The 70,075-nt window shown below is 37.0% G+C and overlaps 1 protein-coding gene, 1 long non-coding RNA gene and 1 other non-coding gene across 4 annotated transcripts; 1 reads left to right on the top strand and 2 right to left on the bottom strand.

Annotated features, from left to right (window-relative positions):
- Window positions 1-9,359: 9,359 nt before the first annotated feature.
- On the top strand, window positions 9,360-36,407 carry LOC113621140 (uncharacterized). Of its 2 annotated transcripts, none has more exons than XR_003433065.1 (3): window positions 9,360-9,402; window positions 28,171-28,286; window positions 36,040-36,407. It is a non-coding gene; the product is annotated as an uncharacterized LOC113621140 (long non-coding RNA). The 2 variants fall into 2 exon arrangements; XR_003433091.1 differs by lacking the exon at window positions 9,360-9,402 and adding an exon at window positions 9,727-9,833.
- A 9,099-nt stretch (window positions 36,408-45,506) lies between these two features.
- On the bottom strand, window positions 45,507-45,613 carry LOC113624036 (U6 spliceosomal RNA). The gene has a single exon (XR_003434177.1). It is a non-coding gene; the product is annotated as a U6 spliceosomal RNA (small nuclear RNA).
- An 8,838-nt stretch (window positions 45,614-54,451) lies between these two features.
- On the bottom strand, window positions 54,452-56,448 carry LOC113621082 (pleckstrin homology domain-containing family A member 3-like). Its single transcript, XM_027107851.1, has 2 exons — window positions 55,596-56,448; window positions 54,452-55,182 (listed from the first exon to the last, which is right to left on the bottom strand). The coding sequence occupies exons 1-2, from the start codon at window positions 56,336-56,338 to the stop codon at window positions 55,023-55,025; spliced, it is 903 nt and encodes a 300-aa protein (XP_026963652.1). The 5' UTR covers window positions 56,339-56,448; the 3' UTR covers window positions 54,452-55,022.
- Between the last annotated feature and the right edge of the window lie 13,627 nt (window positions 56,449-70,075).

Below are 70,075 nucleotides of genomic sequence, written 5' to 3'. Positions count from 1 at the left end.
AAAAAAAAAAAAAAAAAAAAAAAAAAAGAACAATTTTCTGCATGGTCCATCTAGGGATTAATAATCCTTCAGATCTGGGAACTATAATAAGGAATAGTCTTTACCAAAGTTATTAAGAAATTCTCATTACAAAAGAAGGTTTAGGTTGGGGTATGGAGTTGGGGGTCCTATACCATATCCATATCTGAATCCCTTGTCCTACCCTCTAAATATTTTTCCCCATTCCCAAATTCTCAAGCCCTTTTACTGTCATTATTCAAATTTCACAGCTATAAAGACCCAGTTCATGCTGCTTTGCTGTAGGGCATAGTGCTTTGAAATGTAAAATTCCTACCTGCAGCCAATGATGTTCTAAATATTTAACAACCAGCTCTGTGATGGCGAACTGAGCCCCTCTTTGTAATATTTGCCAATTTCCATGGTGTAAATACTCCCTACATGGCTAATTTCAAACTGCCAACGTGAAGTCACTGAATGCAGGATTGGAAGGAGATGAGCTGTAGTTCACTATTATCTAGTGTTTCTACCATAGAGATATAATATATGTAAATAACCTCAAGAGCATAGGTAGCAATAAACTGCAGTAAAATAACTAGGAAGTAATAAATTTTGAGTATTCATTATCTCTTTTCTTAAATATAATTTACTTAATTGTAAATTTATGTAATTTAATTCTTAAAAAGTTAACAGTCAGCTCTTGTGAGCAGGTATGAACTGACACCAGAGTCCACTGACTGTAACCTTATCAATATGGTATTTGTGGTATATCTCACTGTTTTATATCACAACTCCCTGTTTCTTTGTTTTGTGCCATGTTTCATAAGAGTATATCTGAGATAACTTGCTCTGAAAAAGCATAAGGAGAATAAACTTTCTGAGACTTATGCCCTGTATGGTAGGGAGAATTCTAAGATGACCGTCAAATGAGTCAAATTCTTGTATAGAGCCCTACCCTTGAGAGTGGGTGGGAAACTGACTTGCTTCTAGAAAAGTTGATGGCATAGTCACTTTAGAGACTAAAAGATGACATCTTAGAAGATCAAATAGACAGTTTATCCTCCTGATTTTGAAGAAGTAGGCTGCCATTTGTAAGAGAGCCTATGAGAGGGCCACATGGCAAGAAACTGAGGGGTCTTCTAAGAGCTGAAATTAGCCCCCAGATGACCCAGGAAGAAAGAGGAGACATCAGTCCTATAACCACAAAAAACTGAATTCTTTCAACAACCATGTGAGTTTGGAGAGAACATGGAGCTCCAGAAAGGAATATAGCCTAACTGACACCTAAATTTTTCCTATGTGAGACCCTGAGCAGAGAATCCAGTTTAAGTCAGGATGGACTCTTGACACATAGAAATTGGTCAGTGTAGATAGTTTTGAGCTGCTAAGTTTATATAATTTGTTATGTAGCAATAGGAAACTAATACACTATTTATACTTGAATGAGAACATTCTAGTATAAAAATCAAATTGAAAATTTTCTCCGGAATTTTGAAATCTTGTCTCTTCCTGTGTGACTGAGATTTTTTAAATGCCATGTTGATTCTTATTCCTTTATAGGTAAACTTTTTTGCCTCTCTGAAAGCATTTAAAAGTTTCTTAATTATTCTTGTTTCTCTGAAATTTCATGAGAAAATGCTACTAAAAAATAACAACTTTATTGAGATGTAAATCATATACCATACAATTCACATATTTAAAGTGTGAAATTTAATGGTTTTTAGTGCAGTCACAGAATTGTGCAACCATAACCTCAATACATTTTAAAACATTTTGTGACCTCATAAACTCCATCCCACTAGCAGGCTTCCCTATGTTCCCCCAATCCCTCCAGCCCTAGACAATGACTATTTTACTTTATGTCTTATAAATTTGCCTATTCTAGATATTTCATATAAATGGGATCATGCAATATGTGGTCTTTTGTGACTGTATTCACTTTGCGTAATATTTTCAAGGTTAATCCATGTTGTAGCATGTATATGTACTTCATTTATTTTAACTAATAAATATTTTATCGCATGATTACATCACATCTTATTTATCCATTTATCAGTTGTTGGGCATATGGATTGTTTTTACTTTTTGGCTATTATGAATAACGCAGCTATGAACATTTGTGTACAAGTCTTCACTTGGACATATTTTCAATTGCCTTAGGTATACAGGTAAGGGTGAAATTACTGGGTTGTATGGTAAATCCATATTTTAAAACATTTTGAGGAACTGGAAGACTGCTTTCTAAAATTGTTGCACCATTTTTCATTTCTACCAGCAGTACATGATGGTTCCAATTTCTCTAAATCCTCACAACAACTGCCCTGTCTTTTTGATAATAGATATTACATTGGCAGAGAGTAGTTTCTCATGGTGGTTTTGATTTGCATTTCTCTGATGGCTAATGATATTAGCATCTTTTGATTTGCCTACTCTCTACTTGTATTTACCCTTTGGTGAAATGTCTCTTCAAATCCTTTACCCACTTTTAATTGGGTTGTCTTTTTATAACTGAATTGTAAGGGGTTTTCTTTTATGTATTCTAGATCAAAGTCTTTTGTAATATATGATTTGAAAATGTTTTCTTCCATTTGGTGTGTTGTCTTTTCACTTTCTTGATGGTTACCTTTGAAGAACAATTTCTTCTTAAAGCATGACTGTTTTCTTCTAAGGGTTTTATAGTATTAGCACTTACATTTAAGTCTTTGGTCCATTTTGAGTTAATTTCACTATATGATGTGAGACGGGAGCCTAAATTAATGCTTTTGAATTTGGCTATCTAGTTATCTCAGCATCATTTGTTGAAGACTATTCTTTCCTCACTGTATTATCTTAGCACCCTTGCCAAAAGTCAGTTGACTATAAATGTGAGGGCTTGTTTCTTGATTCTCAAGTCTATTTCATTGATCTATATGTCTATTCATATTGCAGTACCATGCTATTATGTCAAATCATTAAAACCATACATATCTATCAATGGAATACAACTGGGAATTCAGAAACAAATGTTCACGTTTATGGTCAACTGATTTTTGACGAGGGTGCTAAGATAATACAATGGGGAGAGGCCACTGGATCTGGAATTTTCTGGTGGGCAGTTTTGTTCTTACTATTTCAATATCTATATTTGTTCTACATCAGTCATAATTTGTCTTTCTTCCTGAGTCAGTTTCAATAATTTATGTCTTTCTAGGAATTTGTACATAATATCTAAGTTACTAATTTATTGGCATACAGTTTTTTATAATATTCCCCTCTGTGCTATTATTGTTATATGTAATATAACATATATGTTATAAACCCAACAACACATTGCTATAATTATTAATTTTTATAATTTTATCTTTATTAAACAAATTGACAAAAGAAAAGAAAGTTTGTATTTATAGAGTTTGTAATACTCATCTTCTTTTTTGCCATTTCTGGTCTTTTCATTTATTACTCTGGATTCAATTTACCATCTCATGACATTTCCTTCTCCAAACTGCTTTTTCTCGCAAGCACCACCTTTGTGCTATTATTGTAAAATATATTACATTTTCATATGTAACAGGTCCAACATTATGTTATATACATATTATTTCATATGATTACTTTATAAATCAGTTAAGAAAACAAAAAGAAATACATATGTATATGATATTTTACCAATACATGATAACCTTTAACAGCACTCTTTTTTTGTGTGAATTTGAATTAACATTAGGTGATTCTTTTAGAAAAAAATTCTCTCAGTGTTTACTAGGAAAAGTCTTTTTTTCACCTTTCTTTTTTTATTCCTAGATGTAAGATCCTTTTTTTTAAATGTAATTTAATTTTTTTTTATATAGCATGTTCTTATTAGTTATCGATTTTATGCATATTAGTGTATACATGTCAATCCCAATCTCCCAATTCATCCCGCCACCACCACCCCCTACTTTCTCCCCTTGGTGTCCATACATTTGTCCTCTACATCTGTGTCTCTATTTCTGCCCCACAAACTGGTTCATCTGTACCATTTTCCTAGGTTCCACATATATACGTTAATACAATATTTGTTTTTCTCTTTCTGACTTAATTCACGCTGCATGACAGTCTCTAGATCCATCCACGTCTCTACAAATGACCCAGTTTCGTTCCTTTTTATGGCTGAGTAATATTCCATTGTATATATGTACCACATCTGCTTTATCCATTCGTCTGTCAATGGGCATTTAGGTTGCTTTCATGATCTGGCTATTGTAAATAGTGCTGCAATGAACATTGGGGTGCATGTGTCTTTTTGAATTATGGTTTTCTCTAGGTATATGCCCACTAGTGGGATTGCTGGGTCATAAGGTAATTCCATTTTTAGTTCTTTAAGGAACCTCCATACTGTTCTCCATAGTGGCTGTATCAATTTACATTCCCACCAACAGTGCAGGAGGGTTCCCTTTTCGCCGCACCCTCTCCAGCATTTGTTGTGTGTAGATTTTCTGATGATGACCATTCTAACTGGTGTGAAGTGAAACCTCATTGTAGTTTTGATTCACATTTTTCTAATAATTAGTGATGTTGAGCAGCTTTTCATGTGCTTCTTGGCCATCTGTATGTCTTCTTTGGAGAAATGTCTATTTACGTCTTCTGCCTATTTTGGGATTGGGTTCTTTGCTTTTTTAATATGGAGCTGTTTGTATATTTTGGAGATCAATTCTTTTTCTGTTGATTCATTTGCAAATATTTTCTCCCATTCTGAGGGTTGTCTTTTCGTCTTGTTTGTAGTTTCCTTTGCTTTGAAAAAGGTTTTAAGTTTCATTAGGTAACATTTGTTTATTTTTGTTTTTATTTCCATTACTCTAGGAGGTGGATCAAAAAAGATCTTGCTGTGATTTATGTCAAAGAGTGCTCTTCCTATGTTTTCCTCTAAGAGTTTTACAGTGTCCAGTCTTACATTTAGGTCTAGAGTCCATTTTGAGTTTATTTTTATGTGTGGTGTTAGGGAGTGTTCTAATTCATTCTTTTACATGTAGCTGTCCAGTTTTCCCAGCCCCACCTATTGAAGAAAATGTCTTTTCTCCATTGTATATCCTTTCCTCTTTTGTCATAAATTAGTTGACCATAGGTGTGTGGGTTTATGTCTGGGCTTTCTATCCTGTTCCATTGATCTATATTCCTGTTTTTGTGCCAGTAACATATTATCTTGATTACAGTAGCTTTGTAGTATAGTCTGAAGTCAAGGAGTCTGATTCTTCCAGCTCCGTTTTTCTTTCTTAAAATTGCTTTAGCTATTTGGGGTCTTTTGTGTCTCCATACAAATTTTAAGATTTTTTGTTCTAGTTCTGTAAAAAATGCCATTGTTAATTTGACAGGGATTGCATTGAATCTGTAGATTGTTTGGGGTAGTATAGTCATTTTCACAATGTTATTTCTTCTAATCCAAGAACATGGTATATCTCTCCATCTGTTTGTATCATCTTTAATTTCCTTCATCAGTGTCTTATAGTTTTCTGCATACAGGTCTTTTGTCTCCTGAGGTAGGTTTATTCCTAGGTATTTTATCCTTTTTGTTGCAATGGCAAATGGGAGTATTTCCTTAATTTCTCTTTCAGATTTTTCATCATTAGTGTATAGGAATGCAAGAGATTTCTGTGCATTAATTTTGTATCCTGCTACTTTACCAAATACATTGATTAGCTCTAGTAGTTTTCTGGTGACATCTTTAGGATTCTCTTTGTATAATATCATGTCATCTGCAAACAGTGACAGTTTTACCTCTTCTTTTCTAATTTGTATTCCTTTAATTTCTTTTTCTTTTCTGGTTGCCATGGCTAGGACTTCCAAAACTATGTTGAATAATAGTGGCAAGAGTGGACATCTGTGTCTTTTTCCTGATCTTAGGGGAAATGCTTTCAGTTTTTCACCATTGAGAATGATGTTTGCTGTGGGTTTTTCGTATATGGCCTTTATTATGTTGAGGTAGGTTCCCTCTATGTCCACTTTCCGGAGAGTTTTTATCATAAATGGGTGTTGAATTTTGTCAAAAGCTTTCCCCCCATATATTGAGATGATCATATGGTTTTTATTCTTCAGTTTGTTAATATGGTGTATCACATTGATTGATTTGCGTATATTGAAGAATCCTTGCATCTCTGGGATAAATCCCACTTGATCATGGTGTATGGTCACTTTAATGTGTTGTTGGATTCTGTTTTCTAGTATTTTGTTGAGGATTTTGGCATCTATATTCATCAGTGATATTGGTTTGTAATTTTCTTTTTTTGTAGTATCTTTGTCTCATTTTGGTATCAGGGTGATAGTGGCCTCATGGAATGAGTTTGGGAATATTCCTTCCTCTGCAATTTTTTGGAAGAGTTTGAGAAGAATGGGTGTTAGCTCTTCTCTGAATGTTTGATAGAATTCACCTGTGAAGCCTTCTGGTCCTGGACTTTTGTTTGTTGGAAGATTTTTAATCACAGTTTCAATTTCAGTGCTTGTCATTGGTCTGTTCATATTTTCTATTTCTTCCTGTTTCAGTGTTGGAAGGGTATAAGTTTTGAAGAATATGTCCATTTGTTCCGGGTTGTCCATTTTATTGGCATAGAGTTGCTTGTAGTATCCTCTTAGGATGCTTTGTATTTCTGAGGTGTCTATTGTAACTTCTCCTTTTTCATTTCTAATTTTATTGATTTGAGTCCTCTCCCTCTTTTTCTTGATGAGTCTGGCTAATGGTTTATTAATTTTATCTTCTCAAAGAACCAGCTTTTATTTTTATTGCTCTTTGCTATTGTTTTCTTCATTTCTATTTCATTTACTTCTGCTCTGATCTTTAAGATTTCTTTCCTTCTACTAACTTTGGGTTTTGTTTGTCCTTCTTTCTCTAATTCCTTTAGGTATAAGATTAGATTGTTTATTTGAGATTTTTCTTGTTTCTTGAGGTAGGCTTGTATAGCTATAATCTTCCCTCTTAGAACTGCTTTTTTTGCATCCCATAGGTTTTGGATCATCGTGTTATCATTGTAATTTGTCTCTAGGTATTTTTTGATTTCCTCTTTGATTACTTCAGTGATAGCTTGGCTATTTAGAAACGTATTGTTTAGCCTCCAAGTATTTGTGTTTTTTACATTTTTTTCCCTGTAATTGATTTCTAATCTCATAGCATTGTTGTCAGCAAAGATGCTTGATATGATTTCAATTTTCTTAAATTTCTGAGGCTTGATTTGTGACCCATGATGTAATCTATCCTGGAGAGTGTTCCATGTGCACTTGAGAAGAAAGTGTAATCTGCTGTTTTGGGATGGAATGTCCTATAAATATCAATTAAATCTATCTGGTCTATTGTGTCATTTAAAGCTTGTGTTTCTTTATTAATTTTTGGTTTGGATGATCTTTCCATTGGTGTAAGTGAGGTGTTAAAGTCCTCCACTATTATTGTGCTACTATCGATTTCCTCTTTTATAGCTATTAGCAGTTGCCTTATGTATTGAGGTGCTCCTATGTTGGGTGCATATATGTTTATAATTTTTATATCTTCTTCTTGGATTGATCCCTTGATCATTATGTAGTGTTCTTCCTTGTCTCTTGTAACATTCTTTATTTTAAAGTCTATTTTATCTGTTATGAGTATTGCTACTCCAGCTTTCTTTTGATTTCCATTTGCATGGAATATCTTTTTCCATCCCCTCGCTTTCAGTCTGTATGTGTCCCTAGGTCTGAAGTGGGTCTCTTGTAGACAGCATAAATATGGGTCTTGTTTTTGTATCCATTCAGCAAGTTTTGGTTGGAGCATTTAATCCATTCACCTTTAAGGTAATTGTTGATAGGTATGTTACTATTACGATTTTCTTAATTGTTTTGGGTTTGTTTTTGTAGGTCCCTTTCTTCTCTTGTGTTTCCCACTTAGAGAAGTTCCCTTAGCATTTATTGTAGAGCTGGTTTGGTGGTGCTGAATTCTCTTAGCTTTTGCTTATCTGTAAAGCTTTTTTTTTTTTTTTTTTGCCGTACGCGGGCCTCTCACTGTTGTGGCCTCTCCCCTTGCGGAGCACAGGCTCCGGACGCGCAGGCTCAGCGGCCATGGCTCACGGGCCCAGCCGCTCCGCGGCATGTGGGATCTTCCCGGACGGGGGCACGAACCCGTGTACCCTGCATCGGCAGGCGGACTCTCAACCACTGCGCCACCAGGGAAGCCCCCTGTAAAGCTTTTGATTTCTCCATCGAATCTAAATGAGATCCTTGCCAGGTAGAGTAATCTTAGTTGTAGTTTCTTCCCTTTCATCACTTTAAATATAAACTGCCACTCCCTTCTGGCTTGTAGAGTTTCTGCTGAGAAATCAGCTGTTAACCTTATGGGAGTTCCCTTATATATTATTTGGGTTTTTTTCCCTTGTTGTTTTCAATAATTTTTCTTTGTCTTTATTTTTTGTCAGTTTGATTACTATGTGCCTCGGTGTATTTCTCCTTGGGTTTATCCTGCCTGGGACTCTGCGCTTCCTGGACTTGGGTGACTATTTCCTTTTCCATGTAGGGAAGTTTTTGACTATAATCTCTTCAAATATTTTCTCGGATCCTTTCTCTCTCTCTCTTCTCCTTCTTGGACCCCTTAATGTGAATGTTGCTGTGTTTAATGTTGTCCCAGAGGTCTCTTAGGCTGTCTTCATTTCTTTTCTTTCTTTTTTCTTTATTCTGTTCTGTGACAGTGAATTCCACCATTCTGTCTTCCAGGTCACTTATCTGTTCTTCTGCCCCAGTTATTCTGCTATTGATTCCTTCTAGTGTATTTTTCATTCAGTTATTGTATTGCTCATGTCTGTTTTTTTGTTCTTTAATTCTTCTATGTGTTTTTTCTTTAATTCTTCTAGGTTTTTGTTAAACATTTCTTGCATCTTCTCGATATTTTCCTCTATTCTTTTTCCAAGGTCCTGGGTCATCTTCACTATCATTATTCTGATATCTTTTTCTGGAAGGTTGCTTATCTCCCCTTAATTTAGTTGTTTTTCTGGGGTTTTATTTTGTTCCTTCATCTGGTACAAAGTCCCTGCCTTTTCATTTTGTCTGTCTTCTGGGAATGTGGTTTTCCTTCCACAGGTTGCAGAATTGTAGCTCTTCTTGTTTCTGCTGTCTGCCCTCTGGTGGATGTGGCTATCTAAGAAGCTTGTGCAAGTTTCCTGATGGGAGGGACTGGTGGTGGGTAGAGCTGGGTGTTGCTCTGGTTGGCAGTAAAACTTTAATCTGCTTGTCTGCTGATGGGTGGGGCTGGATTTCCTCCCTGTTGGTTTTTTGGCCTGAGGTGACGCAACACTGGAGCCTACCGGGCTCTTTGGTGGGGCTAATGGTGGACTCTGAGGGCTCATAGCAAGGAGTATTTACCAGAACTTCTGTTGCCTGTGTCCTTGTCCCCATGGTGAGCCACATCCACCCCCACCTCTGCAGGAGACCCTCCCACACTAGCAGGTATGTCTGTTTCAGTCACTATGGGGTCACTGCTCCTTTCCCTGGGTCCCAATGTGCACACTACTTTGTGTGTGTCCTCCAAGAGTGGAGTCTCTGTTACCCCCAGTCCTGTCAAAATCCTGCAATCAAATCCCACTAAGCTTCAAAGTCTGATTCTCTGGGAATTCCTTCCCCCATTGGGTATAAGTGTTCTCCAGTTTGTGAGTCACCTACACAGATGTTATGGGATTTGATTTTATTGTGATTGTGCCCCTCCTACCATCTCACTGTGGCTTCTCCTTTGTCTTTAGATGTGGGGTATCTTTTTTGGTGAGTTCCAGTGTCTTCCTGTCAATGATTGTTCAGCAGTTATTTGTGATTCTGGTGCTCTCACAAGAGGGAGGGAGCACACATCCTTCTACTCCACCATCCTGAATCAATCTGCCTTAGATGTAAGATTCTTGGTTGATGGTATTTTTCTTTCAGCCCTTTGGATCTTTACCCTGTTGCTTTATGGTGTCCATTGCTTCTAATGAGAAGTGAACTAATTCTTTTATTAGGGTTCTTGTATGTGATGAGTCATTTTTTTCTTGCTGCTTTCAAAATTTTGTCTGTGGCTTTCAACATTTTTACCATGATGTGTCTGTGTGTGGATCTCTTTGTATGCACCCTACTTCGAATTCATGGAATGTATAGATCAATGTTTTTCATCAAAGATGTGAATTTTTCACCAGCATTTTCTCTAATTTTTTTAGCTCTGTTAATTTTTCTTCATTTTTTATTCTCACTGCTTTTTTAGATTGCATAATCGTCTTCTACTTTAGAGTTCATTGATTCTCCTTCCAGGTCAAACCTACTCTACTCAAACCTACTTTAGTAATATTTCATTTTGGTTATTGAATTATATTTGAAATTAATCTGGTAGTTTCAATAATTTTCATTTGATTCTTTTTTATAATTTCTATGTCTTTATTGGTGTTCAGTATTTGATAAGATATTGTCATCTTAGCTTTCCTTACTTTGTTAAACAGCTTCCTTTTGTTATTTGCATATAGTTATAATGTCTGTTTTGAAGTCTGTCCATCAAATACTACAACTGGGTCTTTTCACGGGCATTTCCTGTTGCCTGCTTTTTGTTTGTGTATGTATGTGTCACACTTTCTTGTTTAGCTGCATGTCTGATAATTTTTTTCTGAAAGTTTGATATTTTGGGCAACATATTGTAGCAATTCTGGATGCTGATTCTCCTTACCCCTTTCTGGGGCTTGTTTTGTTGTGTTTGGTTATTACTTTGTTTAGAGGATTGGTTAGATTATTTTAGTGAAGTCTATTTTCATATCAGCGTGAACCCTCTGATATTGCTCTTCAAAGGGTGCAGCTTTGGGCATGCACACAGTCACCCTGGGAGGACAGTGATTTTAGCAGGGTTCTCTTTGACTGTCACTTTCTCTAAACTCTCTGTTAAATTGTCTGTTTACTTTGATGTCTCCCTCAGATTTTAGTCTCCTCTACTTGCAGGCTGATTGCTCTATTGTTTTCAATAATGCCCTGAAACACAAATGGGATTACAGTCAGATACAAATAAATCCAAGTAAAAGTAGTTTTTGAGACTAGTCTTTGAGGGTTGTTCTGACCCCAAGAGGGCTCCTTTCAGCCATCTCTTTCTATGGTTCTCTTTGGTCAGCTAGTTGGCTTGCAGTTTAGCTTTTAATCTGTCATAAAGCTACCAGTCTCCTCATAATTGCTTACCACGAAAAACTCCATTTATTTATTTTCCTTTCTTTTTCTTTTTCTCCTCCTTTTCCTCCACCTCCTCCCCCCCCCCCACTTCCTTTTCTTGTCCCCCTTCCCCTTCTCCTTTTTCTTTCACCTTGGCAGCCATACCTGACTTTAAGCCTGGAACTTCCTAGGTGTTAACTCTTAATATGAGTGTCCTTGGAAGCAGGCTTCTCAGCTACTACTTCTTTCTGTATGCTCTTATCTGCAATCCATTACAAAAATTGTTGGTCTCAGCCACAGATGATCTTCTCCTATCCTTTGGTAAAACTTTTAAAGAAGACAGTGAATGTATTTCAATAATGTCAACCTGCACACACACACACACACACATACACACACACTTTCTCATCATCCTCCAATTGCCTAAATGGAATTTCTTGAGTTGGAAAACTCCTAAGAAGGTTAAGGGGATTTCACTGATGGGATGGTTGCTCTAATATAATACTGTGAGTCTTGAGAAAACACCATTTTCCTATGGTTGGGTGGAGGAAAGATGCAACGTTAATATCCTCTACCAGTAATTCATGTCTTGTGGCCATTTTACCTTTTACAGGTTTCTAAGTGAGTAGAATAGCCAGATAAATTATCTAAATAATTCATTTCATACTCTGGATTTAAATTGCCTTCTCAAAGGAAAGGTAATATGTTGGGTTATTTGCTTTTCTCCTCAGCTCCATTTTTCAAATAAACTGTAAAATGGCACCACCATGTGGTTGAAATGTGCATTGTTCTCAGAAATCCAACACTGCAACAATCCAGTGAGTCAGACCAGTTGTCATTCATTAATTTACTCAACAAATATTTTCTGAGAGCCCACCTGTGCTGGGCTATGTTATTTGTACTGGGAACACTATAAATAAAACAAATGCAGTCTCTGACCCCTTAAATTTCACATTCACTGTTCACATTTTCTTTGGTTAAACAACCTATATCAAACATTAAAATACAAAAGCACATCTTTTTAGTTGTTTTTATTGGTATAAGAAAAAGTGGACAAAATATTAATCCTGGCTTTGTCATTGACTAGCTGTGTAAAAATACTCACTTTTTCCCTATGGTACTCAGCGTTTTATGGTTGTCCCAGATAAATGTCTCCTAACTGATAATATATTAAAACAATGAGGATGATTTGCTAAGGAAAAAAAAAAAGACCATATATTAACATATTCCAAAGTTTGCCTGCAAGGCTGGGGAATTTATAAATCCCTGAATATTATCTATGGTCTCTTTAGGCCCACCTACACGTAAAGTTAAGGTCTGTTGGATTAGGTGATTTCAGGTGTCCCTCCTAGCTATAACAATATTTGGTTCTTATGATCAGAAATAGTTGATAATAGAACCAATCCTGAGGTAAAGCTGCAATTTCTATTCAAGGATCCTGTCTTCTAAGCCCTCCCAATACATATACTGAATGCCATAGTTGCTTCATTATAGCACTGTTTTGCTTTATTGCAACTTCCTGCCCTTAGGGATAAAGTTCTGTGTGAGTGAAGGAACCACATAATGTGTTGTCCAAACCAGGACACTTTTGAGAGTGAAATGGAAGGAAAGTTCCTTCAATAAATATTCACCTCATAAATTTAGTATAAAATTAAATTGGTTAATGCATTAAATGAGCTCACAATAGTGATTGGCACATAGTAAGCAGCCTATAAATCTTAGTCCTTAATTAGTAATCATGGGCAACTAGCTGTATATCCCTACCGGTTTTCCTACCGTTACCTCTCTTCAACTTACCTTCCACTCTGCTTCCAAAAGTATTTTTGTAAAGTACAAATATTCTGTTCCTTTCCCTCCTGATAAACCTATTAATAGGTAACACACAAATTCTCTTGAATTTGTACTCTGGCTGTATTTCAAGTTGTTCCTCCCCATCAATCCTCACAACACTCATCTTTAATTCAGCTACAGTTCTTCCAAGCCCAAACCCCACTCTTCTACCTCCATGCCCTAGTATCCTACCATGGATATTGTGCCTCCTAAATTTTGCCTATCAAAATCCTTCTCACATTTTAACTCTTAGTTCGGGCTCTTCTAAATAACATAAGACCAAAATTTGTTTTTGCATCTCTATTTTAACTTATGATAATACGAGCTATTTTTTAAATTTACACTAAGTGTCAGGCACTTTTCTAAATAAGCTCTTTAAATGTCATTATCTGTCAGCATGTTGGAAAAAGAAACATAGACATATCTAAATATAATTCAATGCAAAGAGCAGTGAGTAAGGCTTATGACAGAAGTTAGACCTGTGTTTGATGCAAAGCAGAATACCATGGCAGTTGAACACGTGGGCTCCAGAATACGATGACCTGGGTTATAATTCTGGCTCTATAATTTGCTAGTTATGTGACTTTGGGGATGTATTTCTCTCTTTCTTTTTTTTTTGATCCTCTCTGAAACTACTTGAAACTATTTATAAAGTTAGTCACAGTGACAATTTTCATATATATGTGATTATTGTGGCACTTAAATTATGAATATCTGAAACAAAAGATTGAATTTTTATTTTCTTTGCTGTGTTTCCCACAATGTAATCGCAAATGTACTGCCTATACAAGAGAGGTGATTTTTGACCGTGTCATTCAAATATTCAGCATGTCACCAAAGGCTCACACTGAATACTAATGGAGGGATTTGTGGATGTTTCCTGGGCAGGATCATGGAAATAGCTGAGAAAAATAATTCTGTCTTCAAATGGATAGCTTCTAAATTCAGAGGTAGCCAGATTTGGGAGACACAGTTAAGCTGACTTGATTGTTCTAAATTTGTGATTTCTTCAGATAATCTTCTTTCCTGCTTGTGGTGTGTCCAATTGGACAACTGCAACCTTTATTTTTTTTAAAAGGGACAAATTCCTGAGAAGACCAAAAATTGATTTTCAGAGGTTACAGAGTCCTTCACAAACTCATTAAGAAGAGTCAACAAAAAGAACTGCAGCTGGTTGATGAATGGTTTCAAAAACACCCCATGAAAATAGTGTACTGTGAAATGTCTTTTGTTACTTAGGCTGGAATAGGGCTGGAACATGGCAGGGGAGCTGGGGCAGGAAGGTATGGGGTGAATATCTTTTCTATGGAGTCTAGATCTTTACATAAATAAAGACAGGGTTTCATTGTGTGATTTGTTTTCTCTCCTGACTTTCCAAAGGGTTGAGCCTTCCCTGACTCCGTGCACATCTGCAGTTGTCTTAGAAAAACATCCGGGGTTAATCCCCAGTATGTCATGCTGAATGAAAGCTGCATCCTTCCAAATGGTTTTCCATCCTCCTGTCTCCCCACGTTCCTTTGTATGATGCCAGAGTAAACTTTGTCATACAAACCTTGATCACGTCACACCTCTCCTCAAAAATCCCATTGCCTTTGAATTGGGTTAAAACTATTCATCCTGGCAGTTAAGGATTTTCTCAGTAAGACCAGTCCCTCTTTCCCAGTGGTGTTTCCCCCACTTTCCCTCTCAGTACTTTACATCCTAGTCAGCTTTTATTTCACTCTCTGATCACACCTACACATTCTTTTCCTCCTCTATCCTTAGGTCTTCATTGATGCCACTTCTCATCTGAAATGTACTTGGTGCTATCTGTTTCCTAGCTTTTCCTATGCAGGGCGGAGCAGCTTTAATAATAAAAAAGGGTAATATCCAGTATCAAGTTGAACTGTGTGAATCACCACATTAGAAATAAGAATTCAAATACTGGAAATTTATTGAGGTTCAGCATATTCATTTATAGAATACAGGTATCTTCACAAATATTACCTCATTTGCTCTTCACAATGACCTGTGAAATGGATGGAACTGAAGCTCAGCAGTGTTCATTGATTTGTTCAGTATCATTTGGGTGGTAAAGGAATAGAGCTAAAATTTGAAATCAGCTCTCCTGAGACCATATATTCCAATTTCAAAAACTATACTCTTTCCACAATGGAACACTGCCATCTCTTCCAGGAGGACTTTTTCAATTTTTTCAAGTTGTATAATCCCTCCTTATGTTTCTTTTTGATATATAAGGCCTACATAAACTAAAAATTGAAAATCTCAAAAAAAAAGCCTACATAATACCCTTATAATATTTAAATAAAGAAATGCAGCTAAGTATTAATAAGTAATACTGATTAAGTGTATCTTTATTTTCAATTTTTAATTTAGCCTAAATAAATCCTCTGAGTCGAACACAATGCAGTGTATTATACATACAGAAATACTATATGCTCTTCTAAGAAAATTCAATTAAGCTAAAACAATTGGGTAGCATATTTAGATCATGAAAATAAATTAAAAAGGCACAAGCAGGAAGCATCTTCATCCCTGCTCTCTAGGATTCAGATTTTCCAGTGGTAACTCTTGGAGCAAATTGAGCAAGCTACACATTTTCCCTTTGCCCTAGGAGCAGAAGTCCACAACACCAATGGAAACTCACTGAAAAGTAAACATGATGAATGTATTTTTCAGTTCTCAGAATTATAGAAGACTTTTACTGAAAGAGAAGATGCTCTTGCCTACTTATTTAAATGGTTCTTGCCTTCTGGAAGGAATCTAAAACAGGTTCACAGATTTCTAAATTTCCTGCGATTGATTTTCATAATTGTAAATGGCTTTATTGAGGTATAATTTACTTAGAATGAATTTTGATAAATATTCACAGTGATGTAAATGCCACCAAAACCTTCGTACAGAATCGATCACCCCAAAAGTTCCCTGGTCTTTTTCAACCAATACCCTTCCTTCGTATCTGCCTTATGGCAACCACTGATCTATTTTCAGCTACTAGAGTTTTTAGTATTCTGGAATTTCATATAAATGAAATCATATAGTACATAGCATTTTGTATTTGGGTTCTTTCATTTAGCATCTTTTTTCTAACTTTATTGTAGGATTGTTTAGATTTACTAAGACGGCAAAAATTATACAAAGTCCCCATATATACTATACACCACTTCTCTGACTATTAATGTCTTATATTAGTATGTACATTTGTTAAAGTTAATGAACCAATTGATATACTTGTATTAACTAAAGATAATATTTTATTCAGATTTTCTTCACTTTTACTCTTGTCCTTTTTCTGTTCCAAGACCCCATCCAGATACCAATTATTTGTAGTAGTCACAACTCCTTAGGTTTCAATTTGCTGTGAAAATTGTCAGAATTTCCTCATTTTTTAAATTGAAGTATAGTTTATTTACCATATTATGTTAGTTTCAGGTGTACAACATATTGACTCAGTATTTTTATGGATTATACTCCATTTAAAGTTATTATAAAATATTGGCTGTGCTATACAATATACCTTATAGATTATTATATACATGGTATTTTGTACCTCTTAATCCCCTACACCTATCTTGCCCCTCCCCACCTCTTTCTCTCCACTGGTAAACACTAGTTTATTCTCTATATCTGTGAGTCTGTTTCTGTTGTGTTATATTCATTGCTTGTTTTATTTTTTGGATTTCACATGTAAGTGATAACATACAGTATTTATCTTTCTCTGTCTGACATATTTCACTAAGCATAATACACTCCTGGTCCATCCATGTTGTGGCAAATGGAAAAATTTTATTCTTTTCCATGGCTGAGTAATATTATAATGTGTATGTGTGTGTGTGTGTGTGTGTGTGTATGTGTGTGTGTGTATATCACTTCTTCTTTATCCATTCATCTGTTGATAGACACTTAGATTGCTTCTATATCTTGGTTATTGTAAATAATGCTGCTATGAACATTGGGGTGTATGTATCTTTTTGAGTTCGTGTTTTCATTTTCTTCAGATATATATCCAGGAGTAGAACTGCTGGATCATACGGTAGTTCAATTTTTGGTTATGTGAGGAACCCCCATACTGTCTTCCATAGTGGCTGCATCAATTTCCATTCACATCACGGATGTACAGTTATTACCTTTCCTCCACATCCTCACCAACATTTGTTATTTGTAGCCTTTAAATGCCAGCTATTCTCACAGGTGTAAGTTTTCCTAGGGAAGATCCAAGGGTTTTAATCTAAGAGTAATTTAGCATCCATTTCCAAGTGCAAGTTCTTTCCAGTCAGTTTGGGGGAGCAAGATTATTCCCAGCCCATTATGGGATCTTGCTATTGTTCTGTTTTCCCCTTTAGGTTGTTTTCTCCTAGCCTCTGGTTGTGTCCTCTGACATGTGTACAGATAATACTCAGCTGAAGACCCAAGAGGACCTCTCTGAATATCTCATGTGACTTCCATCTGTGCAACTGCTCTCTTTTCTAGTATCCTGCCCCCAAACTCTAACCACTTTGATCTTTCTGAACTTTGATGTCTGTTTAAATGACTAAATTCTGTCCTTAATTCAGTAAGAACATCAAGTTCTGTTTGGTTTCTTTATCCTGAGTGTCACCTAGACATATATTCTAGACATAAGCTGGTGAAATTTTACCGTTTACCTTGTTTCCCTTCTCTCAGGGATCACAGCTCTGCATGGTTTCATGTATTTTGTTCAACTGGCAAGTTATTTAAATATAAAGATACATCTCCTCTCTCTTACTCCATCTTAGCTCAAATGAAAGTTTACATTAATATTGTGTGAGCTTTTTAAAGAATATTAAGTAGTTTTAATATTGTTGTATTTATGGATTTTTCCCACGTAGTATATTAATTCACATGGTTTGCTTCACACTCTGCTTACATTTTTGCTAATTTTATAAGGATGTGCTATCACTCCCTGTATTAAATCTTAGGAGTTTTTTGGTTTCATTTTATGTTTTGCTTTAAACATGGAACAACACAACATAGGACATGAAGTCTAGAGGTCGTAGACCTTTCTGCTCTACGTCACCTGAGTTTGAGTAACACTCAATCCTATTCTGGCCAATTTGCAGGTTGGGAATATACAATATATTTAACTGGTGAAATGGAAAAAGAAGAGATAAAGTTTAGGAGATTAGAGATGTAGGTAAAAACTAATATACCATGAGCTCATGAAAAAGAGAGCACTAATTCTGTACCCTTCACATTGCCTAGTACATGCCTTGTGTATAACAGTCAAATTGAATTGAAAAAATAATTTATGATCTTATGAGATTTGGAGCAAGTGCTCCATATAGCCTTGTTTTTTTTTTTTTTTATTCATTTTTTTTAAACATCTTTTTTAACATTAACATTAACATTTTTTTTCATTCATTTTTTTAACATCTTTTTTAACATTAACATTAACATTTTTTTAACATTATTGGAGTATAATTACTTCACAATGGTGTGTTAGTTTCTGCTTTATAACAAAGTGAATCAGTTATACATATACATATGTACCCATATCTCTCACCTCTTGCATCTCCCTCCCTCCCCTCCCTATCCCACCCCTCTATGTGATCACAAAGCACCGAGTTGATCTCCCTGTGCTATGCGGCTGCTTCCCACTAGCTATCTATTTTACGTTTGGTACTGTATATATGTCCATGCCACTCTCTCACTTTGTCACAGCTTACCCTTCCCCCTCCCCCTATCCTCAAGTTCATTCTCTGGTAGGTCTGCATCTTTATTCCCAACATGCCCCTAGGTTCTTCATGACCATTTTTTCCCTTAGATTCTTTATATATGTGTTAGCATATGGTATTCTTTTTTTCTCTTTCTGACTTACTTCACTCTATGTGACAGACTCTAGGTCCATCCACCTCACTACAAATAACTCAGTTTCGTTTCTCTTTATGGCTGAGTAATATTCCATTGTATATATGTGCCACATCTTCTTTATCCATTCATCTGTTGACAAACACTTAGGTTGCTTCCATGTCCGGGCTATTGTAAATACAGATGCAATGAACATTTTGGTACATGACTCTCTTTGAATTATGATTTTCTCAGGGTATATGCCCAGTAGTGGGATTGCTGGGTCATATGGTAGTTCTATTTTTAGTTTTTTAAGGAACCTCCATACTGTTCTCCATAGTGGCTGTATCAATTTACATTCCCACCAACAGTGCAAGAGGATTCCCTTTTCTCTACACCCTCTCCAGCATTTATTTGTAGATTTTTTGATGATGGCCATTCTGACCAGTATGAGATGAGATCTCATTGTAGTTTTGATTTCCATTTCTCTAATGATTAATGGTGTTCAGCATTCTTTCATGTGTCTGTAGGCAATCTGTATATCATATTTGGAGAAATGTCTATTTAGGTCTTCTGCCGATTTTTGTATTGGGTTGTTTGTTTTTTCAATATTGAGCTGCATGAGCTGCTTGTAAATTTTGGAGATTAATCCTTTGTCAGTTACTTCATTTGCAAATATTTGCTCCCATTCTGAGGATTGTCTTTTGGTCTTGTTTATGGCTTTCTTTGCTGTGCAAAAGCTTTTAAGTTTCATTAGGTCTCATTTGTTTATTTTTGTTTTTTATTTACATTTCTCTAGGAGGTGGGTCAAAAAGCATCTTGCTGTGATTTATGTCATAGAGTGTTCTGCCTATGTTTTCCTCTAAGAGTTTGATGGTGTCTAGCCTTACATTTAGGACTTCAATCCATTTTGAGTTTACTTTTGTGTATGGTGTTAGGGAGTGTTCTAATTTCATTCTTTTACATGTAGCTGTCCAGGTTTCCCAGCACCACTTATTGAACAGGCTGTCTTTTCTCCATTGTATATTCTTGCCTCCTTTAACAAAAATAAAGTTACCATATGTGCGTGGGTTTATCTCTGGGCTTTCTATCCTGTTCCATTGATCTATATTTCTGTTTTTGTTCCAGTACCATACTGTCTTGATTACTGTAGCTTTGCAGTATAGTCTGAAGTCAAGGAGCCTGATTCCCCCAGCACCGTTTTTCTATCTCAAGATGGCTTTGTCTATTCAGGGTCTTTTGTGTTTCCATACAAATTGTTAAATTTTTTGTTCTAGTTCTGTGAAAAATGCCAGTGGTAGTTTGATAGGGATTGCATTGAATCTGTAGATTGCTTTGGGTAGTAGAGTCATTTTCACAATGTTGATTCTTCCAATCCAAGAACATGGTATATCTCTCCATTTATTTGTATCATCTTTAATTTATTTCATCAGTGTCTTATAATTTTCTGCATACAGGTCTTTTGTCTCCTTAGGTAGGTTTATTCCTAGATATTTTATTCTTTTTGTTGCAATGGTAAATGAGACTGTTTTTTTAATTTCACTTTCAGAATTTTCATTATTAGTATATAGGAATGCAAGAGATTCCTGTGCATTAATTTTGCATCCTGCTACTTTACCAAATTCATTGATAAGCTCTAGTAGTTTTCTGGTAGCATCTTTAGGATTCTCTATGCATAGTAACATGTCATCTGCAGTGACAGCTTTACTTCTTCTTTTCCAATTTGGATTCCTTTTATTTCTTTTTCTTCTCTGATTGCTGTGGCTAAAACTTCCAAAATTATGTTGAATAATAGAGGTGAGAGTGGACAACGTTGTCTTTTTTCTGATCGTAGTGGAAATGGTTTCAGTTTTTCACCATTGAGGACAATGTTGGCTGTGGGTTTATCACATGTGCCCTTTATTATATTGAGGAAAGTTCCCTCTATGCCAAGTTTCTGGAGGGTTTTTATCATAAATCGGTGTTGAATTTTGCTGAAATCTTTCTCTCCATCTATTGAGATGATCGTATGGTTTTTCTCCTTCAATTTATTAACATGGTGTATCACATTGATTGATTTGCGTATATTAAAGAATCCTTGCATTCCTGGGATAAACCCCACTTGGTCATAGTGTGTGATCCTTTTAATGTGCTGTTGGATTCTGTTTGCTAGTATTCTGTTGAGGATTTCTGCATCTATGTTCATCAGTGATATTGGCCTGTAGTTTTCTTTCTTTGTGACATCTTTGTCTGGTTTTGGTTTCAGAGTGATGGTGGTCTCGTAGAATGAGTTTGGGAGTATTTCTTCCTCTGCTATATTTTGGAAGAGTTTGAGAAGGATGGGTGTTAGCTCTTCTCTAAATGTGTTAGCTCTTCTCTAAATATTTGATAGAATTTGCCTGTGAAGCCATCTGGTCCTGGGCTTTTGTTTCCTGGAAGATTTTTAGTCACAGTTTCAATTTCAGTGCTTGTGATTGGTCTGTTCATATTTTCTATTTCTTCCTGGTTCAGTCTTGGAAGGTTGTGCATTTCTAAGAATTTGTCCATAACTTCCAGGTTGTCCATTTTACTGGCATATAGTTGCTTGCAGTAATCTCTCATGATCCTTTGTATTTCTTCAGTGTCAGTTGTTACTTCTCCTTTTTCATTTCTAATTCTATTGATTTGAGTCTTCTCCCTTTTTTTCTTGACAAGGCTGGCTAACGGTTTATCAATTTTATTTATCTTCTCAAAGAACCAGAGTACAGTTTTATTGATCTTTGCTATCGTTTCCTTCATTTCTTTTTCATTTATTTCTGATCTGATCTTTGTGATTTCTTTCCTTCTGCTAACTTTGTGGTTTTTTTGTTCTTCTTTCTCATTGCTTTAGGTGTAAAGTTAGGTTGTTCATTTGAGATGTTTCTTGTTTCTTAAGGTAGGATTGTATTGCTATAAACTTCCCTCTTAGAACTGCTTTTGCTGCATTCCATAGGTTTTGGGTCATTGTGTTTTCATTGCCATTTGTTTCTAGGTAGTTTTTGATTTCCTCTTTGATTTCTTCAGTGATCTCTTGGTTATTAAGTAGTGTGTTGTTTAGCCTACATGTGTTTGTATTTCTTACAGATTTTTTCCTGTAATTGATACCTAATCTCATAACGTTGTAGCCGGAAAAGATACTTCATACGATTTCAAATTTCTTAAATTCACCAAGGCTTGATTTTTGACCCAAGATATTATCTATCCTGGAGAATGTTCCATGAACACTTGAGAAGAATGTGTATTCTGTTGTTTTTGGATGGAATATCCTATAAATATCAATTAAGTCCATCTTGTTTAATCTATCATTTAAAGCTTGTGTTTCCTTATTTATTTTCATTTTGGATGATCTGTCCATTCGTGAAACTGGGGTGTTAAAGTCCCCTACTATTATTGTGTTACTGTCGATTTCCCCTTTTATGGCTGTTAGTATTTGCCTTATGTATTGAGGTGCTCCTATGTTGGGTGCATAAATATTTACAATTGTGATATCTTCTTCTTTGATTGATCCCTGGATCATTATGTAGTGTCCTTCTTTGTCTCTTGTAATAGTCTTTGCTTTAAAGTCTATTTTGTCTGATATGGGAATTGCTACTCCAGCTTTCTTTTGATTTCCACTTGCATGGAATATCTTTTTCCATCCCCTCACTTTCAGTCTGTATGTGTCCCTAGGTCTGAGGTAGGTCTCCTGTAGACAGCATATATATGCGTCTTGTTGTTGTACCCATTCAGCCAATCTATGTCTTTTGGTTGGAGCATTTAATCCATATACATTTAATGTAATTATCGACGTGTATGTTCCTATTTCCATTTTCTTAATCGTTTTGGGTTTCTTATTGTAGGTCTTTTCCTTCTCTTGTGTTTCCTGCCTAGAGAAGTTCCTTTAGCACTTGTTGTAAAGCTGGTTTGGTAGTGCTGAATTCTGTTAGCTTTTGCTTGTGTGTAACGGTTTTAATTTCTCCGTCAAATCTGAATGAAATCATTGCTGAGTACAGTAATCTTGGTTGTAGGTTTTTCTCTTTCATCACTTTAAATATGTCTTGCCACTCCCTTCTGGCTTGCAGTGTTTCTGCTAAAAGATCAGCTGTTAACCTTATGGGGATTCCCTTATGTGTTACTTGTTGTTTTTCCCTTGCTGCTTTTACTATTTTTTCTTTGTATTTAATTTTTGATAGTTTCATTAATATGTGTCTTGGCGTGTTTCTCCTTGGATTTATCCTGTACAGAAGTCTCTGTGCTTCCGGGACTTGATTAACTAATTCCTTTCCCATATTAGGGAAGTTTTTAACTATAATCTCTTCGAATATTTCCTCAGTCCCTTTCTTTTTCTCTTCTTATTCAGAGACCCCTATAATTCGAACGTTGGTGTGTTTAATGTTGTCTCTGAGACTGCCCTCAATTTTTTTCATTCTTTTTTCTTTATTCTGCTCTTCAGTAGTTATTTCCACTATGACCTTCCAGATCAGTTATCCGTTCTTCTGCCTCCGTTATTCTTCTATTGATCCCATCTAGAGAATTTTTAATTTCATTTATTGTGTTGTTCATCACTGTTTGTTTGCTCTTTAGTTGCTCTAAGTCCCTGTTAAATGTTTCTTGTATTTTCTCCATTCTATTTCCAAGATTTGGGATCATCTTTACTAACATTATTCTGAATTGTTTTTCAGGTAGACTGCCTATTTCCTCTTCATTTGTTAGGTCTGGTGGGCTTTTGCCTTGCTCCTTCATCTGTTGTGTGTTTCTCTGTCTTCTCAGTTTACTTAACTTACTGTGTTTGTAGTCTCCTTTTCGCAGGCTGCAGATTCATAGTTCCCGTTGTTTTTGGTGTCTGTCCCCAGTGGCTAAGGTTGGTTCAGTGGGTTCTGTAGGTTTCCTGGTGGAGAGGACTAGTGCCTGTGTTCTGGTGGATGAGGCTGGATCTTGTCTTTCTGGTAGGCAGGTCCACGTCTGGTGGTGTGTTTTGGGGTGTCTGTGGCCTTATTATGATTTTAGGCAGCCTCTCTGCTAATGGATGGGGTGTGTTCCTGTTTTGCTAGTTGTTTGGCACAGGGTGTCCAGCACTGTAGCTTGTTGGTTGTTGAGTGGAGCTGGGTCTTGGTGTTGAGATGGAGATCTCTGGGAGATTTTCACCGTTTGATATTACGTGGAGCTTGGAGGTCTCTTGTGGACCAGTGTCCTGAACTTGGCTCTCCCACCTCAGTGGCACAGCCCTGACGCCTGGCTGGAGCACCAAGAGCCTGTCATCCACACGGCTCAGAATAAAAGGGAGAAAAAGTAGAAAGAAAGAAAGAAGAAGATAAAATAAAGTAAGATAAAATAAAATAAAGTTATTAAAATAAAAAATAATTATGAAGAAAAAAATTTTAAGTAAAAAAAAAAAAAAATGGACAGAGAGGAACCTAGGACAAATAGTAAAAGTAAAGCTATACAGACAAAATCACACACAGAAGCATACACATACACACTCACAAAAAGAGAAAAAGGGAAATATATATATATATATAATATATATATCATTGCTCCCAAAGTCCACCTCCTCAATTTGGGATGATTTGTTGTCTATTCAGGCATTCCACAGATGCAGGGTACATCAAGTTGATTTTGGAGATTTAATCCTCTGCTCCTGAGGCTGGGAGAAATTTCCCTTTCTCTTTTTTGTTGGCACAGCTCCCAGGGTTCAGCTTTGGATTTGGCCCCGCCTCTGCATGTAGGTTGCCTGAGGGCATCTGTTCTTCGGTCAGACAGGATGGGGTTAAAGGAGCCGCTGATTCGGGGGCTCTGGCTCACTCAGGCCAGGGGAAGGGAGGGGTGTGGATGTGGGGTGAGCCTGCGGCCGCAGAGGCCAGCATGACATTGCAGCAGCCTGAGGCGTGCCGTGTGTTCTCCCGGGGGAGTTGTCCCTGGATCACGGGACCCTGGCTGTGGCGGGCTGCACAGGCTCCCGGGAGGGGAGGTGTGGATAGTGACCTGTGCTCGCACACAGGCTTCTTGGTGGCGGCAGCAGCAGCCTTAGCATCTCATGCCCGTCTCTGGGGTCCACGCTTTTAGCCGCGGCTCACGCCCATCTCTGCAGCTCCTTTAAGAGGCGCTCTGAATCCCCTCTCCTCGCGCACCAGGAAACAGAGGCAAGGAAAAGTCTCTTGCCTCTTCGGTAGCTCCTGACTTTTTCCCGGATTCCCTCCCGGCTAGTTGTGGTGCACTAGCCCCATTCATGCTGTGTTTGCACTGCCAACCCCAGTCCTCTTCCTGCGCTCCGACTGAAGCCCGAGCCTCAGCTCCCAACCCCGCCCGCCCCGGCGGATGAGCAGACAAGCCTCTTGGGCTAGTGAGTGCTGGTCGGCACTGATCCTCTGTGCGGGAATCTCTCCGCTTTGCCCTCCGCACCCCTGTTGCTGCGCTCTCCTCCGGGGCACTGAAGCTACCCCCTCCGCCACCCGCAGTCTCTGCCCACGAAGGGGCTTCCTAGTGTGTGGAAACCTTTCCTCCTTCACAGCTCCCTCCCCAAGGTGCAGGTCCCATCCCTATCCTTTTGTCTCTGTTTATTCTTTTTTCTTTTGCCCTACCCAGGTACTTGGGGACTTTCTTGCCTTTTGGGAGGTCTGAGGTCTTCTGCCAGCGTTCAGTGGGTGTTCTGTAGGAGTTGTTCCACGTGTAGATGTATTTCTGGTGTATCTGTGGGGAGGAAGGTGATCTCCACCTCTTACTCTTCTGCCATCTTGAAGCTCCTCCTCCTTTACCCTTGGTTTTAATAAATGCTTTGAAATTTGGGGATGATAACAGTGTATTGTTAGAAATGAAAAAGGCTTAATCACAGTTACAATATGCTTTGAAAAGCTGTACTTATATTTGATCTGAAGTGTATGTTGGAGGAGGTCATCAACAGGACATGATCTCTGATTGACCTGAGAGCTGGACCCAGGCAATCCGAAGCTTCTCACCTCTTCCCCCCTTGGGATGTACATTCAACCCAGTGTTCCCATAATGGCAGCAGTTTTCAAAGACACAACCTTGAGAGAGCAATGTGTTCTTGAGACCATCTGGACTGTGTATGTGACTGAACCCAGTTAAGCCCTCTCTATAAAAACTTTTAAGATTCTGTCAGGCTGATGCAGAGACCAGCTTGTTTTGCATCACCCAAGACAAGTCGCATACATTAGTGCCATTGCTTTTTAAACCTGTTACCTACCAATTTGGAGTAATCTGCTTCTTTCTTTGTCTTTCCTTGTCTTCCACATTTGGGCTGGGTGGGCTGGGAGGTGCATACTTTCAGATTTCGTGTGGGAACTTCTGAATTTTTGAACCAACAGTGTGTACTTTGAGAAATTCTAATTATGAAACTTAAATTCCTTCAAATTCATGGCTTAAGGAAAATTTGTGGCTTAACAAAAGCATAAAAGGTGTAGCACTTTAGGAATATAGATAGATAGATACACATATACATATATATCTTAGTTTACATGCTTCAAAGTATTAATTAATAAATAGTAAATATCAAGGGCAAATCTCTGAGATTTCCCCTATTTATGAGATACTTGATCTTTTCTTTTGTGGTTTATAATTTGCACAAGAATGAGTATGGTTATGTGCTTATTTTTCCCCTTTTATTATACTTTATTCCTCTACTTTAAACTTTTCAAATATACAAAACTTTTATAATCTCACAGTGAAGGATATTTCCTCTATTTATAGCAGTTCCAGTTATCACAAAGGAACAAAATATGTCTTGCCTTGCAAATATGCATGACAAATTTCCTAAAGTGTTAATATCATGGTCTTTGAGTGAGAGATTCATTCTTGCTTTTAGTTAATATTTTTATCATCAGAAGGCACTCATCCCTCTGCCAAGACAAAACAAAATGGCATGGAACAAATTCAAGGCAAATAACCTTTTCCGAAACATCAATATTTCTGATGAAAGAGATGAATAAAATATAGAGATAGATATGGATGTAAAATAAGAACATAAAAAACTGTCCTTCATTTCTACTTCTCCAGGTCTACTTCTCAAGCAGTAAAGCTATCCTTTTTAAAGTTTAACTAATGCTTTCAAACCACAAATTCAACAGCTTACTTCCTTTATAAAAGGAATCTTAAATATAGGAAGAACAACTGTGATCATAAACATTTCAAATATTATTTTTTCTTCCATTTATTCACTTGCTAATCTTTTGTTTGGTACTTATTATTTGCAGGCATATGCTAGGTTCCTGCAATACAATATTCTATAAAAGCAATGTAGAACCTCCTTTGAGCTTCTGTTCTCTAGTAGCTTTTTTTTTTAAATAAATTTATTTCTTTTTTATTTTATTTTTGGCTGCATTGGGTCTTCGTTGCTGCGCGTGGGCTTTCTTTAGTTGCAGCGAGCAGGGGCTACTCTTTATTGCAGTGCATGAGCTTCTCATTGTGGTGGTTTCTCTTGTTGCAGAGCATGGGCTCTAGGTGAGTGGGCTTCAGTAGTTGTGGCATGCAGGCTCAGTAGTTGTGGCTTGAGGGCTCTAGAGCACAAGCTCTGTAGTTGTGGCACATGGGCTTCGTTGCTCCATGGCATGTGAGATCTTCCCAGACCAGGGCTTGAACCCATGTCTCCTGCATTGGCAGGCAGATTCATAACCACTGCACCACCAGGGAAGCCCTCTAGTAGCTTTTAAATCTTCATGAGTCACAAATCTTTGACCCATGCGTTTTGATGTCCCTTAAAATGTCTAGCATTACACTCTGAATTTATCTATTTATTTCTTTATCTTTTTTTGAAAAAAAATTTCCTCCTTTCAGAGGAGATTGCATCTTCCCAGGATTGAGAACGTGTGTACTTTGCTTGCTTTTGCAAACCCAATACCCAGAACAGAGCCAAGGACAATCCAGGCATATACTGGACACTCAATAAATGCTTCTTAAATAAATAGATGAATACATGGAATTCTCATAAAAATTCTTATCATATGTGTGCCTAATCTATTCCAGTGTTTTCTTTTACAGATGAGGAAGTTGAAGTCAAGACAAATAAATGATTTGTCAAAGGCCATACAGTTGGTTAGTTGCTTTGAAGTAAAACCTATGGCCCTATTCCTAGTAATAAACACTTACCACTAGGCTAATAACTTCTGTTTATCTTAGATATGTGCCTAGTCTAGAGAGAAGAACAAGTAACACCTACTAAGCTACTTCTGCCAGCTATAAATAGATGAATAAAGCATGCTAATTTTCTATGTGACTATGGATCAGTCACTTTCCCTCTCCAGACAAAGGTATCTTTATCTCTAAAATAATGATTGGAATAAATTATCTGGAAAGTCCCTTCTGGTTTCAATATTCTATGAATCTTTGATTTCTTTTATTCAATTTATATCTATGGAAACAGCTATGAAAGCTATAAAGAACCTTAAAGACAATCTTGTCTAACATGACAACAATCTATCTAACGCTATACTCCTTGTCTAACACTAGAAAGAAAATGACTTCCACGTGGTCAGTGGAAGGACTCTGGTGTGAACCTCATTCTTCTACCAATCAGTCTAAGTTATCTTCCTTCATACTACAGTGTCAACCCAGTAATCACCTTGGTGAGTTTTAGAGATTATATTTTGTTAACCATAATTTTAACTGATTTAACACTCCCTTTAAGGAAAATTATTCTACTAGGTTACCCTATTTTTAAAGTGAAACATAGATAATTGATTTTTTGCACACAGTACAAGGAAAGAAAAAGTCCCATCCAACTGCAGCTATTTATGAATTTTTAATCAAATTGAAGGCTTTGGTATTGAAAGTTGTTTTCTTTTGAAAAAAAAAAAACAAATTAGGTGGCACAGTGAGGAGTCAATGGACCTGAGTTCTAATCACTGAACTCTGTGAGTTACTAGTTATTTGACCTTAGGTTTTGTTTACTTGTGTCCTCTCTAATAAAAAATTAATAATAAAAAAAAACTATCAGCTTATCAGCCTTACAATGTAGTTTTAAAAGTACATGAAGTAGTGAATGGGAAAGCAGTTTGTAAACTCTAAAGTCTTTTACAAATTTCTTAGGAATGAAGTTATTATTTTGAAATAAAACCAAAGTCTTAGAATCATTAGGTACTCAAATGTATAATATAATATACCACTATAAGTGTAAATTTATTGTGAACAGTCTGCAACATGGGTTAGATTTTCTTGAATGTGTGAATGTAAACTTTAAGAAAAATACTTGTGGCAAAAAAAAAAATCCTTTTTGTCATCTGTTATTTTATAAATGCAAAATATGGAAAACATAAAAATATCCTTTAATCCCAATCAAGTCAGTAATTTTTAGTGTCTTATTAGATTTTCATACTATACACTTAATGGAAATATATTATGTCTATAAATTTTCACTTTAGTCCATATGTATTGAGTAATTACTACATACAAGCAATTAATATATCACTTCAGTGTGATCCCATTACAACCAGTGTCTCTATAAAGTATGTAATTCATTCTGCCTTGAATTGGAGTTATAAATCTATCTCCCTCTACCTCCCTCATTATATATTCATGACCTTTAAAGAGAATATTCACGTATTTTTCTTAATTAGCCTGCTTAAATTAGCATTTAAGAAAATTTAGAGATAATTTAAGCCAGATATTTCTTTTATAATTTAAGAAACTGTAAAAACTGAAATGTCAATTGCGGCAGAAACTGCCTACAAAGAAGCAATTCTACCTTTCAGAACTCTGGTTTATTTATTTTTTTGTTTACATTTATCAAATAACAATATGCTCAGGAAAGATGAACCCTCTACTGCCCCAGGGGTCTAAACCAATCATTGTAATCCCATTTCCTTTGCCAGTGATTAATTTAGACACATGCAGAAGACATGGTCTTGGTCAATGATTTACACAAGAAAGCCTGTTGGAATGTTCTGGAAAATAATTTTCTCCCAATAATAAGAGATGAGGAGATAAGGAAGGTAAAACTGTTCTCCTTCCTCCTCCCTCTCTCCCTCTCTCCTCTATCTTGTATCATTGTGTTACTGAATTAACAAACAGCTTATTCTCCAAAATTATTGTTCTATAAATTTATAAATTCCTATGGTTTATGCCAATTGAGTTTTTTGTTACTCATACCCAAAAGTATCCTAACTGAAAATAGAATTTAGATGATAAAGCAGAAGTGTATTGTTGCATAAGGTATAGACACACTATGGTGGATGCGTTATTTTTGTTTTGAAAAAACGAAGTATGTTAAATTTGGACAGTTAAGGCGGATGTCTAAAGTAGGGGTTTTTTTGCCACCCAAAATCATATCTCCTTTCCTATGTCTGGGAAACCTTCCCTCTCATAAAGTAGAAACTTCTCCTGCTGCGGAAGCCAAAAAAATCCCAAATACGGATTTCCTCAGGCTTCCTTATTAAAGAGATTAAAGTATGAGCACAGGACCTCATGTATTGATCCAAGTCTGTACTCTGAAACTAATTCTATGAGAAAGATGAGGAATCCATTCTTGCAAGGGAGGTGTCCTAGTGGAAATAAATTGAGTACTGATGGTGTTAGAATCTGTGCTTTCTCACAGTATATTCGTGAGAATCGTTCTGTGACATGACTTCAGGCTTGTTTTGGTCTCATAATCTCTAAAACTAGATTTCCAGTTTTCTTGGAGCTATCAAATATTTTGTCATTTCCTTTTTCAGCTTAAGTTAGTCGTATTAAATCTCTGCTGCTTGCAAGACAAAAGAGCCTTGACTGATGTATTGAATGAACTTCTGAGAGCGTCACAGGAAATTATTCACAGAACTCAGATACTCAGATGAGAACCTCGCTCCTGCTTTAGTTTAACTGAACCAAGGGATTAAATGTTGAGATTGTGCCTTTTTTTAAAGAACAGATTCTGTAGAAGGAAGGCAAGTCAGGCCCACCAGTACCAGTAGAGCAAGGTAATGAGGTAAGCGTGTCAAAAGAGACTATGGAGTATGATACACTTTCATGCTGAAGTTTTGAGTGAGAAATCACATCCCAAAGGAGATTAGGGGTGGTTTCCATACAGAACTAAATTTTACTTTGAAAAGCTTTTCAAATGTCTAATTGCATAGGTTTTAATAAGAATGAAATAACCATTGTAAAGAGACAAATTAAACTTAGGCAAAGGTTGACTTTCAGTGGCTGGATTAGGATATCTGAGCATTCTCAAAAACATAAAATAATTATCTTAAATTTATGATTTTTGTCTCTTTTAAATTATCCCCAATCTCCATCCCTTGTAATTCCTTGAATACAAGGAGCTTGAACTGTGAAAGTATTTGTTAAAATGAACCATCACAGCATGAACAAGATATAGTGACTATTAAACTCAGAACTGTGTTCCAGTTAGTATTTTAAAACATATACATCATAAGCACTTTGAGGTATCTGTTTCAAAACACTGTGATGCCCAGGAAACTATGCAATCCCCCATTGAAAGAGAAGTCATAAACTTGTATATCACAGTAAAGAATAATTTTACATTTTAAAATGAACGCTGCCATAGGCTGAGAGTTTAGGATCATAAAATCTCAGAGTTGGAAAGGAACCTAAAAGTCCTCTGGTCTGTTGGTTCCTATGACTTTCTCCACATCAAAAGGACTTTGGGAGCTTAAAACATTTTAGGCTTCACCCTATATTGATGCAGCCAGATTTAGGAACTACTAATCCATCTAGATCCAACTGCACAACCTTCAGATGCATAGTAGGTTAAAAATAACAGCAGCAAATATTAATTGATGGTCTAAAAGTATATAAGAAAGATCATTTGGGGTAAGTTCCTGTTTGCTATTTTGATGAGTTCATAAGAAGTAACATAAAAGAAGAAAGAAAGGAAGACAGTAGTAAAACATCTGGAAAGTTAGAAGGATATGGAACATTCAAGTGTTCTTTTGTTTTTAAGAAAATAATAAGGGCAGCCAACTCTAATGCGTTTAATCTTTCCTGCATGCACAATACATTTCAGATTCTGAGAAAACAAGCAGTGGAAGTTAAGAGGGAAACTTCTAAGCTACTTCTTGCTTCTCTGGAAAATAAAAGTCATATTACTGTATCAGATAGAATTAGCTGTGGGAGGGAACAGGAGAGTCAATGTAAATTACATGATTCTCTCAGCAAACGCCAGAGTTGAACTCAAGAAAAATAGTCAAGATAGAAGGAAAAGAATATGATGAAATGCCAGCCATGTAACTTTCTCTCTTTATGGAGAGCTCTCTAGCTCTTATTTCATTGTTAAATTTTTCCAGCCATTTTATGTGGTACACATTTCCAAGCCTTCACATTAGATATCTATTCATTTACTAGAATAGAGAAGAATCTGAAATACACATTAAACTTCAAGACATTTCTTTCTAGAAGGGAATCAGTGATAGAATGCTAAGCTCAATTTTTCAATATATTCAGAAAGTTTACCAACTATAAAATTGAGAAGAGGATGGTAAAGGATAAAGTTATCCAAAGATTCTCTAAAGTTGTTACATTCATTTTGTTGTTCTAAACTCAGAAACATGAACAGATAGGGAAATGATTCCTTTTGAACATATGCATACAACCGCTGTTGTACAGTAGGATTTCCTCATTTTTTATAGCTGAATAATATTCCATTGTGTGAGTATATACATATATATATATATATATATATATATATACACACACACACACATACATATCACAACTTCTTTATCCATTCATCTATCAGTGGACACTTGTGTTTTTTCCATGTCTTGAATAATGTAAATAATGTTGCTATGAACATAAGGGTGAAGATATCTATTCAAGTTAGTATTTTTGGTTTTATGGATATATTCCTGGAATCTAAAGCCAGATTTTCTGAATCTAATTTCAGTGGTCTTTCTGACATAAAAAGGTCCCTCTTCTTAAGGACTTATATTAGCAATTTAGGTTTTGGCATCAGTGGGCATAAGCAAACTATCCATCGTCATTGCTCTTCAGCCAAAGACCACTAGGAACATACTTGTATTGAACAAGTTGGTTCTATTACTTATCACAGTGAAGGAGAATACAACCATGAGGAATCATGGTTTGACTCAAGAGGGTAGTAGAAAAAAATCTTAAAGTATAGGATTTAGGCTTTGATTTGGAAGAAGACTTGGGAGAGGGTAGGAAGAAGTGGGGATTTTTAGTAAGAAGAGCAGTTCTTTTATTGTACCTTAATAAGTCATATCTATATAGAAAAGAGACTAGAACGATGATAAAATTGTGATTGGTAAAGAAACAGCAATTATTCATTTAGGCCAAGAAAGAGGAAATTTGGTATTTTGTGGGTGGCCCAGTCACCTTACTTTTGTTTGTGCTTATACATAATTATGAAATAACCATACTTTTTCTCATTTTATCATGGTCTGAATGTAACCTTCTCTGGGGTTTATGATAAGTAAAATTGTTTATATTTAATAGAATAACATGGCTGGTTGTGAGTGCCGGGCAAGCTTCTAAATGTCCGGGGCTGCCTTTTCTTGCATTCTTTCACTAGTATAGAAAGATTCAGTGCAGTTGGAGATATAGGAGAGTGTTCAAAGGTAGTAAATTGGTTCTGGTACAAACTTCAGTGTGTTGAGGGGCAGGAGGGTTAGTGGGTGGGAGTACTTCCCCACCCAACAAGCAATCCTCAGGACACTAGCTGGGTATCCCAAAATTTAACTCAATTCTGACACTACCCGGAGATCACATCAGATTCCACAGGTTAAGGGTTCAGTTCTACAAGACTGCCACCTGCCCCTCTACCCCCTGCCCCAAACTTCAGATGTCAGTGGCAAGTTCAGGTGGTTACCTATACTTCTGACCAACTAGCTGTAAATCCGAGGTTCCCAAGACTCCTGCCTTGAGTTCAATTAATTTGCTAGAGCAGCTCACAGAACTCAGAGTAACATGTTATTATATCACCAGTTCATTATAAAAGAATATAACTCAGGAAGAGCCAAATGGAAGATATGCATAGGACAAAGTATGGAGAAAGAGTGCGGCACTTCCATACCCTCTCCAGGCCCCACTCTCCCCAATCTCTATGTGTTCTCCAAGCTGGAAGCTCTCGGAACCCTGTCCTTGTGGGGTTTTATTCAGGCGTCACTATATAAGCATGATTGATTAAATCATTGGTCATTGGCAACTGAACTCAATCTTCAGCCTCTCTCCCTTCTCTGGAGATGGAGGTGTGGGTGGGGTGAGACTGAAAGTTTCAACCCTTTAATCATATGGTTTGTTCTCCTGGCAACCAGCGCTCATTCTTAGGTGGGAGTCTAAAGATCTGACATGAAAAAAGACACCTTGATCAGTCCCATTATTTAGAAAATTCCGAGGGTTTTAAGAGCTCACGATATCACAGATGGAAATATAAGTTTGAGATTAATCAGACATGGTTGGAATTTTCAGATGGGTCCCTCCCTCCCCTTAGCAAGAGAGAGAAGAGTAAACATAATGCAGGAATTCAGTATTGAATGAATCGCATTTAAGAAAGGAAAAAGAAGACTGAGGAAGCAAACAAAAGTTATTTTAATGTTTTTAATTATATTTAAACAAACTTACGGGAAAAGAACACCTTTTAATAACGTACCTAGGACAAAGTCTATAGTCACTGATACAGGGATTTACAACCTAAATCTCCCTTCAAGAAAACGGAACTCACTCCTCCAACTTCTGGAAATATGATCAGAAGAAAATCTTCAGCTGTTAACTCCTTAAAGAGGTTGTCTAGTCTGAAAAGAGTCACCTGGTCCAAGGTCATGTGCTCTTCCTCAAGTAGTGTGTTTCCAATAACTAATTACATGCAGTATGAAAGTCCTCTCCCCTCACCTCATCTCAGGACAGCTCTGAACATTCATCGCAATTTCAAAACTTTAAGCATTTTGGCTGAAACCTCTGTTGATACTGTCAGAGTTTAGCTTCTCTCTCAGCCCAATCCTGCTTCCTTTCCTTCCCTTCCACAGGGGTTGATCTCAAGAACACTCCCTAATAAACTTCCTGCACACTAATCTCTGTATGCCCCATACGTCAGAGTATGCTTCCCAGGGAACCCAGGCTGCAACATTTGGTAGCAGAAGTGGTCAGAAAAAGTAGACACCAGTATGGGACCTTAAAGCTAGATGGTGAGGACTCATCACCCAGCTCACAATAATGCCCTCATCACTGGTATTAGGTGGTGCACAGAGAGCCCTGGTATATAGTAAAAGTGCAATTATTAAAACTGCCCCATTGATGAGCTAGCATATTTTATTACACCAGTGGAAGGGAATGCATTAGGACAAGGTTTCCCAACTTCAGCACTACTGACATTCTGGATCAGATACTTATTATTGTTGGGGACTGTCCTATGCACTGAAGGATTTTTGCAGCATCCCTAGCCTCTATTCAGTAGATACCAAGATCACACTCTCCCATCCCACCCCACCAGTTGTGATAATCACAAATGTTTCTGGACATTGACAAATACCCTTTCCACTTTTCTTTTCTATGTCTTTGCTTATTTAAGACTTCAGCCTAAATACGTCTCCTTCACCTCTGCCTGTCAGTTAACTGTTTTCTTTTTTTGAGGGGGGCGTGTCCTTGGTTCAGTGCCAACCGCACCTAAAGTCTTTTTATATGGCCAAGATATAATAACTCTTCTTTGCCATTTCCCATTTTCTCTTAATATCTCTATATAATCCGAATGAATCATGCTTCACAAGTACTAATGCTGCCCCATGTATATTAATGCCCACTTTACTATGACTCTGAGGTTTTGTATGGTTTACCTATAAGAAATCCAGTATTCCACAGACTTCTCCTTAGTACATGTTCCATGAAACTCAAGAATGTTTATGTAAGTCTTGGTCATTTCGCACTGTTAGTTGTACCTGCCAGTGAATCAGGAACTCACCTCCTCTGATGACCATGAGTTCAGCAGCTGGGCTTCGAGCACAGATCAATTGCCCACATGTGATTTCAGGAGTTCTGCTTGTGCAATGACCCTCTTGCTGACTTCTGCTTCTCAGCGCAAATACTTATCAGTTTGCTGAAGCCAATGTTGCTCTGGTGACAGGAGGGGAACATTTCAGCAGTTTGCCTGCCTAAATGTCTCCCAGCAAAGCTCAGGCAAGTGCTTGAGCATTGATGTGTTACAACTCTCAGTGGTATAGGTCTTTCAAATTACATACACAGCTATTATTCTTCAGGAAACATATATGCTGCAAATGTGTCTGGGACAGAATTCTTTTCTCTATGAGCACTCTCCTAAATGCAAAACCAATACTCCTTTGATCTTTCTGCTTAGTGCTGACTAGCTGTGGCCTTTTTCCTTTACCGAGACTTCCCTGTGCTCTGTTCCACCTTCCCTTTGTTCTTTTTCAGGGCTGCCCCAGCACATCGGTCATGTGTGAATATCCTTGAAACTCTATGGTGGTAGGTATGGCACAGAGATGGTTCAGGCTGTCAGAGTTCAATCTCTCTTTTTTCCTCAGGAGATGCTTTTCTTCCAAACAGATGATGATGCAGGTGAGCTTGTGTGGGGAGAATTTGCTTCTAATTCTTCTTGTCAGAAACAAGGCACTGTTTTAAACTACGTTTTCCCACGTTGTCATAGGTCCCAGAGATGAACTATGTAGTTCTATGTGCCTTTTGGGCCTTTGCTCTGTATGTTCTTTGACACTGCTAAAATGTATCAGATTGACTTTAAACAGTAGATTGTAAGTTTTACTAACTTGAGAAATAAAAAAGAGAAAAACTAAAATGCTTTTAGAGTCTATTCCTAGAATAAATTCAGACCTCTGGACCTATGACATAACTTGTATTCTTATTTTTTTGGAAAAGCAAAAGTAATAACAAGAAAATCACAGAACAAGAAACATTATATGAATTTTTCCCCTCAGAGTAAGAAGTTACTTTTTTCTTCAAAGAAAAATAATTGTAAAGATTTTATTCAGCCATTGATTTATTCATTCATTCATTTATTCTTCTAATGAGAATTTGTCAGATGCTCACCAAGAAGAGTCAGGGATCTATTGAACCACTCTAATATCATGATATTTCCAAATTAATATAATAAAAATCAAAAGTACACTGAGATTAAAACAGGATGACTCAACCTCAAGGAGTCTCATATTCATAATAAATGGCATCTTCAAGGAAATTGATTTCGTTTTGTTTTATAACTTCTCCTGCCAGTGAACTATTTAGGAGGGCACTGCCTTAGAAAAGCCTAATCCATAATAACTCTCACATTAAAATCAAGGAGGTCTGGCAGATTATGTGCAGTTATATTCTTTTTCTTCACCAAAATTATCTTTTCACTTTATTTCAATGTTTGTGCAGAAGTAACCATGTAGCTCATAAGGGAACGAGCAGAGAAAAGTAAAGTATATGAAAGAGAAGCCCCTGACAATTTTGGTTCCACAATAAATACAGATACAGTCTTTCTGGAATAATAATAAAAATGAATAGAAAAGTGAAATTCTTTTTACAAGGCAACATATACTTTCAAGTTTTAAACTGATTGTTAGGAATATACTTTTAGTATTTTTTTTTAAATAAAGTAAAATCTATCACAAATCTTAATGCATTTAGAAAATAAAATTAGAGTTCTGAGATATGAATTAACTTGAATAGCCTTACTTATCCGCTAAATAAGTTAAACAACATACTTAGTGAGTATAAAGCAGCAGCCAGTGTCCTTTCTGACTCTCTTTCATGAGGACTACCATTCTTCACCAACAAACTTTGAGAATGAAGTTATTAGTCAAGTTGAATTAGCATCATTTGATAGATAAGGAGCTCCCAAAGGGGAAAGAGTTATATTTGGTTCTTCTATGATGAATTTGTCTGACTGAGAACCCAATAACTTATCACCTCTCTCCTTCCCCATCCTCTGCTATACCTGACATTATTTGGAAATAGTAAAATTATTTCAAAACACCTTAATGAGATTTTTAAGTGAGTGTGTAATTTATTATATAATTATGTTTATGTTCTTTAGAGAAGTGGCTATATGTTTCAGGCTGCCAACTTCTTTGTAATTTTTGCCCGTTTGTGGTGGTAGAGAGGTTACGTGTCAGGTTGGTGGAAGCAGGTCATCCATCTTGGTGTCCCTGCAGCTGTTCGGGGTGTTGGAAATCACTCTAGAATTAGAAACAGGAAACTTGGTCTCTCTGCAACATGGGGAAAATCATTTAACTTCAGTGAAACAGGAGTGATAATATCTTCCTTGCCTTCCTCGTAGAGCAATTATGTGGAGCATTTAATTATGAAATTAAAATACTTTCTAAATAAATTTTGGGCAGTATGATTATTTTCACAGGTATCAGAGATAAAATGAAGAGAAGCCAGGAATGATATGTAAGCAGCAGACCCTGAAGTTCTATTAATAATTGAGGACAAACACAGTAACCCCTGCCAGAGATGCTACAGTTCAAAGATACCATCTTAGATGATTGAATTAAAGACCGAGTTAAAAAACTTAATTCAGAAGTGGGAAGACCACTGGATTCTAAGTTTGAATCCCTGATCTCTGATATCAGCTACGTGGCCTGGAGCAAGCTAATGTCTGTCATTAACCCTCTCAAAAAAGACAAAGAGGGCTTCCCTGGTGGCGCAGTGGTTGGGAGTCCACCTGCCGATGCAGGGGACGCGGGTTCGTGCCCGGGTCCGGCAGGATCCCGCATGCCACGGAGCGGCTGGGCCCGTGAGCCGTGGCCGCTGGGCCTGCGCGTCCGGAGCCTGCGCTCTGCAACGGGAGAGGCCGCAGCGGTGGGAGACCCACGTAGCGCAAAAAAAAAGACAAAGAGAGTGAGCAAAATAACTTCTAATCAACAGTTTTCGCTTTTTGACATGATAACATCCAGCTCCCACTCCAATTCATATACCATAATATTAATGCAAAAAATTTATTTTTATATATCTCTTCTCTAGCTTCCTCTTCTGAACTAAGTGAATGGTAATATATAAATCCAAATATGACATATAAATACGGAAGGAATTTTGTTTGGAACTATTGCATTGAAGTTTCAACGATGTAAACTGTCTTCATTTTAAAGACAATTCAATTAAAGCCCTGAGAGTTTAGATCACTTGCTAACATGATACAGCTACTAATTGTGTGAGTACTGTTCATCTGTATTCTACAATTATTTCTCAGCCATTGATAAAAATTTGTGAAGATTAAGCAATCATTGTTCAGATACTCATATAAATGCAGGGCCAAAACGTCTCCAAATTATTAGCCCAAATGTGTTGTACCCTCACGATATTTTGATTTGCAAGAACTCTGGCTTGCCATTTAAAATCATTAACTATGATGCTTGAGGCCCCAGATGTTTTTAAACAAATAGATTATTCAGATTTGCAGTGTAAGTGAGCTGCCTTTTTCATTGGAAAGAAGGTTCAGAAGAAAGAGCTTGGGTTAGCTGAGAACATGCCTCCTGAAACACATACTGGAGAATAATCATGGACTTCCTTGAATATCAGGTTTGTTTTCTTTAGTGATAGTTCTCAATAGTTAATGGAAAAGCCAGAAGTCATTGCAAATGAGTTTAGTCTCTGGTCTTTCTTTCTGTGAAAAGGCCCTGATGTCCAAGTGGACAAGCAGGTGAAATTTCAGGAAATCTGTAATGGAAAACTCACATTAAGAGTTTCACAGATTTCAGTTAAGTTTTGTTTTTTGTTTTTTTTTCTCCTCATTCAAGTTTGGTCTTGTAGGGAGAGGGAATAGAGTTTACAGATAGATCTATTGAATATGGAATTCCTGGCCTTCCTAGAGAATTGTGTAAAATAATTCTCGTCATCCTATTCTTGCTGATACTCCATAGTCTTTCTCCTTTTTAGTTTCTTTCTCTTTTCCAGTTCATTACATTGATGCTACTTTCATTTAATGAATTGCATTTCTGCCACTCATGCCCTTTAAAATTGTTTTATTTTCATTCCTGGTAGAGGAGAGTGTTCAGCAAATCTTTCTTGATTATTAGTACAAAAGCTGTCTTGCTCTTTGCTTGGTTTCTGAAGGAAAAGTCCACTTGCCTAATTTTGACTTCATTTACATTTTCTCACATTGACCTCCCTTTTACAACTTCATCACTTCTATCATTAGCACAGTATCTACTGTGGGTTGGAAGGCTATACCTACTCTGGTTTGGACTCTAAGCTACTTAGACTTGTGCCAGTGTATATATAAATTCTCATTTATTCCTTAAATAAACTTAAGCCATTATTAGCCCCATAGAAGTAAGTGAATCTCACAGATTTTAAGTAGTTTTGTTTAAGACATATACCAGATTAGGGACAGAAATGAACATAATATTTAGTGTTGTTTTTGTCATTATTGGAAGAAATAAAACTATCTTCTATGTCTGAACCCAGATCTGGATAGGTGATATTTCAGGATTTTTACATACTTCAAAAATTATTTGGAAAACCTCTGACTAAAAAAAAAAAACCAAGAAAGAAAACAGCAAGAAAACATGAACTGCCTTGTTTTTTCTTTCCCACTATTTAGTACAGAAGAAAAGTATAAAATATCATCAATATTTACATTTCAAAGCAGAGGTTGTTTAGCACAATAATGTTTGATAAGTAAATGGAGGAAAGCTATTCTTTTTTAAAGTTAGGTGCAAGCTATGATTTTTGTTGCTGTTGTGATTACCTCAAAATCTTAGAGTCATTTCAACTTCACTTTTTTCTTGTTGCTTGTGGTTAATTACCAAGTCCAATTTCAAATTCATATTATGGCGAGCATCACCTCTATTTTCTTTCCAGGGAATCCATGGCGTTTCTACATTGGGGATTATACACGTTTCTTAAGAAAAAATTGAGGCTTGCCCCATATGGCCATGCCATGTTTTTCTAAATTATTATTTCCTGCTTCCTTATATGAACCCCCTGTGCAACTAAAGCTATTCTTCCAAGTACATGTGGATAATCTACTTGCCTAGATTTTTTTTAAGGATATTCCTTCTTACTGGAAAGCCTTATTCTATTATAAATCACTGTCTATCAAGTACACATATGTCCACTTTCATATATCCCTTACATTCTAGGATAACTATACTAAAAAGAACACTTAAATTTTATCAGTTCTCTATCCTTGGAGCCTGAAGCTTATCATTTATTAGTTGATCACCACATTAGTTGATCTCCACAATGAGGTTAGAACAATAGGACTTTATGATCCTTAGCTACAAATGCCAAAGGAGGCAAATCTGGGGTTTATTTTCTGTACATCACTCTGTACAATTTTTCACTAAATTCTTTGAAAAAATATTACCCATTTGTTTGTGAAAACCTTCAGAAATCCTCTTAGGGTACTGGAATTAAATAATTATAGAACACAAGACATAGGGAATTTAGAGATCTGATATTTCCTAAAGTTGGAGAAATGTTCTGAAAAAGAAATGAGTTTAAGGTAGACAGCACTCTTCATTTTATTCATTCTATTTCTTTCACACTGATATTTATTTCAATTAATATTTGAAGGTCATTTTATTGACATTTGAATATTTGAATGGCACTGTATTATCATATATTATAAAGCATCTATAATACATTTTAATACATTTGTTCCACCTATACTTTTTTTTTGTCTTAATTATTTTAAAACAAAACCCCGACTTTGTTATTTCACCCCTGTAGCAGTCAGTATTTATATCCTTAAAAAATTATCTGGATATTTTCCTATATAACCAAATTTCTCCAATTGTCTTGAAATATGTTTTTACAATTAATTTTTTTCAAATAGGAACCAAGTAAGGTCCACACTTGCCAGGTGGTTATGTTGCTTACATCTCTTTTTATCTAAAACAGCCATACTATTACATATTGTTGATCTGCTAAAGACAACAGATCATGTGCCCTCTAATACTTCCAACATTCTAAATTTTCTTTGCTGTTTGTTTTGTGATGTTGATTTATTTGTTTCTCTATCCTTAGTATTCTTTTTTTTTAATGGCTGCGTTAGGTCTTCGTTGGGGTGCGGGCTTTCTCTAGTTGCAGTGAGTGGGGGCTACTCTTCATTGCGGTGTGTGGGCTTCTCACTGCAGTGGCTTCTCTTGTTGTGGAGCATGGGCTCTAGGCACACGGGCTTCAGTAGTTGTGGCATGTGGGCTCACTAGTTGTGGCTCGTGGGCTCTAGAGCTCAGTCTCCATAGTTGTGGCACACGGGCTTAGTTGCTCAGCGGCATATGGGATCTTCCCGGACAAGGGCCCGACCCCGTGTCCCCTGAACTGGCAGGCAGATTCTTTATCACTGCACCACCAGGGAAGTCCCTTAGTATTATTAATATACTAATTATTGGCCCTACAGATATGCTAAAATTTGGGATTAGATGTTTTGTTTTTGAAAGAATAGTTCTTAAATGGTGTCATGTATCCTGCATCGTGTTTGGAGACAGGCAATGTCTTATTGTCCCTTCTCAGTGATGTGGTGAGTGATTGTGCAGTTAATTCAGGTCATAATAGCCTGCATATCAGAAGGTTGACTTAACACAGCTCTCTGATTTTTGGCCACAAATAATCTAAATCCTTCCAGCTAGTGACGTCAAGGTATGGATCGAATGACTGTGCATAACCCCTTTCTTGGGTTCTGAGCTAGGAGACTAAAGATCTGGGAAATTAATTTAGATGTGCATGTGTATTCTAACACAGGCATATTAACCAAATTTTAAAAGTAAAGAACTGACTCACAGGGATTATAAAGAGTAATGGAATCTGAGAACCACCCCCCTTTAACTCTCCATGAAAATACCCTTGAAAAGATACAGATAACAAGGAAAAAGCAACAGTGATTCCAGAGACTAAGCATAAAAAGAGTGGAAACAGCAAAATTATGGAGGGATATCTTTAAACTTTGATGACATTACATAAATGTCATTGAGAGCTGATGTATCCTTTAACTCCTAAACTAAAAGAGCACTGGTACAATTTTTGGGCAAATCTCATTCATATCCCCTAAATAATGAATGTGAAATTTAACTTTATGTAGATCTGAGTTTAATTCTTGGATTCTTGCCTCTTATCTGCTCTGTAATTCTGGGGAAGTTACTTCGTCTCTATAAGCTCCTATTTCTTTATTTATGAAATATAGAGTGGATTTCATTACTTTCCTCAGAGTCTGCATGTAGGAATTAAGCTGGAGAATGCATGTATGTATAATAGTATCATGTTGTTTTAAAATAGGTTTTATTATTATTTAGAAATGGTAAGGCTAACAGAGATAACTGTCATTGAAAATATAGTTTGTTATACTTACGGATGTCAACTTTACTGTGGTTTCCATGGGAAGGAACAGGCAAGGCAGGTTAAACATTTTTAGGATTGAGTAGTTTGAATAATTCCATTGGCTCTGGGGTCTCTAGTTTTCTGGTACCCGACCCTGGGGTGATTAAGGCAGGTGACTAGTGGCCTAGAATATGAGAATCCAATAGACAAGTTAGTTGGGCTGTGGGCTCTGGATCGCACTTAAAAGGCATGTGGGCAAATTATTGTTTTGAATTTTTCATCCCTTCTCCACTGATCTAAATGATACTGTTTTTATATATCAGGTTCTCCTTTATTCATAGATCTATTTTTCATCTGTGCATTTTTTTCCCATGGGTCTCCTGTATCCTTTCTTCCTGTATAGCTTTTCAATATATACTAATTGTTTTAAACTTTTTGTTTTGAAATAATCTTAGACTTGCAGAAAAGTTGAAATAATAGTACAGAGTTAATGTATAAGTTTCAACCAGTTTCCTATGGTAACATCTTTTTAAAATTTTTTAAAAAATTTTATTGGTGTAGGGCTTCCCTGGTGGCGCAGTGGTTGAGAGTCCGCCTGCCGATGCAGGGGGCACAGGTTCGTGCGCCGGTTTGGGAAGATCCCACATGCCGCGGAGCGGCTGGGCCCGTGAGCCAGGGCCGCTGAGCCTGCGCGTCCGGAGCCTGTGCTCCGCAACGGGAGAGGCCACAACAGTGAGAGGCCCGCGTACCGCAAAAAAAAAAAAAAAAAAAAAGAAAAAAAAAAAAAATTTATTGGTGTCGAGTTGATTTACAATGCTGTGTTAGTTTCAGGTGTACAGCAAAGTGATTCAGTTTTATATATATACATTCTTTTTCAGATTCTTTTCCCATATAGGTTATTTCAGAATACTGAGTAGAGTTCCCTCTGCTATACAGCACGTCCTTGTTGATTATCTATCTTATATATAGTAGTGTATATACGTTAATCCCAAACTCCTAATTTATTCCTCCCTCCCCCACCTATGATAACATCTTCAATAACATAGTACAATTGTCAAAACCAGGAATTAACATTGTTACACTGCTATTAATTAAATGCAAACCTTTCTCAAATTTAACCAGTCTTTTGCCTAATGTTCTTTTTTCTTTTCCAGGATCAAATTTCAGTTCTTATATTGCACTTAGCTGTTGTGTCTCCTTACTCTCCTCTAATCTGTGGCAGTTCCTCCCTTTCTCCTACTTTCCTTGTCTTTTATGATGGCATTTTGGATGAGTTCTAGTCTGTCATTTTGCAAAATGTTTCTCAATTTAGGTTTGTCCATGTTTACTCATCCTTAGATTGAGATTATACATTTAAAAAGATAATACACAGAAATGATGTTATGTTCTCAGTGCATGGTATCACTATATCTTCTTACTGGTGATGTTAATATTGATAACTTGGTTAAGGAGGTGTCTGCCAGATTTCTCCATTGTAAATTACTATTTTTTCTTTTATAATAAATACACTGATCTTAAGTATAGAGTTCAACGAGTTCTGACAAATGCATACATCTAGATAACCCACACACCTAAGACATGGAACATTTCCATCCCTCTAGAAGGTTTGCTTATGTGGCTTCCTAGCATCCTCTCCATAGTAACATCCCAAAAAGCAACTCTTCTGATTTCTTTGATGTATTTCTGGATTCTCTCTGCTAAAATTTGTTAAGGATATTTGGATCTATGCCCATGAATTATATTGGTCTATAAATTAAACTGTCTTTTAATGTGCTTGTCTTGTTTTGGTATTAGGATTATTCTGGCTTCAAAAAAAAGTTGAAAGATACTTCCCTTCTGTTTTCTGAAAGAGTTTATGTAATAATGGTATTACCGTTTTCCCAAATATTTAATAGAATTCATCACCGTAACTATCTGCACCTTGAGTTTTGATGGTGGGTAGGTTTGCAGCAATGAATTCACATTGTTTAATAGATACGTGCTTATCAAGATTTTCTATTTCTTTGTGGGTATTTTTTTTTTACATCTTTATTGGAGTATAATTGCTTTACAATGGTGTGTTAGTTTCAGCTTTATAATTAAGTGAATCAGTTATACATATACATATGTTCCCATATCTCTTCCCTCTTGCATCTCCCTCCCTCCCACCCTCCCTATCCCACCCTTCTAGGTGGTCACAAAGCACCGAGCTGATCTCCCTGTGCTATGCGGCTGCTTCCCACTAGCTATCTATTTTACGTTTGGTAGTATATATATGTCCATGCCACTCTCTCACTTTGTCACAGCTTCCCCTTCCCCTTCCCCGTATCCTTAAGTCCATTCTCTAGTAGGTCTGTGTCTTTATTCCTGTCTTACCCCTAGGTTCTTCATGACATTATTTTTTCTTAAATTCCATATATATGTGTTAGCATACGGTATTTGTCTTTCTCTTTCTGACTTACTTCACTCTGTATGACAGACTCTAGGTCCATCCACCTCATTACAAATAGCTCAATTTCGTTTCTTTTTATGGCTGAGTAATATTCCATTGTATATATGTGCCACGTCTTCTTTATCCATTCATCTGATGATGGACACTTAAGTTGTTTCCATCTCCTGGCTATTGTAAATAGAGCTGCAAAAATATGGAACGCTTCACGAATTTGCGTGTCATCCTTGTGCAGGGGCCATGCTAATCTTCTCTGTATCGTTCCAATTTTAGTATATGTGCTGCTGAAGTGAGCACTGTGGGTATGTTTTGATAGTTTGTGTCTTTCAATAAATTTTCCATCTAAGGGGACTTCCCTGTGGCTCAGTGGTTAAGAATCCACCTGCTAATGTAGGGGACACGGGTTTGAGCCCTGGTCCGGGAAGATCCCACATGTCGTGGAACAACTGAGACAATGCACCACAACTACTGAGCCTGTGCTCTAGAGCCTATAAGCCACAACTACTGAGCCAGCATGACACAAGAGTAGCCCCCTCTCTCTGCAACTAGAGAAAGCCTGCACGCAGCAACGAAAACCCAACGTGGCCAAAAGTAAATAAATAAATAAATTTATTTTAAAAAATTTCCATCTAAATTGTCAAACGTATCGGCACAGAGTTATTAACAAAATTGCCTTATCATGTTTTAATGTTTGTAAGATCAGTAGGGCTATTCTCTCTTTCGTTCCTAATATTGATAGTTTGTGGTTTTTCTCTTTCGTCTTGATCTACAGAACTATGGTTTTATCCAAACTGATGATCTTTTCAAATTATTAACATGTGAATGTGTTCTCTTTTTTGTTAGTTTACTTTCTATTTCACTGGCTTCCACTTTTTATTATTTTTTTCCTCTTATATTTGGGTTTCTAGCTTCTAAAGGTAAAAGCTTAGAGTATTAATTTTAAAATTGTATTCATTGTTAATACAAGTATTTAAAGATTACAAATTTCTCTTTCAGTGCTACATTAGTTGCATTCCACAAATTTTGCTATATTGCATCTATAAATTGCTTCCAGTTGTTTCATAATATCCCACATGTCTTTCCACTTACATTACTATCTACAACTCTCAAGGATGAGTGACTCATGATGTCTCCAATACTCTAACACTCAACACGAATACTGCTTCAGTAATTCCTAATATCATACCCTTGTATTCTGAGAATTTCTTTGGGGTACATACCCAGGAGCAGAATTTTTATCATATATCTAACTACCTTGCTTCACTCTATTAATCATTTGAACAATTTACAAAAAACATAGTTTTTTTCTTGATTTCCATGTAAATGGTGTTTCATTTGTGCTTAAAATGCTGGTTTTCTTCTCTTTTAGTCCACATATCTTTATTCTTTTTTCTCTGCCCCATTACAACATTGACTAGAAGTGTTAATCTTTGCCTTAATCCTAGTTTTGAAAAGACTGTATCTTAGACATTTATGGAAAGTATCTTGTAGTTTCCTTTTTTCAGCCTAAGCTCCTTCTTAGTGTACCATGGTATTCATCATTGATGAATATTAAATTTTAACAAAACATTTCTAAATATACTGAGATTATTGTATGGTTTTTCCCCTTTAATATATTTTTGTAATGATTTTTTTTCCAAATTGAATTCAGTGTACATTGCTGGATAAGCACAATCTTGCCATAATGTTTTTAAAAATATATTGCTTTATATGTTTTTCTCTTTTTTTGGAATATATGTTCAGAAATGAGATTAACTTGTTATTTTTCCTCTCTTGTTATATCCAAATCTTGTTTGGGCATTAAAGTTATACTGGTCTCATAAAGTTGTGGAACAATCTCTGATATTTAGTTTTCTGGAAAACTTTGTAATTCTGTCCCTTGAATCTTTGGTATGTTTCAACTCGAAAAATAGCTGGGTGTGTGAGAGTGTGTATGTGTACATGTGATTATTTAACAGTAATATGTCAATTTTCTTCTTTTGATTTGATCCAGTTTTTGTAAGTTTCATTTCTCTAGGAAGTTGTTCATTTATTTAAAATTTCAAAATTGGCACATACATTTGTTCATTTTGTTTTCTTAATAGTTAATCTCTGCTTCATCTAGAGCTCTACTCCTTTTATTCCTGTTATTATTTTTAGTTTCTCTCCTTGTCATAAACATTTCATTTTACTTTTTTTTATCTCAAAGAAACATCTTAAAATTTCTGCAATGATTTGTTTTCTTTATTTTCTTCTAACTTATTGTGTTTTAATTATTTTATTTTATGTAACATTAAATTGAATGCTTTCTCTTTATATTAATCATATAAAGCTGACTGCCACCAACAAAAAGAACCTCAGTCAGTAAATTTCCAAAACAGAAACCTCCTTCTTTCTCACTTTATATCCAATTAACTTACATTCTGCAAAATGTTTTTCAAACTCAAACCCCTCTGATTACGTAGGGCTTCAGAGTCCTTCACACAATCTTTGTATCCAGGCTTCAGGCAAAGAAAAGAGAGCATGTGTGGAAAAAGCTCTTTATTCCTCAGGGATGGCAGTCATTGCATCCATTCACATTTATTTTTTTTTATTTTTTATGTTTTTCGGTACGCGGGCCTCTCACTGCTGTGGCCTCTCCCATTGCGGAGCACAGGCTCCGGACGCGCAGGCTCAGCGGCCGTGGCTCACGGGCCCAGCCACTCCGCAGCATGTGGGATCTTCCCGGACCGAAGCACGAACCCGTGTCCCCTGCATCGTCAGGTGGACTCTCAACCACTGCGCCACCAGGGAAGCCCTATTCACATTTATTGATGAGACCTATTGTTTGGCCACAAATCTCTGTAGTAAAACTGGGAAATGTAGTCTAGCTGTGGACTAAGCAAAAAGAAAACACAAATATTGGTCAGCATTGGGCCAGTCGTGGCAGAGTCCATAATTGTACTCACCAAATATCCACTTTCTCCTTCTCTCCATGCTGACCCCCACCCTGAGAAATATCCCAGAGACATACTCCGTCACTGTATACTGCTCAAAGTCCAGGATCTTCAGGTGATTTACTGTCCTTTTCTTCAGATTTGAACATGATTCCTGTTCCAGCAGCCAATAAGTAATACAACTAGTTATCTGTTCCCTTCCACACACATTGCACAGTGTTAAAACCAGGGACAAAAAAACCCACTCCACAAGCTCTGATTCAGAAAGGGGAAGAATAGGAGACCTAAAACAACCATTATTCTGTGTTAATTCAAAAATCCTCCTGAGCAATCTTAACAGGGACAGTACCCTCCTGTCCTTATTTTGGAGGTGTGAGAAGTTCTTTGCATTCTTAGAATCAAGTAGGTTTTGATTCTACTCTGGAGGGGAGTCTTCTTCTATCTGTGGTTCTCTGGGGCCCCAGACTCTAATTACTGTTAAATTATTCCTCTGTCTGTTGTTAGTCCCACTTTCTTTTCTATTTCATCAGCGTCACCAAGGATAAGGTAGCAAAGCCCTCTTTGACTTTGTCAGCGGCTGCTGACCTCCATAATACTCCCCTGTCCTTTGTAGCCCATCCCTGTTCCAGGTTAGTGGGTCAAGAATGATCAGAATTTGTTCCCCACTAGTCAGTCTGTTTTGACCACAATCTCTTATCCCATTGGAGCTCTGGATTAGGGCTAGGACAGGATTTTACTTACTTTCCCAGTGGACTTGTCTCTCCAGTCTGTAGTGGGTGGTGTGGTACTTGCTCCCCTAGATCCCTCCTTGCTAGGTTGCAGTGGCTTGGCTGCTTTCTTGTCCTCAAAGTGGCAGATGTTGAAAGGTAGCCCTCTCTATAGAGCTACTATCTCCACATTCTGTTGATTACTCCCTCCCCTCTCCTCTTCAGTTCAGGAGTAATAATGGCTCTCTGCTCTTCCTCACCCCAGGGTCAGTTTACCATCCCTCTTTGGACTTCCTTAACCCTACCTATACCTTGGTAAACATGTCTTTATCCAACTCTCCTTGATTGCCTTATGTGAGCACACCCTCTTACTCTTATTGAGACATAAAGGATGATGTAAGCAAACCTGACTTTGAATTCCAACTCTGCCACCGCTTTAAAAACAAGTTTTGTGACACAGTTAGTGATTATTTTGCATAAAATTGTTTTGCATGATATAATACTAACAGTATTTCTTGTGCTTGAGCAAAACTAAAAATATATATAGCACATGAGTTTGTTGGGGTAGGAAGGGAAACTTCCACATTTTAAAATAATGTTTAGTTTTGGTTCTCCCAAAAAGCAGAGCTTGAGACAGTCTTACATGTGTGAAGTGATCCTAGGGAACGAGAGTTGCGGAATTGCAAGAGTAAACTGGGAAAGGAAGACTAATCCAAAGGTGCATTATTGATTTGGTTCTGCTATAAACAACCGGAACTAAATTTCCCTGCAGAGTTTCTGAAGACTAAGAATATGTCTCAGAACTGTCAGTCTAAGGACATTTGAGAGAGGGATTTTTATCCCCTGACTCCTGTCTCTCTAGCTGTTCCAGAAAGGCTGCGTCAGCTCCCACAGCATCCTGTATTGAGACATAAGAGAAGCCCTAGGGCAAAAAGCAAGAAATGAGGAACTGTTAAGATATATCTGAAGACTGCTGGTTGTCACAGCGATAGCCAGAGCCAAAAGGTGGTGGGAATTTTTAAGTTGGCATAAAAGTTGTCCAACCTATTACCACCCCTCAACTTGGTAATTTACATACGCAGAGGTCAATTTACAAATGTTTGTTCAATGAGAACATGCAAACTATTCTTTCATAGTCACTTTAGATTTCATTCATTTTGATAAATACAAAATTGTCAAACTCTCATTCAAGTAAGAATTCTGATTTTTGAGCTAGGAACCTTGATGCCGGGGGAGACTAGGAGGATTGTCCTCTGGGCGCCAAGACACATACTGTTCAAATAAACTGTGACAGTCATAAATGCTTCCTCTAAAACTTTATGGCTTCCATTAGTTTTGCGTATTGATCCAGACTTGCATTTTCCATTTGTTTGATCATTATCATATTTTCTTTTGTGATTGTAAAAATGTCTATAACACTTACAGCATTGCAGAGCACTTGAAATTTTTTTTTAAATGACAAATGTTTATGTGTGACTTTTCCTTTGCATAAGTTTATATCCAAATTTCAGGACTAACATATAATCTAATATATTCTATTTGATCTCATCACTCAAATTTCTAAATTGCCACTCTTCCCCATCCCACTTCTGCCATAATTCTTAGTAGGATTCAGGTGAACTCTAAGATATGACAAATCCTCTTAAAAATAGATGTACTGGGCTTCCCTGGTGGCGCAGTGGTTGAGAGTCCGCCTGCCGATGTAGGGGACACGGGTTCGTGCCCCGTTCTGGGAGGATCCCACATGCCACGGAGCGGCTGGGCCTGTGAGCCATGGCCGCTGAGCCTGCGTGTCCGGAGCCTGTGCTCCGCAACGGGAGAGGAGCCTCTCACAAGAGTGAGAGCCCCGCGTACCGCAAAAAAAAAAAAAATAGATACACTGTTGAGCATCTTTTCATGTGCCTCTTGGCCATCTGTATGTCTTCCTTGGTGAAATGTCTATTTAGGTCTTCCACCCATTTTTCAGCTGGATTGTTTGTTTTTTTGATATTGAGCTCCATGGGCTGTTTGTATATTTTGGAGATTAATCCTTTGTCTGTTGTTTCATTTGCAAATATTTTCTCCCATTCTGAGAGCTGTCTTTCCATCTTGTTTATGTCCTTTGCTGTGCAAAAGCTTTTAAGTTTAATTAAGTCCCATTTGTTTATTTTTGTTTTTATTTCCATTACTCTAGGAGGTGGGTCAGAAAAGATCTTTCTGTGGTTTATGTCAAAGAGTGTTTTTCCTGTTTTCCTCTAAGAGTTTTAGAGTGTCTGGTCTTACATTTAAGCCTTTAATCCACTTGGAGTTTATTTTTGTGTATGGTATTAAGTGGAGTTAGGTAGTGTTCTAATTTCATTCTTTTACATGTAGCTGTCCAGTTTTCCCAGCACCACTTATTGAAGAGACTGTCTTTTCTCCACTGTATGTTCTTGCCTCCTTTGTCGTAAATTAGGTGCCCATATGTGCATGAGTTTATCTCTGGGCATTCTATCCTGTACCATTGGTCTATTATTAGAGAAATGCAAATCAAAAGTACAACGAGGTATCACCTCACACCGGTCAGAATGGCCATTATCAAAAAATCTAGAAACAATAAATGCTGGAGAGGGTGTGGAGAAAAGGGAACACTTCTGCACTGTTGGTGGGAATATAAATTGATACAACCACTATGGAAAACAGAATGGAGCACCCTTAAAAAACTAAAAGTAGAACTACCATATGATCCAGCAATCCCACTACTGGGCATATACCCTGAGAAAACCATAATTCAAAAAGATACATGTAGCACAATGTTCATTTCAGCACTATTTACAGTAGGCAGGACATGGAACCAACCTAGATGTCCATCAACATGTGAATGGATTAAGAAGATATGAGACATACATACAATGCAATATTACTCAGCCATAAAAAGAAACGAAACTGAGTTATCTGTAGTGAGGTGGATGGACTTAGAGTCTGTCATACAGGGTGAAGTAAATCAGAAAGAGAAAAACAAACACCGTATGCTAACGCATATATATGGAATCTAAAAAAGAAAACAAAACAAACAAAAAAACATGGTACTAATGAACATAGTTGCAGGGCAGGAATAAAGAGGTAGACATAGAGAATGGACTTGAGGACATGGGGTGGGAGGGAGAAGCTGGGGCGAAGTGAGAGAGAGGCATGGACATATATACACTACTGAATGTAAAATAGTTGGCTGGTGGGAAGCAACAGCATAGCACAGGGAGATCGGCTCAGTGCTTTGCAATGACCTAGAGGGGTGGGATAAGGAGGATGGAAGGGAGGCTCAAAAGGGCGGGGATATGGGGACACGTGTATGCATATGGCTGATTCGCTTTGTTGTGCAACAGAAACTAACACAGTATTGTGAAGCAATTATACTCCAATAAAGATCTATAAAAAAAAATAGATGTACTTGGTTTGGTTTGGTTTACTTGGCCAGTATTTAAAAGTAAAACTTCACACTTATGAAGAGCATATAAAATGTTAAAACACAACTTAATTTAGTGAAAGTGGACATGCAAATTAACTTTTTTGACAGTTTTACTGAGATAGATGGTTTGTAGAGTCATTATGCTTTGTTGCAAGTTATACGATCTTCTCTTTATAGATTAAATTCCATTTTTATTTTTAAGACCTGTAATTGTTGAATTCAGTCTTGGAAATCAGAGATGCAGAAGCTATTAAACTCTTAAGTCATTGGTAGTACTTTAACTCATTTCAGATTAGGCACTTTTCATGTCTTTTCTCAGTACACAAGGAATATGTGCCACCTGCAGATAACTAACTTGATAACAAATTCACACTTCTAACCTCTCCTTACACCTCACCTCCCAAGGATCACAGGAGTACCTGTCTTTTTCATTTCCTTCTCGTTCCTTCTTCCTCTCCCGCTCAAGATGTGCTTTATTTCGCTTCACAAATTACCAAAACTAATATAAGAAGAATCAGAAAATCTGAACAGCCCTGTGTGTTAAATAAATTAAATTTATAATAATAAAATTCCTCACATAGAGAACTCCAGGCCCAGACGGATTCATTGGTGAATTCTACCAAATATTTAACGGAAAAAAAAAATCCAAGAATATACAAGCTCCTTTAGAAACTAGAGAAATAGTGTGCATTCCACATCTATTTTTATGAGCCAGCATAACCCTGGTATCAAAATCAGTCAACAACTTTACTTGAAAAGAATATTACGTATGAGCATAGATACAAAGTGATAGAGATACAAATTTTAGCTTTATTGCTAGTAAAGCTGTTTGATATACATCTCTCAGGTCTTTGGTCTAGAGTCACACACATCTTTATTTTAATTAAAACAGGTGTGTATTGTACATATTGTTTTATAATATTTTTATTAGATTTTATGCCATGAACATTTTTTCATGTCATTAAATATCCATCTATAACATAATTTTTAGCCCTTCTCAAAGTAATGCCTATCTGTTTAATCAGTTCTGATTGGCTTTATAGAAGTACTACTTCTGAGTATTTTACACATTCCTTGTTCTGTGTATTAAAATGCACACACAATATGAAAAATTCCCTTTATAGTTGAACATAATGTTTTTTTCTTTTAAAAGTTATTTTGGTTTATTTGATCTAAGTTAATCTCTCTCTATCCTTTTTTTTTTTTCGGTACGCGGGCCTCTCACTGTTGTGGCCTCTCCCGTTGCGGAGCACAGGCTCCGGACGCGCAGGATCAGCGGCCATGGCTCACGGGCCCAGTCGCTCCGCGGCACATGGGATCCTCCCAGACCGGGGCACGAACCCGTGTCCCCCGCATTGGCAGGTGGACCCCTCAACCACTGTGCCACCAGGGAAGCCCCCAACCTTTTTATCTTTTAAGAAAAAAATTTAGTAAGAAATTTCCCTGGAAAAAAAAAATAGTGGTTGATTACATTTCTGTCTTCATTTTTTTTTTAATGCAAAAACCACATATTTATTAAGCATATGATTAACTTAAAAACACCAAACCAGTTTGTTTTAAAGTGCTCCTCATCCAAAACCTTGGACAAAACCATCACTCCAAAGTGAACTGAAAAAACAGTTTACAAGGCAGACACTGACAATAGGTATGGACAGGCACTACCAAAAAATGCTATTTGTTCTTTAATTAAATAATGCCATTCTCAAGTTACGTAGGGCAGTCACCTTGACATTCCTTTTTTATAAATATTCATAAATTAAAAATGTCTAGATATTCTAAAGAGCTGCAAACATTAATACCTTACAACAGCAACTTAAGTCTATTTTCGGAAAAAAGCACTAAAATCCTCTTCCATTGCAAGTCATTTATTTCTCTGGTGGAAGTGAGCAAGGTCACTACAATATTAACCTCTTTTCTAGAACAATGTAAATAACAAGGTATGCACATCTTAAATTTGGTAGGTCATAAAAGTTAGGATGAAATCATTTTTTTTGATGCAACAGAAAAATAAATAAGTAAAAATTAAATACTTTAACCCAATATTTGGTATTGTATATGAAGTGTCAACTTCATATACAAAGGACAGCACAGTCTGGTTTTTAAAAAATCCTCAATGTCATGGTATTTGGGGTAAAAATATTTCGAATATTAAATGTTTCCTTTTTGCTTAAAGGAATATAATACAAACACCATCAAGCTGCGACCGTAACTCAGTTTCAGCTGGGGTAAAGTGACCATTTGGTCCATGGCACAAGTTACGTATATCACACTTCTGTCAAACTGAATGAAACCTTAGGTTTATAAGATTTTATGTTTATCAGCTACAATACACACTGACTAAGATGTCAGTCCCTCACAGTTTTTTAGAAAAAAATCTACATTTGTCCTTACAGATGTCAAAATGTTACACCATCATTTGTTCAAAAAACAAAAAGATGCACATTCATACTGCGAAGTTATTAGGAAAATACTCTTGCAAATAAACTATATAAAGATAAAATACACTTCAAAGGTATGTGGGTTGTTTTTTGTTTGTTTGTTTTATAATATTCTATAAAGTGCAGAGTAATCCTAAGGGAAAAATTACTCCCTATAACATAGTTTAATTACAGCAGCTTTTGCAGAGCAATACTTAGAGAAAGGTGGACATTTCCGTTTCCTCAGGAAGAGAAGGATGGAAGAGGATCTTCCAATTCAGATTTTCTTTTGGCCATAAGTCTGCTTTCTTCAGGAATCGTTGCTGATGCCAAATCTCCATTAAGTGTATTTCTTGAACAGTGAACAGGTCTATCTGGGTCTTCGAGAGGAACATCATTACAAAAAAATGTCATGAAAAACCTAGGGTTGAAACAGGAATAAAGACACAGACTTACTAGAGGATGGACTTGAGGCTATGGGGAGGGGGAAGGGTAAACGGTGACAAAGCGAGAAAGAGGCATGGACATATATACACTACCAAACGTAAGGTAGATAGCTAGTGGGAAGCAGCCGCATAGCACAGGGAGATCAGCTCGGTGCTTTGTGACCGCCTGGAGGGGTGGGATACGGAGGGTGGGAGGGAGGGAGACGCAAGCGGGAAGAGATATGGGAACATATGTATATATATAACTGATTCATTTTGTTGTGAAGCTGAAACTAGCATACCACTGTAAAGCAATTATACTCCAATAAAGATGTTAAAATAAAAAAATAAAAATAAAAATAAATAAAAAAAATAAAAATAAATAAATAAAGAGTCTGTATCTGTGTAGGTTCTTCGGCGCCGCTGGGAGATTCGGTGAAGTGTAGACACTGTTTCTTTTATAGAGTGGCTACTCCTCTCTGAACTGCAAGAACCAGGGTGACTGACAGGACGTTTCATCATTCGAACAGGATTAGTTGACACAGGAGAAACTAAGGGATCCAGATGGCACAGCTGAAACATCCCGGGTTTAAACTTGGCATTCGCTATCTTCACACATTCCTCAAGCGTTGTGATGAATGTATTACACGTCGCCCTAAGTAGAGAAGAGGCTTCATTCATGTTCTCTATGCTGGGAGATGAATGATTCTCATCATGGTGAACAAATTCTTGGATCGTATGAACTTGCTTCATTAGGAGGTCACAGTAGAGGCGAAGCTCAGACATTTTGGTTTTCAGAGATTCACTGGTTTCACTTATTTCTTTTTCTTTTTTAGTCCCAGTATCAGACAAACAGGCTTTGGAGCTCCCCAGAACAACCAGCCACCTTTGTCTTTCAGCTGCATTCACTGCCTTCATGTAGAAATGCTGCTCTCCTGGAATGATTAATTCCATTCTTGTGTTGTCTGCTGAATGGACTTTAATTTCACAAACTACCATCTTTATACTTCCTCTGCTCCCTTTGCAAACATCATCTGGTGAATCATAGTAGGGCAGGATTCCATTATCTAAAACAAAACAACGAGGCTGCCAACCTGTGAGATAGTTGGTCCACTTGTATAGAACTCCCTCCATGTTTCAGAGCCCGGTGCCGCGCATCCTCCTGGCCCGGCGCCGGCCGCGGTGAAAGGGGAAACGCGGGGCCTGGGCAGCCCCTCCCGGCCCGCCCGGGCCCCTCCCCCGGCGCCCCCAGAAGGCACCGAGCAGCCCTCAGCCCGCGCGCGCTGCCGGGGCGTGGCGGCCCTCAGAGGCCGGGACGGCGGCCGCCGCGTGGTGCTTGGGGGCCTTGAGACATCCCCGGGCGAGCCCCGGCGGCGACGGCAGCAAGGTTGGGACCGCGGCCGGCCTCCCGCTCGCGCTTCCACCGCCCGGCTGCTCACTTCCGCGCCCCCTCTGTCTTCATATTTTTAAAAGGGGAAATGTTTACCATACTTTAAAGGCTTCTTGAATATCCATCATCAAACATTCTAAGAGCAATTGCTTAGAGGGTATTTTTGTTCACCCAAATTTTAAGCAAGGCTTTAACAATTTTTTGGCAACTCTGTACAACATTGCCGGCTTATTTATGAGCATATATTACCTGTGTACAAATAACAGAACATGTCGTAAAGATATGATGATTTTTCAAATGAACTTATATTTCCTTCATAACCCAGGAAGATTATGGAATAGCTACCTTGATGTACTTCATGAAATAAGGATTGTTTAGCGTCAAATGCAACCGTGTATAAAACAATCTTCCCAATTAGATTCATTCATTGAAGACTCCTGATATCCTTTCAATCTTAATATTGGTTTAAATGTTGATCAGGAAAATTGACAGTCTTCCCTAATTTGAGTTCAGATTTTGCTCATGAATTCCATAGAGCATTTTCCCTTTAAAAGTTTAATGAAACTTAACTTTAAAAAGGTACCACAAAAGAGAAGCAGCTGTAAATGCCAAGGCTTGCACTGACTAATGTAATTCTAGTCTATAATCACAGACTCCAATCTGCCCCCAAACAAATTACACTGTGACAAAAACTGTCTGCAAAAGAAAAGTCAAAATGAATATAATATTGGAATCAGCTTCAGTGGAGTGACCCAACAGAAAAGTCACTAAAGATTAAAATGGGATCTGACAACAAGGCAGGATACGACTCCGGGATCCAGAGTACAGAGGTTTATTGCCAATGCTGAGCTGGAATCCTCGCCTAGAAAAGGGGGATGTCCAGAAGGAAGCCACACTGGGATTGGAAAGCAGGCTTTTGCCCATATAGGTTAGTGATACCGAAACCTCAAAAACCTCGGAGGTTCAAATTGGGTAAGTCAGTATTTTGGAGTGGCAGGGTAGGGTTACCTTCCTGGTTCTGCTGAGTAGCTGAGAACACAGCATCCTGGAGCCAGGCATTTGGGGTTCTGTTCCTAACCCTGGCTCTTATTCTCCCAAGAAATCAGTGTTAGCCACTTAACGTTCTCTGTCCCAGTTTTCTTCTAAGTATAATCAGATGAACACATTGACCACATACTGAATTTACTAGGATGTTACCAGTTAGTGTTTTAAAATAGAAGATAATAAAATAGAACAGAACAGAAATTATAGAGCTATAAGAAATTTTACAGATCCACTAATCCAATCCTTTCAACACTATGGCTTTGAGAGAAGAGACAAATCACACATCTAGTTAGTGCTTTGAAAGCTTCTCTTTTTCAGCTTGGAAATAAAAACTAGAATACGTCCTTTGAATATTTTATTGTGTCTGGGGCTGGACAAATAGGTATTGCTTTGTGGAGTATTAAAAATTATGAGGTAGATAGATATGTAGTGACCTGAAAAGTATTTATGATATATACCTTAGTGAAAAAATATTACACAATAATATGTGCAATACAAGCCTGCCTCTATTAAAATTAAATAGGTATGCATATACCTCTAAGAGAGAGACCTGTTGTCAAGTCAGTATTTTATGGTGGGATTATAGGTTATTTTCATTTTCCTCTTTTGGCTTATCAGTGATTTCTAATATATTGAATATGTATTTAGTTTATAATAGAAAAAAAATTACATTTTGTGTCCTAAAATGCAACATATATTGAAATCTAAAAAATATAGGTTTTATTACCCTAAAATGAATCCTTTTGATCTTTTGACTACCGGTACAAACATCAGAACTGTACTGTTAACTCAGATCTCTCTTTTAAGCTCCAGACACAGCTATTCAAATTTTCTATGTATAGTTTAGGGCCCCATTACTCTCTACTTAGAGTCTCCTCTGGGACATTAGCTCTCAACCAATCATAATACTACCCTGCCTTTGGAGGCATAATTGAGTACTTGATATCAAGGCCTCAGGCCCACTTTTGATAACAAAGAAACAGCTAGTTCCCAAAGTGCAAACCTTCTTTTGTCAGCATATAAGCTATTCTACCTTTCAGAACAATCATTAAAATATCTCAGATTCTGACCACAGTCTTCTATAAATTCCATCTTATTGGATCATTTACCCTCAGTACAGCTGAACTTCAACCTCAGTGGAATCATTGATTTATTAAATCCTCTGCTTTCCCCCATCTGTCAGCTCTTTACTCTTCTCCTATCCAGGTTAGAGTACATGGTCATTATTGCAACTACTCTCTTCCCTAAAGTCAGTGCCCACTTTCTCTTTCCATTTCACATTTTCAACAAACCACATTCTTCAAATTAATGACTTTTTGATTTTTCTGTGCCTGTACCCAAGGTACTAAAAAAACCTTTTCCTTATAAATTCACAATCATTGATCTTAACCCTGCAAGACAATTACTCATCCCTCTGATTTTCCCCTTACATTCCACCAAAACTGCTTTCATCATTATTATCAATGTCATCTACTTCACCAAATCCAGGAGAAACTTTTTTGTTCCTTAGCTTATTAGATCACTTAGTTATCTCCAAAACAGTCATTCGCTTTCTCCTCTAAAATATTCTGTTCCTTTAGCTTCTAAACCTTAGAGAATTTTAATTTTCCTTTTTTCTGGCTATTTAATCTTAGTCTTGCTTGAAGGCTCATCTTCCCATACTGAGCTGTAAGAATTTTCTCAGGGATCTGTCCTAGGTCTTCTTGTCCTCTACTCTTCAGTCTCCATCTAGGACTATGGCATCTATTCCACTCCTTTGATTTCAGTGAGCACCTATATTCTAATGGATACCAAATCTATACCATTAACCCACACCTCTCCTTTAAGATCCAGGTCATTTATTCAACTGTCTACTTCACATCTATATTTAGGTGCTTCACGGACACCTTAAACTCAACAGATATTTAAAACTAACTCGTGATCTTCCTCTTTCTCCAATAGTGTTTGCTCTTCATTCAGTGCTGCCTAGTCAATGGCACCCCCTTCTACCCATATGTTCAAGGCAAAACCTGCTTGTCATCTTTGACTCCTACCATCCCCTATCCTCCCAAACTAGCTTCACCAGTTAATGCTATCTCCAAGATAGGTCTCATTCCACACATCTCTCTCCATTTCTAGTACCCACACCATAAGCTAGGCTATTGTTATTTTTCACCTGTAATAAACTCTGATAGGGCTTCTTCCACCTACTCTTATTTTCCTCCAATATATTCCCCACATTGCTGTCAGCTTGATCTTTTAAAAACTAACATTTGATCATTTCTCTTTCCTACTAAAAATCTTCATATAGCTTCCCATTGCCTGTAGGGCAAAGACCAAATTCCTTAACACCATCTGCAAGACCTTGCCTGGTCTGCTTTCTACTTACTTTTCTAGTCCCATTCAATGATAGTCTTCTATAAAACTATAACTGTGGAAAAGAAATATTATCCCCATTTTACAGCTCAGGAAACAATTCCCTGAGAATTTAAACTATTTAAATTTAAATTATTTTCTATTGTCAGATGCTTAGAATTTAGTAGAGCCAAGATTCTGACCTAATCAGGTTGGTTCCTATCCTCTTTTTCAGAATGCAACCTTATCTCTATAGCTCCAAATTCATTTAAAATAATATATGTCTCAAAAGAGGATAGTATTGAAATCAAACAAATATTTCACCTTAAGGAATATGCTTCCAGAGATAAGACAAAGATTCACTGAAATAAAATATAAATTATGGGTTTTTGTTATACCAAATACTAGTAGATGCAATGTTAATAATAATACCCAAGATGTATTGAGCACTTACTCAATATGAATACTTTATACTCATTCATTCATTTATGCCCCATAAAAACTGATTGAAGTCTATAATATTATCATCCCCATTTGACAAATATCTAACCTGAGACATGGAAAGGTAAAGCATTTGTCCAAACTTACATATGAAGTACAGGAGCTGAGCTTTGAACCCAGGCTATCTACCTCAGAAGTTTATTTTTCCTAACACTCTTTTAATGTATTAATATTGTAATCTCAATTTTTGAAAAATGATGGAAGATAGGAAGTAGACTTCATAGGGCAGGATAAAATCCAAGCCCTTCACTCACTTTTCTAGATTTTTCACCACCATATGGCCTCCCTGTGACACTCTCCAGACTTTCGGCACAAGATACCACTCACAAATCCCTGACTCCTGCAGTTTTCAGTCTGTGTGCACGTGATCACATTCAGTCTGTGTGCACATGTTCTGCATATACATTACTACATCCTTTTATTTTTTTTTTAATAAGTTTATTTTATTTATTTATATTTGGCTGCGTTGGGTCTTCATTGCTGCGCGTGGGCTTTCTCTAGTTGTGGTGAGCAGGGGCTACTCTTCGTTGCGGTGCGTGGGCTTCTCATTGCAGTGGCTTCTCTTATTGTGGAGCACGGGCTCTAGGCACGCGGGCTTCAGTAATTGTGGCTCGCACACTCTAGAGCGCAGGCTCAGTAGTTGTGGCGCACCAGCTTAGTTGCTCTATGGCATGTGAGATCCTCCCGGACCAGGGCTCGAACCTGTGTCCTGCACTGGCAGGAGGATTCTTAACCACTGCACCACCAGGGAAGTCCCTACATCCTTTTTCTTTTCATAATCTTAATTATGAAGGTCTAAGCCGTTAAACATAGATAGCCCATTATAAAGTAGCACTAAATAAATGTGTGGTGAATTGAACTGGTCCTCCAAAGATAAGAAATACATATTTCCTTAAATGCACATATTGGTGGCCTAAGGTAAACAACTGAAAATCCCTATTAGTGTTTCAACTTTGCCATAAAAGTGTATCAGAACAATGATTTGCATCTCAATCAGTAGAAAGAAAACTACCAGAATATTATTAAATAAAAACTTGCATATTAGAAAGCAATTTATATTATGTAGAATATTCAGAAAACAAAAAATGAAGCTGTTAATTATGTAAGTGTCTTTAAATGTAAAACTGATTTCTTAAATCCACACATAGAAATGAACCTCATGTCTGTCTTATATTCACAGTTGTCATGCTACCCTTACTCATGATATATATAACAAGATTTTCTTGTATTTTTTTCCTATATTTATTTTATTATTATTTTTTTTTTTTTGTGGTGTTCGGGCCTCTCACTGTTGTGGCCTCTCCCACTGCGGAGCACAGGCTCCGGACACGCAGGCTCAGCGGCCATGGCTCACGGGCCCAGCCGCTCCGTGGCATGTGGGATCTTCCCGGACCGGGGCACGAACCCGCGTCCCCTGCATCAGCAGGCAGACTCTCAAACACTGCGCCACCAGGGAAGCCCTTTTTCCCTATATTTAAAGGTGTTATAAACAACATTCTTCCTGTCTTACATGCTATGGATACACCATAATTTTATTTTTTGATATTTTTCCCATTTGAAATTTTGGGAGAGAAAGAAGCTTAAATTTGGATATTTTATATATAACACTATATTTGGTGTCTAGTTCAACCAGTAAGTCTGATTTCTGGGCTCTTTCTGCTGTAAGAGGAGACTTTCTCATTATAGTAGCCAAGCACTTAGTCACAGCTTTAGGAGTTCTGCGGAGGCTGAGTACATGTCTTATGAATACATAGGGTGTGGTTGGAAGAGCCCCGGGAAAGGAATAATTATACTTGCCTTCTATGTTCAGTCATTCAACACCTCCAGGCAAATATCTTCTCAACAATTAATTGGGGGATTTGTAATAAATGATTTCAAAGGTTTGTCCTTCTTACCTTAGGATCTATGATTCTAGGTCAAGTGGGGAAAATTTTACAAAGCTAACTTCTTCAGCTCCTGTCTCTACTATTGTTTGACAGGGAATATAGGAAAATTAAAAGGACTAAAATTCCAGTCTGAAAAGCCAGAATGTTAATAAAATTTTGATACTGGTCATTTCTTACGTATTTTTTTTTTTTTTTTTTAAACCATGACCTGGTGCTACTCATAGAGATTCCAATTTTTTTTTTTTGCGGCACGCGGGCCTCTCACTGCTGTGGCCTCTCCCGCCGCGGAGCACAGGCTCCAGACACGCAGGCTCAGCGGCCACGGCTCACGGGCCCAGCCGCTCCGCGGCACGTGGGATCCTCCCGGACCGGGGCACGAACCCACGTCCCCCACATCGGCAGGTGAACTCCCAACCCCTGCGCCACCAGGGAAGCCCTCTTATGTATAATTATAGCTTGTGTTTCAGTGCATCAGCAGTTTATCCAGGAATCTGAAAGTACATGGACATGGCAGGCATTTATAACATTAATAAGGACATACATCCAAGCTACAAAGTAGGCAAAGAAAAACTTTTATTCTTTTTTAGAACTTTGAAGGATCAGAAAGGGATCTCTGACTTTCTTAACAGAGGCTCTGAGATGGAAAATAATTTTGGTCAAATAGCTTAGAAAGGAAAACAAATTTAGTTTCCCTATGACAGCCGAGTTCTGAAGATGACTTCATTTCAGAGTCCTGTATTTGTGACTCAAGAAAACCAAGAAAGTGTTCGTTACTCAAAGCTGCAAGAAGAAGGGAAATAAGAAACCCAAAGTTAAGCATGGCCATCCAGCTGGCACATGTGCCCGGGCCACAATTGGCTTTGGCAAGTCTTCATCCTCAAGGTCTCCAATGGCTTGGAGACACCCACCGCAGGAAAATCATGGGTTTTAAAATACAAGAGTTAAAGAACACGTTGATGTCATTTTGGTGCAGGAGCATTTAGAGAAATGTGTTCTTGTCTTTGAAGGTTGGCTAACCTTGTGAATGCTTCAGACCTGTAATGGGACTCTTTGCCTGGGAGTTGGTGCTACCGTCTCTGAAGAGATTTGTCTTATAAACCATCGCCACAGTGCAGCCTGAGCCTTTGTCCTTTCACTGCTCCAGGCCCAGGAGGAGAAATTTCTACCTAGACTTCTTTTTAAAATCAGAAGTATCTTTATGCATACAGACTAGTCTCCTAGAGTCTTAGAATAACCAGAAACCAGTTCTTGAAGTTACCTGGAAGACTCTCAAATGATCGTATAATCTCTGCTTAATCGACTTCTTTATGAGGGAATTCTTAAGAAGTTCTTCCACATAAAAGAGTCAAATTTATCTCCCTTTAATTCCACCCATCCTCTAAGAGCTACAAAGAATAATCTACCCTTCCCCAATCTCTTTTCCAGATTAAATATTCCAATTCTTTCACCTAATAATTTCAAGTACTTTGCCATCCTAACCTTCCTTTCCTGCATGTGCCCAGCTTAATTTTCATCTTTTAAAAGTGATTATGGTAATTTAAAAAAATATTTTGTCTGGATTGCACTGAAATACTCCTACAAAATAAAGCAGAATCTTGATGCCCTATAAAGTGGGTTTACTCATATAATTCTGGCTTTTAGAAATAATTTCTAGATAAAAAGAATTAATATTAATCACCAAATCTCAGTCATGACAGTCTTCTTTCCCACTGTTACCCCAAAAAATCATGCAAATTAATTTTTTAGAAATCTAAGGACTATATTTGTAATCCTTCATCACATTATGAAACATGTTTAAGAGAAGAAAGTAAAATACACGTTCAATCTAAAATGTGTGCCTTAGTACTTTAAATCCAGACTCTTAATGTTTGATTAGATAGGAATTTAGATGCCAACAGGTTTCTCCCCTCTGTTTAGAGATGAGGAATCCGAGACTGGGAAAGAGTAAGTATCTTGCCCAAGTACTTGCTTACACCCTCAAATCACTGGGAGAAGCAGGATTCTTTCTCCAATCCAAACCTCTTTCTCATGAACCCTGTATGTTCAGCTTGCCATAAATTGCAATTAGAGCCAAATGTCACCTTAGTTTGTTAAATGACTTACCCTATATCCCGTGCAGAGAATATAACATAACCATAGGACATGTTTTATGTTATTAATAAACATGACAAAACCATATAAGCAAAATGTTACAAGAAATAGCATATAAGACATTCGTTTACAGGTAAAATCCTCTTATAAGAAATAGCATATATAGAAATAACACATATAGAAAATATTGATTTATTTCCATGTCAAGAGAATCTGTCTTTGAAAGAGATCTTCAATGACAAATTCTAGCAGCTGAATTATGTTTCTGGATGCTAGTTACCTAGTTTAGAGTTAGTTTACTAGATACTGCTTATGTTTCTTACAGCACACTAATTTACTTAACTACCCATAGTTAACTGTTCAGTTAACTATGCTGCGTAATTAACAACTTAAAGCTTAGTGGCTTAAAATGACAATCATTTTTCTCTGCCAGTCAGATATTCGAACATCCTCATTAAGGATAGCTTATCTCTTCTGCGTAGTGACAGGTCCCTCTTCAGTTACATTCGGCTAGAACATCAGGTCAGCTAGAATGTTCCAGATTGCCTCACTCAGCTGGGATGGTTGGGAGGACTAGGCTTCTCTTTTCTTGTGGTATCAGCCAGGCTCCCACACATGTCTGAGCCCTCAGTTCTTCTTCATGTGGCCTTTCTCTCAATTCACATGTATAACCTGGACATCTTATATTGTGTCTGGGTTCTCCCTGAGCAAAAGCAGAAGATCCAACAACTACTATTAAGACCTGGGCTCAGAAGTCCCAAAGGGTCAATTCCGTTATATTCTATTGATCAATGCAAGTGGCAAGTCCAACCCAGATTCTAAGTTTTGGAAAATAAAATATACTTTTCAATAGAAGTACAATTTATGTGAACAAAGATGGAAACCCCATACAGCAAACCTTTTTGTCTGCTATTTGCTTTGCAGTTGGCAAAAGCGAAGCCGAGTTCAGCTTTGATTCTGCCTCCAAAATAAAAGTACTCTTAAAAAACTCATCCACCAATATAGAAACTAGTATAAATACACACACACACACGAAGAAACAGTAGACAAAAATGCACTAGAGTATGGCACACATGGTTTCTCTTCTTACCCTTAAAGAGTAGTTTCACATTAAACTGTAGTTTATCCACATTACTTATCCACATTACTAAAAGTTTCATCTTTATCTCTGAGATAACATTTTAATTCTTATCATTTTAATAAAATTGTTTCACAACCAAAGAATATATATGTATGTCCTAAAAGATTTGATGTAACACAAACACACACACAGCAGTTCTAGAACCTTTAAAGTTCAACACACTTCATTAACATTTTCCACCATAATTGCATCATACTGCACTTCATGATGGTCCATAGCTGTATCTTACATCATGGAGCCACATCATCATTTACATAATTAATATTGAAAATTATGTTGTTTCAAATCATTTAGTATTTGAAATATTACTTTAGTGAATATGCTTATTTATAAAACTTTGTATATATTCATGTCACTTCCTTTTTATACATTCCTAGGTCACAGTAAAAGCTATCTCAAAAGCTTTTGATGGATATAGACTGATTGCACTACCAGATGTTAAAACAATTACACTTCTACCAATGTTTGCCCATATCCTTAAACCTTTGCCGACACTGGATATTGTCATTAATTGTTAGACATTTCTAATTTATTAAATGAAATATAGTTTCTTATTCTTTTAAGTGTATTTCTTTGACTACTAGTGAAGTTTATCTTCTTGAGTTTCCAAGGCATACAATATAACAGTATCATTTTCTAAAAGGGATCATTTAATCACCTCCTATATATATATATATATATATATATATATATATATATATATATATATAATATGTATCTACATGCACACACATTCACACATGAATCCAAAATTTTAGCAATAGTCACTTTGGGTCCTTTTTGTTGAATTATGGGTAATTGTTACTTTTTTCTATATATTTTCAAAAATTCTCTATGATTAAGATGAATAGACAAAAGCATTTAATAGATTGTTGCCATCCCTAGAGTTCCATCTTTGAGATATTACAATGAAATTCTTTGAAAACCTCATAAAAAAATCTCAATAGAATAGAACTCAAGTGGGACCTGTCTACATTCATTATCAGTTGGATTTGATAAGCACTGTACAGTGTGACCCTGTCAGATAGAAAATAGAAGTATAGGTCTTTACAGAAGTCATTGAACACTGCCTCCCCACTCTAAACATATATACCCAGAATAGAATATTGACCCTGCCAGTCTTTCCCAAATAAACATGGTTTGGACCAAGAAGCTCTTTCACTCTGACATTATTTCAGCTCTGACACTCCTGGGTTGTAGCTGTGGTGAGCCTGTTCCTTTCCTCTTCCTTCTCTTGGTTAGGTTTTAATCAACTTTGCTTCTCAGCTGGGCTTGATATCTTCATCCTATACTCAGCTCTGCTCCGTCTTTCAGCTGCCAGCTTTCCTTGGCAACTCGCCTCCATCTCCACTCTTTCCCAGGGAAACCCTTTGAGTCCCAGTCACCAATTACACTTTGAAGCTTTATCCTCACCACCCTGTCATTGGATATGCTCTTTACTTCCTCTAATAACCTATGAACTCATCCTTCAAAGAAGATAGCATGTTTTGTATTAGAATAAAAATCACATTGGATATTTGTATCTATTTCTCTTTCTTTAAATTGAAGTATAATTGATTTACAATATTATACTGAATATTAGTTTCAGTTATACCACACAGGGATTCAAGATTTTTATAGATTATACTACCTTTAAAGTTATTATAAAATAATGGCTATATTTCCCTGTACTGTGCAATATATCCCTGTGGCTTATTTATTTTATACATAGTAGTTTATATCTCTTAATCCCATACCCATATCTTGCCCCTCTCCCCTTCCTTCTCCCTACTGGTAACCACTAGTTTGTTCTCTCTATATGTGAGTCTGTTTCTGTTTTGTTATATATATTTGTTTGTTTTATTTTTTAAATTTCAAGTATAAGTGATGATAACATAGAATATTTGTCTTACTTTGTCTGACTGATTTCACTAAGCATAACACCCTCTAGGTCCATCCATGTTGTTGCCAATAGCTGAGAGAGGATTAAAGCATGTTCAGTACCCTTACTGTTATCAACAGCTTATCATCTAGTAGCAGTAATTACTACTTTTGATGATAGTAGGGGTACTGTACATGCTTTAATCCTCTCTGTGTGATTCATCATGCCCAGCTCTGCTTTGAATGTAGAAGTTATTCAGCACGTATTTGGCTGAATGAATGAATAAATGATGTAGCTATGTATCCAAGACTAGATGGTCCATCCTAGACAGAATGAGCTTCTTACTCAATCACAAGTTATTATTCTTAGTGAGCTTGGGTGGCTAAAGGAAGGTAATTAATAAAATTAGTTTTAGGGGCAGCAGTGGTAGAGGGTGAATCCTGATTTAGGAAAGAAAATCATGACCTCATTTTTCTGTGAGTCTTGAAAAAGTCACCTACTCTTGCCAGAACTCAGTTTCCATATCTATGAAAAGAAAGTGATCAACAAGCCAATCTTCATGACCTCTTGTAGTCTGGGCATTCTTGAATTCTATTCTTAGATTTCATTCAGTCTTGAGCTAAAATGAACCTGAACATCTGGATCATCCCTGGAGCCAAATGAGTTTTAGGGCCAGGAGCTAGAAATTAGATTTAAAGAGGTCCTAGTTGTTCTTTCCTGTATCTGTACACTTGAGCCCATGTAAGAATGAATTGTACTCTACAGCTGTTGAGCTCAAATTACTTCTTTCAAAATTATCTCCTTACATTCACTCTGCTGATGGAATTCTCTTTTTAAAATAATAATCTATTAAATCTAACATTTCAATAGTATTGTTATTGTAAAACACTGTATTCTAAAAAGTGTGTGAAATAAATGTGCGTAAATTAAATCCATTTTCTGATGGAACTTGCAATTTCTGAGATTAAATACATTTTTTGATTAATTATCAAGGGAACTATTTTTGAGGTTAAATTTCTTTGATAGCCAGCCTCTCTGTGATATATTTACTTACATCTTTAAAACAAAGAAACAAATATATTAAATGTCTTCTCTTAGAGTGATTCCTAAGGGAAGAACTCTAGTTATTGGGAGATAAGTCCTAATTAATCACCTCTATAAATTTGAATGCTAATAGTTCTGATCTCTTTAAATTAGAAGATATCGGACCAACTATTATACCTCCAATCTGATCTTTTCTATAATACAGAAATAAAAACTTCTAGTTACAGAGTTCAGGTAGTCTACAGTAGTCTTATAATTCATCACTTTTGTTATTTGGCTATAAGTAATTAGATTGAGTTGAAAACTTTCATTTCTTCACATCTATGGTTTTACATTAGATTACCAAAATCCTTTTCATATAATCATTGCATTTAACTATAACTAGTAACACTAATGTTGGAAGAAGACAGAATACAAAGTTAGGACTGACTTTATGGAATAAAAATGTAGTGTCCAAAATATTCATGTTTTATATTTTAAATCCAATTAAATTGATGCTGTTACTGGGAAGAATATAATGTGAGTTCATTAGTGACTTCGCCTCTGACAGAACTGTCTTGGACAGTGGAGATAGTTATTCCTACATTAGAATATGTTGTGCATCAAAAAATCAGCTTCTTTGCTTGTATTGGTCTCTTGTAACTCTCTAGACTTGGTCAAGAGTGGCCCCAGTTTTAGCCTCATACTTTAGAGCAGTACCACTTCATGAGTGGATCCATGACAGAATAAGAAACTTGTATCAGAATGTAAATTAATATTGGTTTCTTTACCCAGCTGTTCTAAAGAAAAATGTTAGCAAAGATAAATAACATGCTTAGTGATGTAGTTCATTTACATTCTGGTGAAGCAAATTATCTCATCATGGAACAGTAACAAGTAGTTCATGGTGTCAGTTAGAGTACTGTTCTATAAGTAGTACTGCTTTAGAGATCATCCACTCTGCCCCTCCTCCAGCCATGCCCCTCCCACAGTGTGAGGAATCTGAGGGACCTAGGAGACACAACTAACCAGAAACACACTCCAACTTCTAAACCATGATCTGGGCACACAAGACCTTGGAATTCTTTGTCCAAACTGTCTAAGGTTATTTGGGCCTCCTTCTCATGTCCTTTTTCCCAAAGATGAATCACACTACTAAGTGCCTTTTTGTAGCTACATAAAGAGAAGTTGGTTGTGTGGGTTGGAGTTTCCACTTTCGTGCACAGATGCTCACAGGACAGGTCAATGGAATTTGGAGTGAGGAGGAAGCGAGTGGTCGACTCTTCAGGGGCCAGGGCCAGCTCTTCATGCATTGCCACTTTTCCAGCAAGTAGCTAATTCTAAGTTTCTACCTGGTCTTCTAGTTCAGTGTAGAACATTTCCCTGTATGATATGTAGAGCTCCACTGTACTCTTGCCCCAGCCCTGCAAATGTTAGGGAAAGACTCCTTACAGCCTATGGGCATCACTTTGAAAAAAAATCAAAGGGATTTTAAAAAACATGCAACTTTTAAAAATGTTCAATCCCTACTCTTCTAATAGCATTTGCTTGGTTTTTATTTGAAGTTTTTAGAATGCAAAAAAAAAATGTATGGTACTAG

Source organism: Aethalodelphis obliquidens, unplaced genomic scaffold (genome assembly GCF_003676395.1).
Source record: "Aethalodelphis obliquidens isolate GAN/ISIS:26980383/991018 unplaced genomic scaffold, ASM367639v1 scaffold1, whole genome shotgun sequence".
In the NCBI taxonomy this organism is placed as follows: Eukaryota; Metazoa; Chordata; class Mammalia; order Artiodactyla; family Delphinidae; genus Aethalodelphis; species Aethalodelphis obliquidens.
Note: the sequence above shows the minus strand (reverse complement) of the source record. Positions and strands in the feature narration are given on the sequence as shown.

What these genes read in the sequence shown, in the direction of transcription:
- LOC113621082 (XM_027107851.1), bottom strand. Translation starts at nt 56,338, where the DNA reads ATGGAGGGAGTTCTATACAAGTGGACCAACTATCTCACAGGTTGGCAG. An exon ending in ACCTACACAGATACAGACTC is followed by an intron (nt 55,183 to 55,595) that starts TTTATTTATTTA and finishes CATGACATTTTT; the next exon opens with TTGTAATGATGTTCCTCTCG.